At 26.6% G+C, this 72,089-nt stretch overlaps 2 protein-coding genes across 6 annotated transcripts in view; one reads left to right on the forward strand and one right to left on the reverse strand.

Annotated features, from left to right (window-relative positions):
* Positions 1–345: 345 nt before the first annotated feature.
* Positions 346–41,158, reverse strand: LOC145849108 (uncharacterized). Of its 5 annotated transcripts, none has more exons than XM_082954187.1 (39): positions 41,088–41,158; positions 40,764–40,914; positions 40,225–40,360; positions 37,842–38,002; positions 35,916–36,099; positions 34,411–34,547; positions 33,988–34,161; positions 33,785–33,822; positions 33,124–33,193; positions 32,964–33,064; positions 32,498–32,542; positions 31,611–31,696; positions 30,999–31,044; positions 30,852–30,933; positions 30,438–30,451; positions 30,120–30,207; positions 29,228–29,276; positions 25,647–25,801; positions 17,315–17,379; positions 13,746–13,854; positions 13,326–13,372; positions 13,195–13,256; positions 13,002–13,042; positions 12,628–12,759; positions 11,362–11,549; positions 10,048–10,209; positions 9,506–9,629; positions 8,146–8,301; positions 7,508–7,609; positions 7,112–7,191; positions 6,284–6,461; positions 4,746–4,970; positions 3,993–4,088; positions 3,786–3,886; positions 3,485–3,600; positions 2,929–3,354; positions 2,572–2,743; positions 2,230–2,401; positions 346–1,324 (listed from the first exon to the last, which is right to left on the reverse strand). In XM_082954187.1, exons 1-39 carry the CDS (start codon positions 41,130–41,132, stop codon positions 999–1,001), a joined length of 4,842 nt encoding a protein of 1,613 aa, XP_082810313.1. In that variant the 5' UTR covers positions 41,133–41,158; the 3' UTR covers positions 346–998. The 5 variants fall into 5 exon arrangements, 4 of the variants coding, with proteins under 4 accessions (XP_082810313.1, XP_082810314.1, XP_082810316.1 ...); XM_082954189.1 differs by having other exon boundaries at positions 1,186–1,324; positions 2,160–2,401; XR_014372321.1 differs by having other exon boundaries at positions 1,189–1,324; positions 2,151–2,401.
* Positions 41,159–70,206: 29,048 nt separating this feature from the next.
* Positions 70,207–72,089, forward strand: part of LOC145844034 (ribosomal RNA small subunit methyltransferase NEP1-like) — a 6,131-nt gene continuing 4,248 nt past the window's right edge. Inside the window, exon 1 of the mRNA XM_082951364.1 lies at positions 70,207–70,407. Within this exon, the coding sequence (XP_082807490.1) occupies positions 70,246–70,407 (162 nt within the window). The 5' untranslated portion in view covers positions 70,207–70,245. The remainder of the gene's footprint in view (positions 70,408–72,089) is intronic.

Raw genomic sequence — 72,089 nt, forward strand, 5'->3', positions numbered from 1 at the left:
GAAAAACACGTAAATAAAATTCCAAAATAATATTTTTTACCTTATGGTGGTTATCAGAACAGCAGGATAATAGTTTTTAAACTAAAATGATTTATAATAAATAAGAATAATTGACCGCACGGCGGTAAATTTATAGGAAAAAATAAAATGTAGATTTGAACTCGCCGATTTATTTTTTAAATATTATTAGTCTATTCTATGTTGTTTGTTTGTATACAGGTGTACAATTAAATTTGTAAATATTTATAATTTTCAAAGTGAAAGCTACAACTGGGTTTGATGCAAGTAACAAAACTAAGTATCTTATAGTCTAGTTAAAACAAAACATACATTTTGAAATTAAAATTTATTATGATTTTAAATAGAAACCGTTGCACTAATAACAACAAAAACGTATATTGATAATAAATAAATTGTAGATAAAACATAATAATTATGTATTTCGTTGTAAGAACTTGATTTCAATTTTTTACAGTCTTTGCAATATTGCTCAAATGTATAGATTACATCTAATTTAAACAAAAATCAAGCTTTTATGCTTGACAATATCTGTACCAGCACAAATATATATCGATAAAATAAACTGTACTAAAAATATTTCAAAAAGTACTAATTAGACACAATTTTATAAGAGCAAAATTTTTAACTTTTGATAAATTATTTAAAAAAAATATGTTTAAGTTTACGCTTGAAAATTCAAACTAAATGACAATTTTGTAACTTAAAACATATAAAAAATAACGTGAGCAATAAAACAGTAAAAAATTATTTACTTTCACCAGTAAAATATACAACAACAGACATGATATTCAAAATGTATAATAATTGGAAAAATATACAGCGAAAACAAAGCAAAAGCGTCTAGATTATTTAAGGATAAAAAAAATAAAAATAAGTTTTAAACTCATAAATGTTAATGAACGTCGCCGCGGTAAAAAAAAATTGTAAAATTAGTGATTTTTTAAATAACGAGGGCAGAATGTTTTATTATTTATTTATTAAATGAAAAGTTCTTTGGTTCGCTGCTTTTGAGCCTCCTCATTCGACTTGCGGGATTTTCTCCTTCCTCCGCTGTTGGAGGAGTTTGCGGAGGAATTGCTGCTCTGCCGTCTGGCTACTTGGGCGGGCGTCGGCGAAGGTTCCCATGCTTCGGAGGGAAACTGGAAGGAGTTGGGCCGTGAGGATGTCGGAGGTTGTGGAGTGGTGAGGGGGGAAGGGGAGTTGTTGTGTGACGTCATAAGGGTCAGCTGGTGAGGTTCGCTCGACTGCCTTCGGTGGTGAAAGTTAGGTGCACTCCGGAGCATGGCAGACGCGATTGATGGATCTTTTGAAATAAAGGCAATTAGAAATAAATATCTACAGAAAACTACAAACTATACAAAATTATTTGTTTTGAAGCATTACAAAAGTAGAAATTTTATCTTTTGATGCAGGAACTAAAACAAGTTAAAGTTTTTTTAATTTTAATATAAAAGCAACAAATAAACTGACGATTAACAGCTTTTAGTAGTTTTAGCTTATTAAATAGTCATTCTCTTTGATTCTCTTGAAATAAAAAAATTATTGAGTGTATTTATATGTCAAGCAGTTTCAAAAAAACATAAAAATATTGTTTATTTGTTGAATGCGTCTACTTCATTATGAGTTTCATTATGAAAAATTTCAAAAAATATATTAAGTCATGCTATGAAAATGTTTAAAATTTTTATTCTCAACATAAAAAAAAAGTAATTACAATTGACATTCTTAAACTAATTATTGTACTTGTCTTAACAGCTTTTAACTATTAACAGTTATATTATCAACTGTGTATAAAGAAGTTAGTATTATATCTACATCCAAAATTAATTAAAGTTTTGATAATTTGTCCTTTAGAACTAAAACAATGTCGTCAAAAATCACTAAGTCATTCTAAAACGTGCTTTTAAATACTAACTAAAAATGTTTCTAAGCAAAAACAAACACAAAGCGTTATGTTAGGTAGGTGGTAGTTTTTCAAGGTGCTATATGCAACACGCATGCCAACAGTGCGTCCTTCGGACCATCATTGTGACGTCACACAAACAACTAGCAAACAACATCTACAAGTCAGAGCGGCATTCAAACGTTGAGAAATAATAAGAGGTGTCTGGACACAATTTGCCTCCTACCTAACTTACTTTGCACTTTTGTTTGTTTTTGAGGATTTCGACACGGGGCACTACACATTACGCATTTGCGGTTTCTTACTGGAGGACGAGGAGGGGCCGGAGTTTGCAGAGGATGCGGAGGAAGAAGAGTGGCTGATGTTGGACTTTGACGCCTTGGAGTGTTTCATCTTGCCGCCCTTGTCCTTCGAAGTCAGCCCGCCCAGTTTGGTAGCCAGCCCCGTCGGCAATATCTGCTTCTGGGAGAGTTGCAGCTGAAAAATAGTCGGTAAGTTTGAAATGATGACAATAATTCTTAAAACATAACAACAAACTTCATTGGATCAGTCGAAGTTATTTTCTTAAACTACCCAACAAAACAATTTTAAAGTACTTAAAAATTTATCCAATTCAAACAGGTGTATTATGAAGCTGTTGCACTAACTCGGTTCTGAGCGAAACTCTGGTTGAGAGCGCTGCCTCTGATGTGCGATGGAAGTTCTGATGATGCGGGCTTCACCGTGACAGGAGCGTCCACAGCTGAAAGGTTGGTCGGTGAATTTGCCCTCACTTTAACATCGTGCACGCTCAAGTTGGATGGGTACATTACTGAAGTTCTGAAAAAACTGAGGCTGTTAAATTTCGTGAAACATTAAGTTTTCAAAAGTTTAAAGCCTGAAGAAAATTTGGTTAAGAAGTTTTTTACTTACACGTTCAAAAGTTTTTTTTTTTCATCTGCGGAAATTTCAAACTTTAGAAATATAGTTATACCTAAAAAACTTTCTATTATGCAAAAACTCACCGCACGGTGGTGTTTTGCTGGAGGAAGTGGTTGTTGTTCTTGTTTGAGGAGAGCGAGGAGCTTGAAGAGGAGGTCTCCATCTTGCTCGCCTGCTTCCTCGCACGCTCCAGATGCCGCTGCACCTCCGCCTTCATCTCCATGATATCCCGCTTCTCCTGCTCATGCTTCTCCCGCTCCCGCTGCATATTGCCCTCCACCTCCGTCATCTTCGCGTCCCGCTCCTTCAACTTGTTCAGCTCCTTCTCCTTGAACCGGTCGAAGGAGTCTTCCTGCGACTTCAACCTCTGCTCTCCCTTTCTCAGCTCCATCAGCTGCTGCTCGTTCTTCACCTGGTTCCGCTTCAATTCCGACTCTTCCAGGTGATCCCGCAATCCCGGCTTCGCCTTCCTGCTGGCCGACTTCTGCTGCTCGATCATCGACAGCAGCCTGAATTTTTATTACATTTATTGTTTTAAATATACTAATAAAATCATATAACCTATTTGTAGGCTTCATACTAGACTTTTGCAAATTTACTAAAATTAACACATTTTAAAAGGTTTATAAAAAGACAAACTTTGCGTGATAAGTGTCCTGCTGTTGAGCAACAGCAGAAAACTGATGGCACATGTGCGAGATATCTCTGAACCAACCCAGTATAGTACCTTCTTGCATGTCGTTGCTTGGTGTGGTCTACAAAAATATCAAATATATTATGTTAAGTTCAATAACCTTAAGCTTGGAACTTTTTATTAACTAACAGTAGAATTTAAAATTATCAGTATCACAATCAATTGTTTTATCTTATTCAATACAAACAACAACCATTATAGAACATAAAGTTAAAAAAACGCTGTTTAATAAAAACAATAACTTACTTCATTTCCCCATGCTTGCTTTGGCACAACAGAATTATCAACAACTTCTTTTGGCGTCATACCATTGTTTGAAGCTTCTATGTTTGATGCGACTTTGGATGCTAACAAAAAGTATTCATATTAGCAATACTACTAACGGAATAACCATAAATTTTTGTAAAATAATATTTCACAATTTTATTACAACAATCTTATATGATTACCAACCATATTGAGCTATTTTAGCGAGCATTACGGATGTAGGAGGGAACGCGGGTGATGTTTCGCCTTCTTTAGTAGTCATCATGGGATACAAGCTACCGCCTGTTGAATGTGAACTAGTTGTACATAAACAATTCAAATAACATTTCATATCAATTAAAATTTATTCTGTTTACTTAATCAGTAGAAGCGACTGACTATTATTATACTTTTAAGAGATATGGTATAAAAATATATCCTTTAAGCTGATTTATAGTAATTTTAGGAGCAAAAGTTCTGAAATTTTTATTTTTTTCATTGCTTGTTCTATCAACAAAATAGGGTGCACGACAATTCAAATTCGGACAATTCAAATTCCGAGAATTCAAATTCTTAAAAAAAAATTCATAAGGCCACTCATCAAAAAGTTATGTATATTCAAATAAAATTAAAAAATACGTATTTAGGTCTTATAAATTATTATTAATTAATACCTACAAGCCTTTTTTATTTTTTGAAAAATTTTTAATTTACTTTTGGATATGGCTGAAATAAGTTTAAAATACAACTATTTTAAGTTATTTTTAATTATCTTTAATAAAGTATAAAATTTAAAAAAAAAGGCTTTTAGATAATAATGAGACTTATATACGTATTTTTTTTATTTTTTATCTGTATATATCACTTTTTTAGATATGGTCTCTTATATATTTTATTAAGAATTTGAATCGTCGGAATTTGAATTGTCATGTAACCAAAAAAAAATAGTTTGAAACTAACCATTTTCTGAAACACCTTCATGATTGTCTTCAGAACTCAGGGGCGGAATTTTCAAATTTTCTCGGTGCTTTTCGAAAATTTTCATTTTTTCTTCCATGTGCCGCACTATTTCTTCGTCCTTCGACGTGAGTTCGGTGAACAGGTCGTTCCACTTGACTGATTTCTGCCTGTGAGCCTCGTGATTGGCCGATTCGTCATGAGACTCGTCCTCGCTTTGCGGCAAATCTGCAGACAATTAGTTCTCGTTATATGTTGCTCCGTCCGTTGCGATTTAGTTCCAGGAACAATTTACACATAAGTCAAGTATAATTAAACGTTAAATCAGTTCGATGATCGTGTGTTGCAACTTTTGGTGAAATCAAAATACTAATTAGCTGCGTTGTACGTTTTGACAGGACTAGGAACTTTTATGTTATAGAAAAAAAAAGTTGTTAAGCAAAACCACATATAGACAAGGAGATAATATGAAAACTTTATTTTTAGAAACCAATTAAAAATCTCGTGTATAGGTAAGCTAACAAATAAATTTGATAAAGTCGCAACAACTGGAAAGTGTAGGTTCAACAAACTATTTTAACTAAAAGCTAGACGACAACTATGTGATACTAAAGTTTTGTCGACTGTATCCAATTGTACATGGTATGCTGCTTATAGTAACAACTATAGGCACCGCAAATACTTAGCCTAAAATGCAATAACAATGTAAATTTGAAAAGTTGTTTTGAATGCACAGTGTAAATTGATTTAATTTTTTTAAATAGAAAATGTAACAAAACAACTGTAACAAATTTGCAGCAAAAAACAAACTAAAAAAGATTTTTTTTCAAATAAATCAACGTTTTAAACTTTAAAAAATAACAAAATTGTTATTGTAAAAATTACGAAAATAAGGCGAAAAGAAATTAAGTAATTTATTTGTTTTTGGCCAACAAAAATTTACATTGTGGGCTCACAAAAATTATCAGAATTCCTGAGAATGTTACAAAACAATCAAACAAGATTTTATTCGAGTCTGTCACGTCACAGTGAATTAACAAGCTTAACACCTGCCTTTGCGCTTTGTTGTTAGTTTTCCCTAATTTTGTTTATTTTTTCTGATGAGATGGTCTCGCCAAGGCGTCGGAAATTTTTTGGATTGTCTAAATTCCAAAGTTATGTAATACACCAACTTAAATAAAGTACAGGTGAAAACTTTTCACGGTGCATTGTTTAAGTAGAGTAATGTTTTGATTAAATTAACTTTTTAGATGCTTAAGCCAATTTTACACATAAATGTAATTTATTAAGCGAAGGAATTAATTAAACAAGTATATTTTTAAAATGATACTCGAACTTTTTGTAACCTGAAAAGACCATATACTTAATAATATACACTACAAACTAATAAGAAAATAAAAATAAATGAATAAAAGGAAAATCAATAAAATACTTTTGTCAACAAATCACATTTACCGTTGTAAGAAAACGTGTTTCAAGTGCTTTCAAGCCAAAACAAGTTACAAAACGCTTTGAACTATCGCAAAAGCAAAATTTCTCACCATCCTCGGGAACGTTTCCGATTGAGTGGCGCACCGTCTTGCATATTTTGTTGAGCGTTGATTGGCTGCTGCAGTGGAGCTGGACCATCTGTGAGTGGGTGACGTTGATGAGAATGAGGCCGAACTTGTCGTATGCCATGTCGCGCAATATCATCTTCTTCAGTCCCACCACCGAGTGCTGTGTTGATTTATTAGTTTTTTTTTTTTTGATTTTACTAAAACTATCGAATAAAAATAAAACTGTTTTGACCTTTACCAAATAGCTGCATGACATGTTTACAAAAATGACCAAACAGTTTTATTTTTATTCAATAACTTTTCTTAATTTTATTATATTAGATATAACAAACAAAAAATACATAAATGTTAGGCTAAAATTAACTACCAAAAAATTGAACATAAAAACATCAATTTGAAATAAATTATTAATTTAACGATAATATTTATTTCTTTATAAAGTACAAACTTGACATTTAAACTTCAAATATTTATTAATTTTTATGTCATTGCGAGCTATTTATAACTCTATCAAACACAAATTATGTTGGAAGAATCGAAAAGCAAGTTTATGTAGGAAACAAGAAAAAAACAAAATTGGAAACTTTCCAAAAATGCAGTATGGCAAATCGAACATTGTTTGGAAAACTAAAAAGCCAATTACCGGCTAGTTTGTAATCGAGCACTCTATAAAAGGTGGGTTTTCTTTTTTTTCATAATTAGTTTTTTCTGCTCGCACGTAATGAAAAAATAGGAAGGTGCTGCAGTCGTTAAAATGACATAATTTATTTGTTAGGTGATAAAAGTGCAAGTCGTAAACATTTCACTCACGTTGGGAACGAACTGAAATTTTCCGTTGTTTTCCTGCAGAAGCACTATGCAGTCGGAGAGAACCATCATTTGTATGTCAGCTGTGTAAATTTTGCGTGAAATATATAAATGTTTGTTAACTTATAAAAGTGTTTTTTATGTGTGAAAAATCACGTGTCCAAACTATATTACACAACAATAAAAGTTATTTTAAAAAATAACTATAATTTAAAATAATTCATTTCAGTAATTCGAAAACCATGTACCGTAGATTGTGTTAATGAAATTTATAAAATTTACTTTTTTTTTGTATTTTAATAGTATTTAAATAACATCACTTATCTAAATTTACAGTTGTTTTAAGTTAAAATGAAACCTAATATACGTTTATGAACATACAAAACTTTGTTTCCAAACCTTTTTTCTCTCTATCTTTTACCAACTGGACTTCCCCAGGGTCAGTTAACAAAATCAACTTTCGTTTTCGACGGATGAAATCTCTTTTATCAAACTTGCGATCTGTCATGTGAAATATATTAAATTAAAAAAATTGCAAGTTTTGTTTTATCAATTAATATGGGAATTACCAAAAAACTAAATAATTACATAAATACATAACCTCAAACTTAAACTTGAGAAAAATCTTAGTAGTAATCAAGTGGATGTTTTTTGCAAGTTGCTTAAATAACTAAAAATAAAATTAAATGAAAAATAATAAACAAAAAACACAAAGAAACATTTTTTTACAAAAACTATTTTTACACTCTACTTAAAAAAATTTTTTCGTTCTTTTTTAAAGATATAGGTATACACATGATTGTAACATAATTTCAAACTAAATATAAATTTTTTTTTTTGTAATATCTTACACACTGTAGAACACATGTCTATTCTGCTTAAATGCAACTAAAATAAACAAACAATTGCATAAAGTTTTAGCTTGTTTGATCAAACAAGTTGATCTCTCTAACTTTAATGTTATTTTAATAATCAATTAACAAAAAATCAAATTAGAGAGTACGTTTACAACAGTGCTGTTTTAAAAGAAAATTCACCTTTGAAGGTGGTGGTGCACCTGTGGTCCGTCTTCTCGTGCACATCGATCAGCTTGACGTAGTTCTCCCTGTCATTCACCTGATCGTCAACATCGATGGCTAGTTGCTTGCACAGCGTCAGCGCTTTCTCCAGCTCTTTGTAGTCCTCCGCGTGGTCTGCAAAAAATCAACACTCAACTCAAAATGACCATGCAACGATTACATATTAGAAACATGTTGGAGTTATTTTAATTGATGACTAAACTTTTTTATGAACATAGCTTTAGAAATTGCTTAAAAAATTATGCACTGATAATTAATTATATTCAAAATGTTCTTACAACTAACTGTTTGATAGTAATCAAATTAGAAAATTATCTTGCAGAATTATAAGTAGTATCTAAATTTAATTTCATTACTTTTAAAAATTCATTAGACCTCCTTTAAGTGATATTTTTATTTAGAAATTCTTTATTAAAAGACATATAATTTAAAAACATTTATTAGGTAATCCCTTATCATTAAGTTATTTTTAAGAAATTTATTAACATACACGTTTTAGCTTCTTGCTAAACATATCGTAGACGTAAAAAACATACGTGTAGGTATTGACCATTACCAAAAAAAACTTTTTAGTTTCATTTTTATCTCAAAGTTGTGTTTGTTTAAATTTAGACCAATGCTATTTTTATTTTTCTAAAAATTTTCAGACCCCCTACCAGTGGAAGCTGAGAAAAACACATTTTTAAGCTGTAACACAAAAGGGTGACATGAAAACCAACGTAAAAACTGATACAAGTTCAACGTGAAAATTTCACTAGAAACACAAAACGCCACTAAAGCACAAAGTTTTCACTTGTAAACGTGACACCAATGTCAACTACACATGTACAAATTTGACTAAACCTTGTGTATAATTATGCGATTTCCAGTAAATGGCAAATCAAATTTAAATTTAAATCGAAATTGGTGCAAAAACCTCGATAAAAACTTTAATTATTTTTAAATTGACAGTGATAATTACTTATACATCAGTGTTAAACAGGCTTATGACGGGATATCCTTATATTAAACTAATGGGAAAACAGTTTAAGTTTTTGTGTTGCATAATAACAATTAATCTTGTCATGTTTTTAAATTTTTTTTTTATCGTACCATAAATATTTCTAGCTAAAAACTTTTTACAGCTTTTAAAATGTAGCAACTGCAATCAAGTCAGTAAACATAGTTATTTATTAGCATGTTTAAGTAAAGTATATAAAACATAACTATTTTTTATACTTGAAAAATTTTCAAATCTTGAATATATTGTAGATACTGAAGTGAGAAAAAATATACCAATACTATCTGAACAAAACTAATGTGAGTTTCAAAAACAAACCATTTTCCACAGTTGCCTTGATTATGGAGTTAACCAGAATCGGATACTTGGTGATTCTTTGAGTGATCAGCAAGTAGCACTCTGGCATGCGCTTTCTTTTTGCTCTTGGGTCTATCATCGATTTCTGAGCATTTTAATGATATAAAGTGATTATTTTACACCTAAGTGAAATTATATATAAACCTTTAAACATAAAGAAGCTCCGAAAATCAAACTTAAACAAGGCCGATAATTTTAAAACATAATGGTTGACGGTGCGATAAATTTAATTTACCAAATTAGTTTATCAACATTAGTTAATGCGTTTATCTTGATTAATTGTATATGACTTTTGCATGATATGCTTTGAGGAGCTTAAAAAGGTGTGTTATTTATTTAGTATGGTACATATGTTGTGCAAACATTATTGTGCGAAAAATATCTACAAAACTTCGTAAGCCAAACAAATCATATAAAAATTACTTATGGTCTAAATGAAACCTTTGAACTAACAAACTTCAGGTTCATAAATGTACATATGAAATATCAAGGAAATCACAAACTTTGACAAAGTTGGCAAACTTCTTGTCGTTTTTCAACAGTTCGCGGTAAGTGTTGTTTATCTCGGTGTTTTTGGAGCAGAAAGCTCCTAAATGATTCTTCATTTCTTCCCCGGAAGATCCGCTCCAATGTTCCACCAGAAGGTCGCCTATCTTCTCCACCATCTGAAAAAAAAAAGATTGTTACGCTATGTATGACGTTATAAACCCTTTAGTCTTGTAAAATGTTGATTTTTTTTTGACCAAACAGTTATTCAAGTTTTGATTTAAAAACAATAACATAATATTTTTAGATTTATTAACTATAAACAAAAGTTATCATTTTTTTGTTTTGTAAATTTTTTCTGTCCTTTTTCTTAGTAAAAAAGTAAGAGTAATAAAATTAAAAAGTAAAGACTTTTATTTTATAAATTAGATAAAACATTTATTTTTGTTACTCAAAACTAAATTCGATATTTTGCTTAATAAAAGTTTTAAAACATATATATGTTATTCTATGTTAACTTTGTAGTAAATCTGCAGTAGAAATAAAGCACTAGAGACAAAATATTTACGTGAAGTGCACTCATCCATTAGAAATCAATAAAACTTATTTTAAAAGCATGAATGTTTGAAGTATTGGTTTGCATTTTTTTTAATAAACCAACATTTTAGGTTCATAAATTTATTTTTCATATTAACCCGTTAACTGAAGCAATATAAAAACAACTTATAAGACCAAAAGCCATTTCTAATTATTAAGCTACGTAAGCTTTTTAGATAGCTTTAATCTAAGATTAAACTTTATTTACGAAACAAAATAAACATCTTAATTACTAAACAAAATTCTTTCTAAGTAAACAAACATTAAAACAAAAATATTTAACGAACTCGGAATAACACCTTTGAGTACTAATTACCAGAAAATAAATCAACAATTTAAATTTTGATAAGTGTACAATCAAAACTATAGTATAAAATTTTTGATGAACACTTTATGGCATGTTGGAATTGGTCTAGACAATACCAACGAGTACAACTACAAACATGATCCAAAATAGCTAAAAATAGATAAAATATAAATAGGTACAACACAAAATTTATATTCAAGTAAAACTTTCTAAATCTTATTTTAATAAGTTTTTCTAATTAGTTACATTAAAATTTAGTGTAAAAATTTAATTAGTTTGAACATTATGTGAAATATCAGTAAATTATTTAATAAAAACATTTTTAGTGGTCTTTTATCTATGAAATAATGTAATAATTCCAAATTTATAATATAAAACATAATTATTTCATTGTATTTTCTTAACAAATTATAACTTCAACACTAACGATATTTTCCTTCTGGCGTTCGTCGAGGGTCTTGACGAAAGCTTTGACGAACTTCTTGTGCTGGTTGATGTTGGGGAACATGTTGTCGATGAGGTGCTGCATCTGCAGCTCGTCGCGCATACCTCTCGCGTACACCTTCTCCAACACCAGCAAGGTGCGAAGGTAGTTGCGCTCCGTTTGTATGAACTCTGTGTATGTGAAAACTTTAGTTGATCTTTATATGGGTGTTACTGGTAAAACTGAGTCGTTATTATTCTTGAAAAATAACTGATTTGTTTTAAAGAAAAAATAATGTTTGCTTGGGTTTAGCCTTTGAGGATAGTTAAAAAATAGTTGAGCATGGCATGTATAACGATTACGTATTGTAAGTTACACTAACTTTAACCATAATACAATTCAATACTTTGATAGAAACTTTTAAAAATTGATGAATAAACAGAACAGTTTAAAGTTTTAGAACCAATAAGGTTTTAATTAAAACTTTAAGAACTTTAAAAATAATCTGTTTGAGTTTTATTGAGTATGGCTGTAACAACCAACTGTAAAAAATTTCTAAGTGATTTAGATGAAAAATAATTTACTGGAAGAAATACTAACTCAAAGGTTTACATACTCGACATTTGATCGAGTTAATTTTACCATGTACTTGAGCATCGAAATCAGACAGTTTTGATTTTAATTTTACTTCAGAGTACCATTTTCGTTTTTTTTCAATCTTCATTAAATTTCAAAACAAATTCTTCATTAAGTTGACAACAACTGAGACGGCCACATTATTAGTTTCACAAGTGTCACTACTGCACTGCTTGCACATATGCAGCGGCATTACAAAAAATCAAAATTCAAATGCGCAGTTGTAAAAATAGTTGGAGCGTTAATAAATTACTTGCTTCATCGTCGCTTTGAGAAGAAGCGCTACTACCAAAAAGGCACACAGTGAGCAATTTTATTGTATAAATAAATTTAGACTTGTCAGAAGGGCATATTTATTTAAAGTGAACAAGAAAAAGATTAATATCATCAGCATACATGGCTGTTTGGTCAAAACATACAAAAATCGATCGCACTCTCTTGGTTGCAATTAATAAATATTTTTGTTCTACATTTAAGGAACACAACATGATATTTGTTTTTTACATCTAAATTTCATAGTTTCTACAATATTTTAAATAAAAAACATGGTTTTTCTAAAAATATTTGAGTTTTTGTTAGCTTGACAAAAAATAACTTTTTGGTTTAAGAAAAATAAACATGTTTTATACAAACCATAAATTGATCCTTGTCTTTTTATTTCTTTTTTGGACATCTTCTTAACAATTTTCTTGTCAACGGCATCCACCCATTGTTCTGGTCGATTTGATTCGTTCAGCAAATCGTTCTCATATTCAGCATCTGATCCTACAAAATTTAAATCATAATTTACTCTGTAAACTACTTACTGAACTAAAAAGTTCAAATGTTAAAAAGTTTCTTTTAAAAAATTAATAGTTATAACTCAAGTTCCTAAAAACCCAGTATTGATTTTAAATCTATTTTTAAAATTATCAAAACAGTAAACTGACTTATGAGTCATTTACTTGAGGTTTAAAAAAAAAACAAAAAGCTTTGTAAGATTAAACAAACACCACAACTTAATTTACCTTCAGATATATCGCTGTTGCTTTCAGGTTTTTCTCTGTGTCTAAAACAATATATGTTATTAAAGTTGTCTTTTAATTATAAGGTTTTAGTTAAACAAATTTAATGAATTACTTTTTTTAAACAAACTGTTAAAAACATTTCAAAACAAAAATTACTAATACAAACATATATTTTAAATAAGTTTAAATCAACCTGTTAAACAGAGGATTTTCTAGCAGCGTGTTAGTTCTGAAAGCTTGTGATCCATAGACGCTCTAAGAAGTTAGTTATAATGTTAATTAATGCTGGTTTTTATTTTCTAGTTGAACAATACAAACACTTACGGAATGTGGACGTTGACTTCCATGCGACTGGTTTGAATTATTTCCCACTAAAATATATTTAAATACTAATTAACTTAAATTTTTAAGTAGTCAAACTATTTACTGGTCTATGGTTAACTAATTTTAAAAAGCTGTAAAACAAAAACTATAACTACATTTTGTTTTGTTAAAACAAATTATTCAAACGTAATTATTTACCTACTAATCTGTTACACTTGTACCAAATGCAGAATTTTACTTGTGTTTTCATAAAAATAAAAGCGTTGTCTAGCAATTTCATTTTTAGAGCACAAAACTATTAAAAAACAACTCGACTACATATATGTCTACTGACAATTTAAAATAGTATTCTTTTTTTATTTCAATCTAAATACGAACTTATTCATAGTTTTTAACTATGTAAATGTTTCCAAAATTTACCAGGATAGTGTTGTGTCGGTTTACTTGAGCCAACCGTCATACTTTTGGGGCGATTATCAGCAGTGACATTGTTGTTTTGTGGACTCTCATGAGCTGTTGTTGCTGACCTCTGTAAAACAAAACATAAAAAATTTCAGCTTAAAATCAAAGTCCCAGTTTTCATTAAGTTCTTTTAACACAGTGGGCAAAAAAAAAAAGTTTAAAAAAATTGCTCAAATTTTTATGATTATAAAATTCTTATTTTTACAACTTAGTTGATCTTTTTTAGTTTCAAAATAATCTTTTTTTAAATATACAATAAATCAAGGCAAAGCTAGGAATTTTTTAACAACCATTGCAAGTGTTTTATAAATACAAAAAATAAAGTACTTTTAAAGATTCTATTTGTTTTAGTTTTAGAAGCTGTTTTAGAAAACAGTATGAAGTTCTAAAAATATTATGCACTAAGTTTTATCCTTAAGAAATATTAATAATTAAAAATACTTTTACTAACTTTATAGAAAATTTTTTTTTTAATAATCTTAAAAAATAATAGAATTATTTATATGAACCGTTATCACAACAAATATGATAACAAACCTTAGCTACAAATACTGTTAATTTAATCTTTTCAAACCAAACTTATATTTATTATGATAATATAAATAAACTTTGAAAATAAATTTTAATTGTTAAACAAAATTAAAACATAAAAACTAAAACAAGGAGCATACAATACACTTTTATCAAATTCTATAGCAAAATATCCTAAAACTCTACACAACTAGCTATTCTAAAAAGTTTAATAACAAAAGGTCTACAAAACAAAATAAATAAATCATACTTGGGGTCAAGCTTTTAAAATCTTACTTTAACTTTTGCACGTCGCTTAGAATATTGTTTCATCTAAGACATCTCAAAATAAACTTGACTTAAAAAAAGCTACTTAAATGTTGTCCCTCAAAAAGCCCAGTAACCGAGTTTAAATAATAAAATAAAGATATATTACAATTTGTTGTTTAAAAACAATACTTTTTCTTTTAAAATACAAAAAATGTATAAAAAGCAAAACCTAGTTCCTTAAGCTTTAGCAAACATAAGATTTAATAATTCTTTTGTAAGCTGACTTACTAATCGAACGTTAAAACGTTAGTATGAATAATAGTACCCTAAAAACGTTTAGCATGATTTTTTTTAGACACAGTAAATTGCGCTTTACTAAACGGTAGAAAAAGTGTTAATGTGACGTAATAATCACTGCATGACGAAATTCCGTGACGTACTAGTTATTGGTGGTTTTGTGTAACTAAATAAAACAGTTTTACAGTTAAACTAATGCTAGTTTACTTTGTAATTTCTCGCTAAGTATACCAATTGTTACAAGACATTTTAAAACTGAGTTTTTAAAAAAATTGTGTTTTCATTTTTCTCTAATCAATATTTTATACTGGTTAAAACAATAATACATTTTTTTGTTAGGCAAAAAACTCACTACCGTTTTTAACACTTAGACTGGTGCAAACATAATGTTTGTTGTGATTACATGTGCCTCATCTTAACAGACACTGACGTATGCTAACACAATGAAATGCAGCTGATTTTTACTTTCCTAATTCCAAAAATTCACACACATTTTTGGTTATATTAGGAAAATTGCATAAACTTCTGAATTGATTAACGACATAGCGAGTAGGCACAAAAGCAAACACGCAATCAACAAAATATGCGCGGAGTTTCGCGTCGGTTTGCACACAGTTACGGGTTGTTAGTCGATTCGAGCGTTTGACAAACATTTAAGTGTAACAAAGCAGAAACACAAACATGTGACAGCGGGGCACACTTTCCAAAATAAATATTTATGATAAAGAAGACTTTAGATGATGACGCGTTTGCTGTCAGCATTTTTGCAAAATACAAAGCTAAAATATAAAAATGCATCTCCTTTTTTGTTCAGTTGAATTTAGCTTAGCCTTTAAGATGTATTAGTTGTAAATATGTGATCAAAAACTCAATATCTTGCAATTTTTAAAACATTCAAAACATAAACTATTAATAATACTACTATTGTTTTCAAAAAAAAGACAATTTTCGCAACCGTTATATTTTTCTTTCATTTACTTTAGTAAAAAAACTATACAATATTATACCGAACAGCTAACTCAATTGTAGAGTATTGCAAAGGGATTAAAATTGAAAATAACAACAAGCCGCAGTGTTGCTTTAAATTATTTATACCGAAAACAAACAGCAACAAGGCCTAGCCGCAATGAAAACAATAAAACTGCAAATAACTTGGTGCTAACTTATAAAAAACCACCCTGTGTATATTTCAATAGTTTATCAACTAATGCATTGAAGCGTACGTTTTGTTGAAAGTTTTACAACTACTTAATTTAACATAAACGACACCTAATTCAAAACTAATAGCTGTGGCTGTCGTCTTTCTCGCCGTAAAAACTCGTCGTCGCTGTAAAAAACTGCTCAATTGGATTAAAACAAACTGGTGAATACGTGAAAAAGCTTTCAGAGTGTCTCCGCGTCGCCGCGCTGACGAATGCGTTGCAACAGATAGCTTTTTGTTTGTTTACCTGCTGCTGGAGATGCTTGAATCGCCGGTGCCTTTCGCCGAGGGGCAGCGGCGAAAACGAGTAGCAGCGCCTGATGAACTTGCTCGGCTGGTGATGGGTATTCCCCTTATCAGCAATTTTCTCGTGGATGGTAGACAGCGAGTTGGCGGACAGCGAGTTGCTGCGGCTGCCGTGGAACTTGGACTTCTTACTGGCTCGTTTCAGGCTCTGAAGCGGCGCCGGCTCGGCTCCCAGTATTCTCATCGCCTTGCCGTTCGCCTTGAGTCTGGCGAAGTCGTCCATGTCTTGGCTGCCTTTCATGCTCGACTGCTTTTGCGAGCGATAAAAACAAAACTCCGTCAACAAAGCGATGCAGGTGCATTCGAAGCAAAACAAAACTCATCAACTCATAACTTTAACACGATGAAACAAAAACTATCTGAGCGAAACACGCTTATCTGCCAGTAATCAAACGAACATATGCGTATTGCGCTCAAGCGCACCAACACGCAACTTTTTTCAGCAGAGATTAAAAAAAACTGCTTTCAAACATGAAACGTGATTGTAGTGAGAGCTGCAAACCGGAAGCGAAAAGCCAAGTTGGAAATAGGCAAAAAGCATACAGAGTGGTGAGCAGCACGTGTTTAAAAAAATTAATGTACATATATCTCTAAAGCGCTCGCTGTATTCAAATCTGCCAAGCTTTCTGAAACTTTCTCTAAACAAACACAAGCTTGTCCTGATAGCAACTTTGTTAAAAGAGCTCTAATTGGAAACAATGACGAGGCATTAGCGCTTTGCGCCGTTGATGAAAAAGTTGCTGGTTCACTTAAACATCCGAGCAATTTTTTAATTAGCGTTTAAGGGTTTTTTTTTAAGTACGTATAAATGACTTAGTGCTAGTAAAGTGTTGAACATTAAAGACAATTTTGACTTGTTGCGTCTGTAAGTAATGCCTCTTAAAAGTTATTTTCTCACAACCAGGTGTGTAGTTACTAAAAACAACAATTTATTCACACTAACCACTTCCTTCAGCTTCTTGTGAGAGTTCGCGCTTTCTTCATTGTTAGCTATTTTCCCCGCATCGTCTACAAATAAACAATTAATTATTACCAAAATTTTTGTATTTCAAAGGTTAAAGTATTAAAAGGGGAAGTACAAATTTTTACTGCCGAAATTTTAATATTTTATACCCATTAAACATGTAACATATGCTACATAGGGCATACTACCATTATATTAAGGTTTATGATGATTTATTAACTTGAACTGTAATAGAAATTTACACATAACCATTGAGGCATAAACTATTTAAATATAAATTATTTCTAATGTTAACACAATTTTAAACTTTAAAACATACAGTATTTCTCCAAAATAAAAAAAACAGTTTTAAGTTTTAAAACGATCACACCGAACCACGCAATCACGATTTGCTCTGAAACGCAAAGGAAAATAACGAAACAGATGTTAATTTCGTCCGCTTACATGGCGCAGTTGTGTACCGAGCATGGCGAACAAGAGTGCACAAACCAGCGCACTTTCGAGTGCTACAGACAGATAAAAGGCAACGAACGAGAAAAATTCATCCGATGAAAACTTCTCCATCATCGCTGGCAATTCGGTACCGAGTTCTCAACAAAAGCAACCGCAATGTGATTTGAAGTGAGGAAAGTGAAGTGGTGAATGGCAGTCGGCTAACACTCGTACGTGATAGTAAGCTTGCACGAAAACGCGGCTGGAAATCGGCTCAGAGTGCGAGGATTATGTGCTAAGTTTTTAGTGGGCAGCACGTCCGATTATTACTTGTTAAAAGGTTAGTTTAATGCCAATATAAATAAAGTTATCTATATTAGTGCCTATATAAAATTACAAATTTTGATTGACATCTTATTTTTTTCTGTTTTACTTAAAGTATTTTAAAACTATAACATTTTTTAAGTAATCCATCTATAACGTTAGTTCTAAAACCGCCCCAAACTTTATCTTAACAGTTTCGATCTATAAACGCCGTCATCACTTACGATTCTGCTTGTGCTTTCTGGGCAGGGTCATGGCATTTCTGCCGTCCCAGACGTCGAACTCGTAATTGTTATCATTTTTAACGGGCGATCCCGCGGGCGCCACTTTGGAATCCTGCTTGTCTACGGACGACTTGCGCATCCACTTCTTCCTGTACATCGTCGACTTCCGCTTGCTCTGCTCGAACATGCCTGGCGGCGGCGGCTGCATCAGCCCGTTTATCCTCCTCGTCTTCGTCCTCTGCACCTCTTTGCTTTCCTCGCTCTTCGGCGAGCTCGACAGCGTGTTGATGCTTGAAGTGGATTTGGTTGGTGTCAGCGGCGAGTAGTGGCTTCCCGGGATCTCAGCGATCTCCTTGATCTCTTCGAAGACGTCGCGGCTGGAGGAGGAGTCGGAAGACCGGTCGCTCATGGACGAGGTGCGCTTGCAGCTCTCGCTGGATGAAGACGCCGGCTCGAAGGCGTCCTGGCTGAAGATCTTTTCAAAAGTGTCCTTTTGCAGCCGCGACCTGGACGGGAAGGTGCGCTTCGGCGTGTAATTCCTAACGCCCGGCGAGTCGCTGGGCGTGGACAAAGCGTTCTTCTGCTTCCCCTGGCGCTGCCTGGCCCACGCCCAACTGGACATCTTGGACTTGCTGCCCACCGCATTTCTCCTCGCCGTGGTCGAGGTGGTGTTTTTCATTTCGGGGGAGGGGATAGGAGTAAGGTTTCTGGGAAGGGTCTTGGACTCGTACTTGTCCGGAGGGCACTGCACCATTGAGTCCATGGACGATTTTCTCCTGTTGAACATGTGGAAGAGGGTGGCAGTGAAGTGGCCACCACTGGATTGCTTCTTCTGCTTCTGCTCGTCGGCCGACATGCGCCTCGATATCGAGTTGTGATTGGTCGGAATTTCGTGCATTTTAGCTGACCATTGGCTGGTATTTATGCAAGTAGTATTAGTAATACAAACTGAAATGGGTTCGTTTTATTCAGGATCGTTAGAAATTAATGCATAAATAAAACAAGAGTAGAATTATTTTCTTTAACTACTTGTAAATATAACTTACTTTAAAAATACTTTTCAAGTTTTTTATACTGTAAATAAATATAACAGTCAACAAAAATTGACATTAAAATTAACTAACCCCATGAAAAATATGGTTTCGTTTTAAATTAACACTAATTTGTATATAAAGATAAGAAAATATCCATTAAAGCGTAATAAATCTAATCTGTATTGATCACAAACATACTTATTAACCGCTAATGAAAAAAAACGATTTAAAAAAATAATGTTTTATAAAAATGTAGTTTATTCATAAGCTGTTTTAAAATATATATAATACACTAAGAAATTTACGCTTAAAACAATTTTCAAATCTATATAATAGTTCTAAGTTTCTATACAAATATAAAATTTTAAATTTTTTTATTTACTACAGCTGCTAAGCTAAACACAAACAACTTGAGCTTCGTTAGGCACTTAGCTTTTACAAACAAAAATATATCTTTGTGTTATCGCTAACTCAATATAAACTTGAAAACTTGAGAGAAAACATGAAAAGCAAACATTATTCTAACGTAAAGCACACAAAACTGGCTGAAGCATCATAAATTAAAACGAACACCAAAAAATACATTCTAACTTTTAACAAAAAACATTCAGACTGAATCTATTCAAATTTGAAATTTTCCAATCGAGTCACGACATGGACATTTAACGCCATTAACTTGCGAAAGCCACAACACAATTAGCTAACAACTTTGAAATGCATCAAATAAAAGTTGATTTTATTGCTTCCGTAGTGCAACTGTCACCTCAGCTAATCAGCTGTGCGGTCAATTTCAAACTAATTTTATGTAACTAAAAATAGTTCAAGCACTTGGCTCGATTACTTAAACCAGTGAACTTTTTGTTTTTAAATCTTTAAACTGGTTTACTTTTAAGTTTCATTAATTTTGAGTTGAATATGCATTTGATAATTAAAGTACAACTGAATAAAACTATATTAAAAAATTAATCCTTTAATTTGTCTAAAACGAAAGCATGGAATAAATCAATAATGTTTAGAACTAAAATTTTAAGTGACTTACATAAAAAAGAAAAAAGCCATAACAAAAGCGTAAAAAGGTAAACAAATACTTTGAGACAATTTAGAGCCAGACAACTATCATATCTGCCATGATCTTTTTTTCGTTTACGGTTTTTTCAGCAAACATTTGCAGAGTGACAAAATAAGCGGAACTTATATCACTATTTACGATCTAGGGCACATAAAGGTGACTGTGAGCACAAAATCATTAACTTATTGTGTAACAAATAAAAGCAGTGCGCTTTCTCAGAAATCTCTTAAAGAGATTCGCTCGAAGATTATGAAGTTTGGAGAGAGACTTAAACATTAATGCTAAATAAAGTATGTTAAACAGTAAAATATTATTTCAGTGTTCAGTTATCAAAGTTCATGTCGCTTCGTAGCTTAAAAAAAGTTCACTTTAATCAGAAATCAATTTTTCAATGTAAGCAGTTGTAACTTTACCAAAACGAAAACAAACTTCAAAAGAGGCTATCACGCAGCGTTGCAATGCGAATAACATTAACAGTTTTTAACAAAAACGCTACAGGGCCCATTAAAAAGACATAGCACAATCAGCTGCGGCCAGTAGAGGTAAGGCGAGGTTGCCTTACAAATGTGTAAACGGTGTTCAACATGGAACTTCTTCCACACAGAAGGCAGAATGCCGAATGGCAAGTTGGCCAATTTACTTGATCATTATCACACCACACTGATGATGTTACGTAAAACATTGAAATTATCCGCTGCAAACAAAAAGTGTGACTTAATTGCTCGCAAGAAGCTGCAACAATTTTTCTTCAAAGTCGCGTGCATGTTAAACTGCAATTTGATGACTTTTTAGGCATCTAAGCATGTTGTAAAAATTTAATTCGAAAACTCCAGTCAAATTAATATTTTGAAACTTTGAGGCAGGTGCTAAGGCTATAAATTGATTTATCAAAGTAAAAAGACAGTTAATAATCGCTAAAATAAATTTAAGCGGGCTTAAAGACCTTTTGAGATATTTTCTTCAAAAGTACAAGCTGCTTAAAACCACTAAAACTCAATAAGATCACAATTTTTCGTTTTATTTTATACTTTTAAATCATAAATGCACTATTAATATAAAATTCTTTATACAGACTTCATTTGCCATTTCACTTGTCCTTTCGTTCTGAATAAATCGCGTTTTGAAAACAATTAATATTTTTTTGTTTTAAAAAAAATTGTATAATTTAATTAATAACTTTAATAAATTCAACTTTTAAAATATAACATTTTTTTTATTTTACCCAAGAAAACTTAAAACGTTTGACTCTAACAGTACGTTCTGCATTATATGTTTTTTTATGATTATGTTTGCAATATTTTTTTAAATATCTGCGAAGCTACTTTAATTTACAAACATTTATTGTACACTATCGTTAAGTAATTGTGCTAAAAAACTTGCCAATCATTAAAAATTATATACTTGTTAAATATTTTTAGAACTTAAATTTGCAAGTTTACTCGAATGGAAAAACATGTTAAACTATTACTTTTAGAAGAAAATATTCAAATAACCAAATAAGACTAGCTTTATAAATATTTAACATTGAGTAGAAAGTAGTTTTTTTGCGATAAGTTTAGATGCTTTTCTTTAAAAAATTATTAGCCTAAAACTAAAACAAACTTAACTAACTCATTGTTAAAGTTTTTCTCAAATACACATTTTAATCAAAAATATACAGCTCAAAAAATTCTAATGTAATTTTACATCAAAACTTTAAAACTAAAATCATAGTTACGATCAACTATAACTTTTTTAAAGTCATAACAATGCCTATAATTTACTCGATTTATCAAACTCGACTTTCTGACGCTTTTGAAACAAAAAATAAACGCAAGCAAAAAAAAAACATGCATTTCCAATGACTTTCTTATTTGCAAGCATATACAATTTTACATACACACGTACATAAACACGCAATGCATATAGAATTCCCCGTACAAACCCACTCACACACCAGCTAGCATGCCGAATGATGACACTATCGTAGTTTTTTTCTGTGATAAAGAGAAACAGAAAAAAAAGAGGAAAAAATATCACTCGGCATAGAATAAAAACTCGTCAAAGGCTGAGAACCTATCAGACGGTGTGATGAGATAAATCTCGTAGATTTTCACCTCTCAAAACTTGAATTTGACAAAGTTTCACCTCAAAATAGTTACAGCGGATTATTTTTTAATCAAAACAATTTTTTTCTATTGTCTACTTATTTGATTTTCATGTGAAATAAAAATTTTATCTTCCAAGTACTTTACTACTCAAAGCAAATGTAATTCTGTAAAACCTAGCTTTCGCTGTGTAGCTATTTCGTACTTAAGAAAATAAAATCATAAAGAACTATACATAAAACTCATGAGTTAAAACTATAGTATTACAAAGTTAAACTTTTTTTTTAGCAAGCTATCTCGCTTTAAAAAACTAATAAACAGACTGCATTAAAATTCCACCCAGATTGAAATCAACCCTAATCACCTTAAAATATTTAGTCTAAGTTATTCAAGTATATTAGGTAAAAAATTACATAACACAATTTACTTGATATTTTTAAACACTAGTAAATTATAATTGTGTAATTTTTTAACAGTGAATAAAAGTAATAAAACAAAAGTAAACAATAAAAATTCCTTTCTAACTGACAATTTATAGATAATAAAAGTATGTAAATATTTGAGTAATTACAGCATAAAACTAAACAGAAATAAACAGAAACAAGTAAAAACTATAAATACCACATTACAAGTAAAGCTAAGTATGTGGCTTATTTAAACTTTTCAGTCATAATAGAAACTAAATTAGTATTTTTGATGACAAACTGTACAAAAAAATTACGTACGCTTTTAATAGCTAGTAACGAATTGTAATAAGTAGTAGTTTAAAAATTAAGGTTAATTGTCGAAAAACTGAGAGTAGAACATTTTCACAACTATAAATAGCATAAAAAACTTGTATTTCATAAGAGAGCTTTTTTTTTGTTTTCACAAAGTACTAAACTATTTCATAAATGTTAACACAATGACACTCAACTCGGATTAAAGTTCAATGAAAAAACCAAAAATCACAAATTTGTTTATAATTTCAACTTCATGGAATTAAAAATTTCAGACTTTTTAATACAAAGAAAAAAGACGGGATATTTAGCAAATCTTTTACTTTTGTTATGTTCATTTCTAATCATTAAAAAAATGAAAAGTCCAGGATTACAGATAAACTATCGGAGATAATTCTTTAAATAAACGCTTATCTGTATCAGCAACCAGAAAATTGCTTCCATAACAAAACAGATCAGCACAATTAATTAAATGCAGTGACAGGTTGGAATTTGCCAGCAAATAATAAATCAAATTGGAAAAAAACAGCACACACAAGATTTTTTTAATCAAACTTTAAAAGTTTACAAATTGGCTCGTCGCTCAGCGCTAGCATTTGGTTTTGATTGCGTGCTATGCTGTGAAGATTTATCACTCGTCGTAAATATTGACAAATTGGAATACATATAAATACCGAGCAGGCTGTAGTCGCTTTAAAAAATGCGTTGAAGGATGGATAAATGTTTTGCTTTAGCAATATTCTAAGTGTGATCGAAAATTGCCATTGCGTAATTCTGTGATGCACTAGGAGGTGATTCTATGAAAACTTTGCAAATTTGTAAATGAATTCGACTGCTATAATCAAATTAATACGCTTTTCTTATCCATCATACCATTTTATCCTGGTTTAAACTTATTCGGTTACTTTAATGCAAAGTTCATGGAAACTCAATTGGTAGAGGAAATATATATTAAAACTGATAAATCTAAAATAAATGTACTCTATTGCTGTATCAGTACATGTATACCCAAAAATAAATAAAAAATATATAAAGTTTAATAAAAAAAAAAACATTCACAACTATAATTTTTAAATTTAAAAACTAATTAACTTAAGTTTGTAATACTTTTTTTTTTAAATTGTTACAATAGTTTTACAGTAAGTGCCTTATTAAAAAGAAAACGTATCACAGATTAATTAAATTTGCACACGCTCGAAACAAAACTGTTCTTCTAAGTGGCAGAAGTGGGAGAAATTGTCAGCACATTGCGCGAAACTAAACTAGAACAACCAAGTTTCAAACCATGAATAATGAATACAAAGTAGCGGGAGCGATTAACAGCTGTAGCGTAGATGTAGTAGTTTTAACTGGGACTGCCACATATGTTGTGTAACTCGGAATTAACACTTTGTAATAAAACGTTTTGCTTGGTATTTTCATACACGCTATAAGATTGATGGTACTTCATACACGAAACAGTAGAACGAATTAAAACTAGATACATTGAAGAATATAGCTGCTTTAAAAAAAGGTTATTTAATCTGAAAAAAGTTAGGTAACTCTATGCTATGCCATAATAGTTATTATTATATTCTGTTTGGCATAGTTTGGTAAGCTTTTTTTATGTACAAATGTTGAGTAACCCTAATACTAGAACTCTACCACTAATTATTAAGATTTGGCAAGAAACTAAAAACTATTTGAATTTCATAATATGATTTAAAAAACTTATTAGACCTATCCAATTACACTTGTTTATAAGTAAAATGAATTAAAGATGAAATAAAATACTAGTTGTAAAAAAAAAAATTATATTATAAGAATAAATATTTTTCATCGAATAAAAAATTAATTTTTTGTAACAATAACAAGAAAAAAAAATAAAACTGCTGTTAGCAATAAAGTATATATATATTTATTTATTATTTTCCTTAAAATAAGAATTAAGTGATATATCATAGCTGTTGTTTGATTAAGCAATGAATTATACGGAGCTTTAAGCCTTTTAATATAAAATATTAATACAATCTTGACATTTTTTGTAATCAAATAGCAAAGAGAAGCAAAATATTTACATAAATTTTAGCGTTTATTAAAATCAAAGCTTTTAGATAACTTAAAATTTATATCTGTAAAATATTTTCCCCTAAGTGTTTATGTTTTTAATTCAAAATGGAAATGTCAAAACAATGTTTAGTAAAGATATTTTTTATTTTTTTATTAGCTAGAATGTTTTGGTTTAAAAATCATAACAAGACTTAATTTCTTGGCTAAAAAATTTCACTAGTACCTTTAAACATATTTAACCATTATTATGTTTAATTTAATAAATACTATGATAATATTATTTGAATCAATTCGGACTATTTGAAAACTTTCAAAAAATAATAGTAATTAATATATCTACTATTGTTTTTTAAATAATATTGAAATAACAAACGTTGTGGCTCAACAAACGGCTGCTGAGTCTTCTTGTTTTTCTTGGGTCGTCGCAAATGCGCGAAGAAGCTGGTCTTTCTGGTGACGAAGTTCTTCGCAGCCTCGCTCACTTCAGTCACCACCAGTGTTGATTTGCTGATGGGCTTCTGCGCTGGTCTGCAAAAATACTTCAGCTACAAGAAAATATAATATTTTGAATTGTGTACTTAAAAATAAATAAAAAACTAAATCTCACAACTAAGTTTGGAATATGACAAACCAAAAAATATAAGAACTTCAATGTATTTAAATTAACTCAAAATTTTATTATATCAAAATAGTATTAAATCAAAATTTTATTAGATTTTGGCAAGTGTAATATTAGAAACTAGTAATAGTATAATTTATAATATTTCTTTAAAGGATAAATACATGGAAACTCAAAAGTATTCTAATAAGCCGCTCAGCCAAGTTTCAAGTTAAAAACCTCATAAATGTTTCTAAGACGTAGCATGTTTTTTTTGTCAATAACTACAAAACAAACAAAAATACTTAAAACATATTTAATTTTTTAATGGACAAAGTCAATTTGACCTTAGGTATGACTTAATAAACATTGTTTTTATTTTATAAAAAAAAGACAGAAATTTTATACGTTGACTCTTTACAACATTCAACTTGATATGAAACTATTAATATTCATTAAAACAGATTTAAAGCTTTTAGGGGCTCAAGAAAGTTTCAAAAGTTTTAGTGGTTTATGTTATACGTTATTTTAGATTTTTTTTTAACTTTTTTAATATAATAAAAATGTTTTAAGGTTTAAATCTTAGAACTTTTTGTTTTAAGTAAAGAGAAAAGTAAAGTTACTACTAAAGACCTAAAGTATAATTTTCCGATTTTCACTAAGCGTTTTAAACATAAAGCTATTTATAAAAAAAGCTATGAGAAAAAAAAATAATAAAAATATTTGTTTTTAATGGATTACTATTTGACATTCAATTAAATTTTATTTATCGTAATTTTATTGCGCTGACTGTAACTTTTAAGCTATATAAAAAGTTTCAAAAAATTAAAATACATATATAAAAGTATTTAAATTTTTTAAAGTGATATATCTTAACAAAATATTGGACTTATAAAAAGCTATTTCTATTTTTTTTTTAAACGGCTTGAATTTAATAGTTAGTTATATTTTTTAATTATACATTTAAAAAAATAAACAGTGTTTGGTTCTAAAGCTAGTAATTTAACTTATTACAGAAAATCTATTCGTAGTCAGTAAAACTTATTTAATAATGATTGTGCAAATTCATTAACTCTACATTAATTTTAAAAACTAACAAAAAATTAAGACTTTTAAAATCATAATAACAAAACAAAAACCAAACAACTTATAGCATTAGAAATCAGCTAATAAGTTTTTTAATATAACAAACATTACATAGGCTAGTAACTGAATAAAATGTTTTACGAAATTATGAAAAAATATAAATAAACTATTAACTTATTAAGTAAAAAAATTGGTACATACTTATTTAAATCATAAAAAGTTTACTTATGTGTTAGGTATTAAAATTTGCTTATAATTAAATAACATTTAATAATAAATACAACATTAAACTACGGTTTTTTTTTATGTGTATAAAAAAAATGATTACATTTCTATAATTAAGTAAAGTTTGAAAAATTGTAATACTTTTAGCATCATCTTAATTGGAACATTAAATGTTTTAGGAAAAACAGCAAAGACTTCACGAGCTCTAATCAAATACAGACCATTTACTACACCTAGTGTACATTATACGCAAAACAACGGCCCGCAAGGGCATGCTGAAGAGTTTACAGAAACAAATGCCGCATATACCGAAGCCACTGTAGCGTGACGAAAAGCAGACGACATCAACTTGAATGAATCTAAAGTGCAGAAGCGCTTTTTGTGTATTCCGTTGTCGGTAGAGAGCACACTTTTGTTTTCAAACTGTCCGCAGCCATTCAATTGTCCATGCAAATCCCATTTGATCGTAATGGTTTTGTGCGTTTAACATTTGAACAAAACTAAATGTAACATCAATTTTTTTTTAAACTGGCAAACAAAACACAGCATAGGTGTAATGAAAGTTACTGTACAAATATAGTTAAACTTAATGTTTATAATAACTTTTTAGTATCTTTGGTCAAGTGCAATACAAAAGTTTTACGGAAAAATTGATAATTTTTATTAACTGTTTTGATACTGGAGTCTTTTAAAAGCATGTTCAGTACAATCATAAAGTTATAGAGCAAGTTTTTACAACAATAAAACATACTTTAATTTAAATTAAGTTTAACTATTAGACTTTTAGGCTATTTTGGGCTCAGAAGTTAACATTTGAAAACTGTTTTGTATTTTTGACTTATTGCAATAACTTTACAACTTATATTAGTTTTTAAACAGAAATAAACAATTTAAAACTTTAGTCTGAACAATAACAATAATATCTGACAAAAATAAATTAAGTTGTAAAAACTCACTATTTTCTTGATTGTATATTCAAAACTAGTAACTTTTTTTTTGATAAAAATTACCGATAAAAAATATCAAAACCATAACAATAACATTGATAAAAAATTATGATAGACCTGTTTATATGTTTTAAATTATAAACCTACTATTGTTTAAAGGCAAATCATAAAATTTTAGGAGAACTATTTGTCCATAAAACTTTTTTTTTTTGATTAAAAACAAAATGGATAATGAAACGGCGGGCTTGATTGGAAATGGCAAAAATGAAACACGCAAAACGAACAATGAAATAAACCATGGCCACAACAACAAGCTTACGTTTGTTCCAGAATCGAGTGGTGCTTAACGGTTTATTCGCCAGTTGATTCAATATTGCTTGAAACATTTCAGCTTAGTCCGCGAAATAATAAAAAAGTTCAAATAAAAAATTGTGTTATAATACACCTTGATGCAACTAGGCACCAAACTTGCTCCTGTTTCACGGGTCGTAACCACATCAAAGCAAAATTTTAACTTTTTTAAATATTTATTCAAAGGATTTTTTAAACCCAGCTTGTTATAAAATATATAAGGTGTATCTAAACTTATTTCTATAAAAGTTTAAAAAAAGTATTTTTTTTACTCACTTTTAATTCAAAAATTGTCATGAAATGAACTAATAACATCAACAAAACATTATTATGTACACTGATTTTTAAAACCTAATAGGGCATAAAATTAATAAAAATATCTTAATAATGAGAATTGCAATAAAAAATATAACTAAGAAATATCATAAACTTATATTTGCTATTATTCAAATAGTACAATAGCAGTTTTACCTAATACAAACAATATTTAAAAACACAATAGTATCTTTCTAGCTATTGAATTTTTTAATTAAGCTTATAATTTATGTTTTGTATTAACTTTATGTACGTTTACTTTTTAAAAAATAGATAATTTAATCGATAAATAATTTTGACTTATTATTTCTTTACCTCAAGGATAATGTAAAATCATTTATTTTACTAGTATATTTATTTTAAAGCATCTATAATGTTTTTTTTTTTTAATATAATAAATGTTGACACTTAAGCAATTTAAAAATAACTCACTTGATATTCTTTGGAACTTGAATTTGACCATTAAACGTAAATCTTCTTTCTGTAAAAATAACTTTTGTCATCTTCAAAAACAATAAAAGAAACAAAAAAAATTATAATTTTTTTTCTTTTATTTGCACTATTGATTACGCAAATTACTGAGGCAATTATAAACTGTAAACAAATAGAGCAGAATAAAATTCAATTAGAAGAATTTTCTTAAATCAAAGAGTTTTTTTTAATACTTTGAAAATACTCTATCTAAAATATCTCTAGAAATAGCACTTTTTACAACTTTTTTGCTTAGCATTTTACAAATACTTTTCTTTTTAACAATCAAATATATTCTTGAACCTAATTACAATTTATTTTTGACTTTTTCTAAAGATAGAGTAGACTTACTTTTTACAAAAGTATTTTTTAATTGTCATGTTTAAAAGATTACCAGATTTTTAGTTACAAAAAGTATGTTGAAATTTTAATACATTTTACCAATTAATTTTATTTTCCTGTTCTTCTTTTTGTATTAATTCAGTATATAGTTTAACCTTTTTTATTACTTTATACAAACATCAAGTCTCATGTGAGTTATATGATTTTATAATAAAAAACTATAACGTTTCAAAAATGAGAAAAATCATTCCTATCACAATTAATAATATAACGTATAATTTTACTATTTAACAGTTTTACTATTAACCTCATGGGTATAACAATTTAAGACTGAAAAGTATAAGATTTTTAACATTTTAAAACATCTAATTTAATTTTGAACGTTGAAACAAAACACTCATAGTAAACTATAATCGTGCATCAATCTAATCAAATTAATAAAAAAATTGCTACGAAATCTAGCTGAATTTCAATCAACTGACTAAATCGGAAAAACTTAAATTAAAACTACCTTCTTTGTTGTAATCATCTTGGTGCTGCTCAATAACGGGATAGCTCATTCCCCTGGTTCTCATAGAAACCGGTTGCTTATCAACATGCTTCAATTACAAGGTGACATTACAAATTAATAATTACATAAAGAGTGTCATCTTTATACCAATTATAAACTTTTTTAAATGTAAAGTTTAATATACCGACTTAAAAAAAATTTAGTATTTAACTAAATTAAATAAAAACATTTTATCAAGTAATATTTATAAATTTATATAAATAAGATAATAAACCAAAACCAAAAGCAAACAAAAAATGAGTGAAAAATATAACTTACATGCAATGCAGAATCTGTAAAATTAAAAGATTGTAAGTAAACCGACAAATAAAAATTATAATTCATGCAAATCTATATGTATTTTCAAACTTATATTCTACAAAATTTATGACTTTAAAATGAATCAATCTAAAATACTTTTAGTCATTTTTTCATTATTTTTGACTTAAACATAAATTTATATCTTATATATCAATCATTACAAGTATTATTAAGTATCTTTGTAGTTAAATACCAAATGAAAAACAAAATATGTCAAGTTGTGTAAAACTAAAACAGTCTTTAAGTAATCAAGTACTATTTTTAAAAAAAAGTGAATTTGGTATATGATTTGTTTAAAAAAAATTAAAATTTACAATAACTACTTACAAAAACTTCAATAATTTTCACAGCTAACTAATAAGAAATACTTACCATCTTCAGCACTGACACTACTGTTAATTGACGGTGCTGGTAAACTTATTTGTTCAAGTGAAGTAGATATGTTTGCGTTCAGCTGAATAAAATATATTTTTTATTAGTTTTCTATATTTTTCAATTTAATTTTAATTTTAAACTTACCTCATCTTGGACCTTTCTTTCGGTGGCCAAACTTTCATAATTGAATCTACAATTAAGACTACTGTTATAATATAACTTGAGAAAATCATCACAACATTAGGTAAGTAGCATTTCTCATACTTGTAAAACAATTTCTAATTATAATTAAGTAATGTAATCAAACTTTTAAAAAACATAGTTTATCACACTTTAATCATTCATTATCAAATTTTTAACCCTGTGACTCCTCTTACACCAATTTTAAATCGTAATAAACTCTTGACATTTTCTTCTACTAAAGTTAAAAAACTTATCGAAACCGTTACCAAAAAGACCAACGTAGATAAAGTGTTTAATGAAAATTTTTTGTGAAGAAATTAAACTTATTTTTTCTCTAGGATTAAGCAGGCTGCACGTGACTGCTTTTGTGGTATACTGTGGGAGAAACTCAGTGAAAATAGTTTTCTATTTTTGGCTTAGTTTCAAACGCTAACCGTAGAACAAAACATGCTATAAGCTTTGATTGTTTAAAAAAATACATATTTTTACTATCTAAGAACCCTGTTAGCAAATGTGGTTTGATATTTAAACCAAATGATTGATACTTCACTCAAATAACTGCAAACTACTAACTGGTGATTTCTGTTATCGTCCTCGTTCAAATTTTCGCTCGAATGCCAACTGTGAGGCCGGGTCGGCGACGCGTCTTTGTGGTCACGCTGTAACAAAATATAGTTTCAATGAGAGTTTTTAAAAGTTCCTTTTTGAAAAGCACTGATCTCAAACCTAAATAGTTAATTGTATCAAAATACTTTATATGATTTTTTAAGTAAAAAAGTAAAAGTATTAAAAGTATATATTTGATGTAAAAATATACTAGTAAAGAAAATAATTTAAAGTAGTACTTTAGGTAGGTCAAACTCTACTCGAGTCTAAAAGACTTTTTTTTCTTTAAATTTATATGTTTAAAAGTTTTACATGCAAATGTTATAAGTTATACAGTTAGTATATAGTATATTAAAGATTAAAGTAAATATTTTTTTGAGTATTAAAAGTAGCATGTTAATCAAATACTTTTAAATTTTCATTGTACCATGAACTTCATCTTTTGTTAGTTTTGATTGATGTCTTTATTCATTACGCATATAAATTTAAAAACAAGAAGCAATTTCTTTAAAGTTGAGTAGTTAAGTTAATTTTAAGCAGAAAAGAATGAATCCACCTTTTACTTTTAAACTACCATTCATTAACACAATTTAAGTAAGTGAATTGTTAACAAAAAATTATATAAGTTATCTTTTCATCAAAGTTAACTGCATACTCAATTATAGTCAAAAATTTAGATATAATTTTATTAAAAATAAATAAATACTTGATTAATTACAGTATTCTAACCAACTTTTTAAATATTAATAAAATCACCAGTAAAAAGATATTAATTATAAATTTTAAATCTTTTTGATGCAGTAGGTTATCTAGCATGCCGTATTATACTATTTATTTCATGCTAACACACGTACCTCTATAGAAAATAAACCGTAACTACATCCGTATTTACGATTATTCTGCATATTAAATATTCCCATTTTCACTTTAATTCATTATCATTAACTCAAGTAATTACTTTTAATTAAGGTTTATTAAGTAGCAAACTATATGAAGTAAAAAATTATGCAACTTAAAATAAATGATTTCGAAGTATAAGCATTGTTTGAAATTCGTTAACTTCATTTAAAAGTTAAATGTTACAGTAGAAAAACAACATCAAATAACACTGATTAATTTTGTCTTAAATAAAAACATTTTTTTATTTAGCTAAAATTCACTAAAAGTCTAACTAATTTTCAATTTTTAAGTAAACTTAAACCAAATTTAAAAAATTGTACACTTTTAAAGTTATAAAACTAAGTTTATAAAAAGAGCATAAAATTATAAATTATACAACATAAAAACTACATAGGTAAAAGATCTACTAAATTAATTTACCTGACTATTTACTGACAAATGATCATTTGTTTCTAACGGCGCCCTAATAGGAACGATTTTGGGTTTTTGTGGGAAAACTTTATCTTGCTCATTTGACACGGCTAAAATCAATAGAAGAATTAAAACACTAAAATCAAATACTCACATTGAAAAATCTTACTTGGCATTTGGTCGTTCAAGTCAGGACAAGACAAACTGAATCTTTTGTTCACGTCACAGTCTTCATTTAACTGAGAAACAATAATATAACATACTAAATCACAATTTAAAATATCGTAAAAATAATTAAAATCAAAGGTGTAGATTAAAACCACTACAAAATTACAAATAAGTAATCTAATACAACTTTTCATCAAAAATTTGTTCTTATAAAGCTTATAAAATGTTGATTGGTATTATTCAACCAGTGTATGCTCAGCCACAATACCATGTTCAAGTTTTGATGGTCCTTTATACCGGTTGTAAAAACAAAACTGAAAAGAATTTCGCTGCGCAAATTAAAATATTCCCCACCTTAAGCAAACTATAGTTTCAAACAAAATGAAATCCTCATTATAAGTGTAAACTTTAAACCAATGTAGTAATAAAACTTTTATTTTACCTTTCATTTATACTTGTTTTATTTTTATTAAACTAGTTTTTAATTTCGAAGAATAAAACAAACCTAATACTTGTTTTCAATTTAAAATAGTACATAATTACATTTAAAATATCAAAGTATAAAGTATTACAGTAAAATCTATAAAAAAAACTACCTAATAATCAAATTATCCAATATTACATTTTTTTAATTAAATTGGCTTAAAAAACAAACTACTTACTTTTTCTTGTGGCAACATTTGATTATTTTTTTCAGCATCTGAAATCAAAATATTATAACCACTCATGTAACAAAAAAAAATAAATTATACTAATATCAAATCAAAAAATGAAAAGTGTGTAAACTCAAAAACCAAATACTTTAATCTAATAGATAACTTCACAGTTTAAATACAAAAATTACAAATTTCAAGAAAAATCTAACTTATATAGCTTTCACTTTGGTTGTAAAAAAACGAAGGTTCGTGGATTCGAATGTCGTGCATGACGTCATCAGTGACGTTGTCGGGCGACATGTGTTCCCTCAAATCTCCCGTGACGTCATCTAAACGAAAGGCGGGAGTTTTCGAAGTTTTGCTCAACTCTAGCACCAGGTCCTCTGTTTAAATAGAACTTATTTTCAAAATTCAACAAATTATAAGTAGACTAATATCCGTTACCTTGTTACAAGTGGTAAGTTTTAGTCGTAATTTGCAAAATTACCTTAATATATTTAGTAAAACTCGTCAACAACGTAATAGAACAACTAAATTCAGAATTTTAATAGTAAAAAGTGTTATTTTCTAAAATAAAATAGTTTTTTAACTAAACTGATAAAATATTTCAAATCAAAATAAGACAACATTACCTGGGGAAATTGGCAAGACACTTGATGCGAATTTTTTAACACTAATGGTCGAATTAGAATACTCATCGAATCTGATCTTCGAGCCTTTGTACAACCAGTTGGCCTCATAAGTAACATCAGCAACAGGCTCCGGTGGACTACAAATACATAAGCTATGATCACAGAAACAAATTAATATTTATTGTTCAAGTACTAATGCTTTAAAAAGCACAACTCGCTAAAAAAGGAAGATTAAGTAGAAATGCTTTATATATATGTATAATTTATTGAAATGACGATTTTAAAAATGCTAGAACATATGTTTCATAAAGACAAAAAAGATTGTCTCTAATATCAGTAGAAGGTGTTCAAGTTTGAATATTAACCTTATTTTATATATATATATATATAATAAAAAGGTTTATTTAAAGATGCAAAACTCAAAGGACTCGAGTTTTGCATCTTTAAATAAACCTTTTTATTAATAAAGCCCTCAAGGTGGGCTCAGTGTGAAAAATTTAATTTATTAAGTTAAATAACTTAATTCTAATTATATATATATATATTTTATTGAAATGGCGATTTTAAAAATGCTGGAACATATGTTTCATAAAGACAAAGAAGATTGTCTCTAATCTTCAGCCAGTTCAAATTTAAAATAAAAAGCACTTTGGTAAACAAAGATGCAAAAGTTTACAAAAAAACAAAAACAATATGACGGGAGAATTGAACATTGTACATTACAAATATTCAGTACAAAAATCGATCTACCGTCACTAAAATCGCCATTTCAATAAATTATTTAAAAGCCCTTTAAGTGGGCTCAGTAGAAGATGTTTAAGTTTGAACATTAACCTTATTATATATATATATATATATATACTACACAGTTAACAAAACTTTTTAATTTAAATGTACAATAGGTTTGTTTCTTAGAAAACAATTTAAGATCTCTAAATCAAAGATAGATAAAAAATACATCTTTTTTAATTGCTATTGACATTTATATATTTATTGCACTGATGAGCTCTTTGAGCGAAACTGTTTGCTGAGGAAATTTTTAGCGGAAAAAAAAAATTAATTTATATGTATAAAATATATTTAATTTTTTAATTTTTCAGACTTTAATAGATTAGCCTTTCGTATATATAACGTATATGATGGTTACGAAAGCTCTCAAACAATATAATTTTAAAAATCATTGCACATACTTGAAACTATTATTATTAACATCTATTGTCTAGATCAGTGGTGTTCACGGGTACACCCATGCACACTAGTTGGTACGAAATTTATTGGGTGCACTAAACTCACGTAGGGGTGCACGAAAAAAAGGTCTTAGGCAGACTTAAAGGAGTTTTGAAACTTACATTAGATATTACGATTAGTTTTTTAAATAGTTACTACGCTTTAGATAATTTTTGAGCTTGGGGTGCACAGAATCGTTTTATTCGAGTTTAGTGTGCACAGATTTTAATTACCGTGAGGACCACTGGTCTATATCAATTGTTTAAAAGAAAACAAACGTGGAAAGAATGTATGCAAGGTCGTCGAATTTACTAGTTTTGGCAAGGGCGCTGGGAATTTGGTTATTGACATTTGTCTTTCTTAAACACTCCTCAGCTCCGTTCTTTTGTAGCAATAAAAGAGCGAACTCAACTAAACCAAGCCTTGCAGCAAAATGCAATATTGTTTCACGTTTGAAGTGCCCTATTTAAAAATGTGACTGTTAATATGACTTACAAACAGTTAAAACTGACATTTTTAATAATTGTTTTGAAGTAATGTTGTTGTTTTTTTTCAATTATAAAAATAGCAGTAAGTACAAGTTTTAAATCAACTTGATAGAATAAATATCGCTTATAAAATACAACCTTCTAAAATGTTCTGGAGACAAATATATTTATTACAAAAGTATATAGATATATATAAATACCTAGAATTAAAAGTGTTTCTTTTGAATAAGTCACAAATGAAAGTACAAATTTATGACTAAATTAAACTTTTTTTTTAATTTAACTTTAAATAAAGAAAGTTCTTTATTCAAGTTATTACTCTTTTTGAGGAAAAAAAGCTAGTCTTAGTGACCAAAAAAAAGCTATCCTGAGTTCTGACAAGCTAATCTGAATCTATGAATTTTACTTTTTACTGAGCCAAAAAACGAAAAAAAAAGTTAATCAACATACCTGAAATGAAGAAGCAGTATAATTTCAAGAAAAAAATTAAGCCCAAAAAAACAGCAAGAGATAAAGGTAAAGTATCTCAACAAGCCTGATTTTGCAAAAACAATCAAACAAGCAAAGTCACCCTGAGTTTTTCAAAAAAGTTTAAACTGATCTAAGTTGGCCTAAAACTTTTCTTTAGTTACAGCTAGCCTGGTTTATCTTGAGTAGCTAGAGTGTGTGACAACCCTGTTTATTGTCAACTAGTATGATCATTACATTTTTCAGTAATAAATTAGAAAAAAAATTAAATCAACATACAAATAAGAGTTTAACCAAGTAACACTTTAAACAATTTTGAAGTGTTTAGTAGTTAAAAAAAAATTTCTATGAGATCATACTTTAATATGCTATAACGTTTAAGTAAATTAAAGAAATATAAAGGTATTGAGTTGCAATTTTAGAACCACTATTAGTTCGTTTATTATTATTATTATTATTTTATTATTATTATGTTAACCATATTACCAAACAAAGTAAAAAAACTCATTTATTTAACACTATTACATAGTTATTAAAGAGGTATTTGGGCATATTTTCGTTAAGTATTATTCTCAGTACAACATCTAGAGGCAATGAACAACATTTAAATCAAAAATAAAAACGTTTGGTAACTTAGAGAAAATTTTATGCAAACTAAACTTACTTTCATTATGAGAGAGTTCTAAAAAGGTTTGAAGCAAAATATTAAATACCATATTCAGGGTTGCCACTCTTTGAGTCAAAAAATCTGTCTTGAGTGACATAAACTGTCCTCAGTCATCCTGAGTTTTTTTTTCAAATACTTAAAAAAAAAATTCACTTTTCAAAATTAAAAAGGTCTAATTGTTCAACAAAATTGATTATAAAATAACAAAATATTAAAACTAATTCAACTAAATCTTTTTTAAATGTAGAAAAAATCTATTTTGAAATCTTTAAAAAAATTTTAAATTATCTTGAATATTTTATAAAAAAAACACAAAACTATCCTGAGTCTGCCTGAGTTTTTTTTTTTAATATCCTGAGTATTATGGGTGTGTGGCAACCCTGCATATCTATTTGACAAAAATTGTTTTATTATTCAACATTACTTATTAATTTATGAACTTATTGCATTTATATGTTTATTATTTCTTCAACATATATAAGACAAAGATAGCTCAAATAATTAATTAAACAAATTTAAGAACACTTGTAGTTGTATGATGATTTTAATAACAGAACAGTTTTTCTTTTTAAACAACTAACTATTTTCAGGTAGACCAAGTAAATGCCAGTCATCAGGAAGAATCAAATGCTTAAAAGCTCTTGTCAATCGATTATCGAGAGTTTCAAAGTGTTCGTTTTCGAGAGAGTAGCCTTCATCTCTTATAAGGTCCCAATCTTCAAGACTTTCTATAGTATGAACACTGAAATAAAAAAAAGAAATTAATTTTTACTCTAAATGACATAGATGTCATGAACATAATGTAGTTCAAAACTGTAGGTTTTTTCTAAAAAAAACTAATATCGAATTTCTTTTAAAACAAGTATGTCTCATAAAATGTATACTTAATTTAAACAGTTATAAACCTTAGTTTAATATAAATCGAACTTTATCAATATTGTTACAGCTGATTTACTTTATTTTTACAGATTACAGTTTCTAATTATTATTAGATTAATCAGAGTGATAGCAGCATAGACTTTACTATCTATTAATTTGGTAAAACTTACTAGACATTTTTTTGTGTACTTTTGGTTATAATTGTTACAATTAGGTTCAAGAAAATAAATACAAATATTTTACTTTAAAAAATTCTGTTATAAAATTACTCTAAGACCTCTAGAGAACTTTTATTGCAATTATACTAAATTCTGCAATAAATTTAATTTTTAAATTATACAATGAACTCAAATTATTGAAGAATTTAATTATAACTAAAGATATCTAACAGCAGAGTGAAACATTGTTTTTTAACAGAACTCTTAGAAATGATATATCTGAAGAAATTGTTTTTCAAAAAGTTATACAAAATTAAAATTTGTTTGCAAATTTATTGTAAAATAATGCTTTTTATGTGAGTGCAGTCGAAAGTTTTTCAAACTAAAATCTTCATGTATAAAATTATAAACAGAAATAAGAGAACTAGAATTTTAAAACTAATATTTTAAGTAAGTTTTAAGGAACTTACATCTGCCTTATTTAAGTTGTGTGGTTTTACAGAGCATTCTATGAAATAACAAAAATAAGCTTTAACTAGTTATTATTTCTAAATTAGTACAGAATAAGCCAACGACCTTAACAACCAAACATTTTTACACAAATAAAAGTTTATATAAATTTTAGAAAACTGTAGCAGAATATTATTACAACTATTCTTTTAATTATCATACTAGATTACAAGAGATATAGACCAATTCAATAACCATTTTTATTGCAGAAAAAAATTTAGCCAAAGCCAGAAAATTGAAAACTAATGAGATAAATTGTAAGTGAAGTTAACAACTGAAGTATACATTTTTTGATAATTTTGTGCATCTCCAAAATGTTTATTAAAAAAAACTTTGAGTGAAAAATATAAATATTTTTGATTTGAAAACAAAACTTATTTAATACTGTTTATGAAACAGTATCTTTTATTATTGTTCATTTTCAATACTATTAAAAAGCATTTTTAATGTACGACTATTTTGGAAAACCAACTCAAGTTAAATACTAAGTTGTTTAATAGTCTAGTTGCAAGCACATAACAAATAATATATAAAAAATTAGTATACATTATTATACGTTAAACAACAACAAACTTTAGAATATTATTCAGTATAAAACTCTACATAATCTTATAAATTTCAAAAATTATATGTAAGAATACTTAGATTAAGACATGCTTTGATATGTGTTTACCTTTCAATGCTTTTAAAATACAAAGGTTATTAAAGCAGTAAATTGAAAACATAAATTTAAAATAAACAATTAAAACTTTTAACATAGTGTAAATTAAAAGAAATACATTTATTTCTCATATTACAAAAAAAAAAATAGAAAAAGAAATTCAGTCAAAAATAACAAAGCTTATTTGGTTTAAAACCAAATGTAAACTAAGTTTTTTTTTAACTTTTGAATACTAGTTGAACTTAACAATCTATCTTCAGAAACACAATATTAAGATTAAGTACAAAATTAAGATTAAGCATAAAATTAAAATTAAGCACAAATCTCTTTAAAATAATAATATCTGAAGTTCTAATTTACTATGTACAACAACTTAAGAACTCTTAATTTTTTATTAAAAAAAAGGTGTATAATACTGTATATTCTTACTAATTGAGCACTAAATACATAGTTTAACTACGAATAACCAATTAAATAAAAAACATTAAATATTATAAAAACCAATATTTGTACTTTCTGTAAAAACTGAACCATTTATAACTTGTTTATCTATAAAATATTATTTTTTTAATAATGCTATACACAGATTTTTCACGACTGTAAACCAAATCAATACTTATTATAGCTTTTATTAAACAGGTTTACTAACTTCTAATTTTTTTTTTCAGTTAAATTAAATTTTCTATAGTGTCAGACAAATACTTAATTAACAAGCTATATACATTAGTTTTATAGGGAACAAATAAAGTAAATTACCTATCAGCCAAGTAACGTGCTAGAAAACAAGTCGGGTCCAAAAAATATGTAAAAACTTCTGTTGCCATCAGCTTGACTTCATTGTTACCAAACAAAACATACACGTTAAACTCAATTTGTTCAGGGGGTTCATGATCTGATAAAAATAAGTTATAACAAAAAATGTATACAACTGCATTATTACTGTTCTACAAAGTATGTTTATAAATAATTAGTATAAAATTTAATCAATTTAAATTTATTTATACCTAGAACATTTTTATTTTCAGAAGAAGTTTTTTATTTAAAAAAAACACCAAACTAATGTAACCAATAAAAAATAAATAAATTGTGTTACAATGGTGTTAAAATTATTAAAATTATTTTTTTAATAAGTTAAGTTTTTTAAGACAGATAAAATTAATACATTAACAAAACTGATACATAAAATTTTACTAAGTTTTTAAGATGTGTTTAATGTTTTTGTAAAATTCAAATCTTGTTGTGCAATACAAGCTAATGTTTTTAAAATTAAAACATGTCAAGTAAAAAATATTTACTTGGTATATTTGCTTGAAAACAATTCATTTCATTAGAGATAGCAGCTTCAGTAATGTGCTGTACTTTTGATCCTTTAAATTGAAAGAATGCTCTTATATTATTCGGAATGACAAAATCATCATGAAAAAATGACATGATAAGACCACCACCCTGCAAAACAAAACTTTTTATGAACTACTGTACAAGAATAAGAACGGACCATATAAACAAATCTGAACAAGCTAAATACTTTTTTTGTTGCTTTTTTTATGTTGTATAAAACATGCTTGAAAATTGACTTATCTTTATTGTTTAAACAATTAAAAAAAATTAAATTAACTTACATAAACTGGTGCTGCTTTGGGAACAACTTCCATGATTTTTAACATTATAAGTACATTAAATAAGTTAGTTGTAACCTATAAAATAATTAAAATGTTTTATAAGAAACACAAAAACTATAAATAAAAACGTAAACTTATAAAAAAAAAAACATATTCATTATTTACAAAAAAAACCTTACACAGAAAGTAAAATGACTCAAATGTTAAAAACTCAAAAAAGTTACTAGTGATTATTGCGACACAGAAAAATTATTCTGTAAACAAAATCAATCTAATAAACAAATAATCATGAGTTAAACCAAGAACAAACTGCTGCCAGCAGGCCAAACTCATAATTTTGTTTAAACTAATATAATTTAATTTAAATCAAAACTTTTCAGTGTTAATTTAAAAAGATAATCTGTTATTATACTTATTTTTTGTTTAAAAAATATGTTTTTTTTAAGAACATAAAAATTGTTCACTTTTCAACCTGCTAACCCCTGAGTTTTAAACATTTTCTCTTTCTTCAGGTATATAGTTGAATAAAGATATTTAACTTATCTTAAGCTTTTATTGGTAATGCTATTGGCATTTTCTCCTTTATTATAGCATATTTTGAATATAAACTCAGGCTACACTCAAACTACACTCTTAAGTTTTTGCTGCTTTGCTCTTAGCTTTAAGCCATGGGCTTTTAGCTTGTGCTGCGTTGCAGTTGTGAATGGTTTTGATCTTGTTTAAGCAAATTTAGTTCGATTTTATATTGCTTTATGAGTTTAGTTTAAACAAACATTTAGCTTTCAGCTTCTTTAATTCATGTATTTTAGTCTTTAAAAAGAATTGATAACTTGATTTATTGGTTTTATGTTGTACAGTAATTTTTCATCTTTTAGTTTTGCAATTTTGTTGTAAATACATTTGATCACCACAGACTCAAATTACATTTAACAGTAGTATAAGTTATTTATTTATTAAACCTTTAGTAAATAGTAAGTAAGTCATCTTAGTCTATTTATCAACTAAAGTTGAATCGTTATTTTGGAAACATCTCTTATACAAGTTAAAGCGCACGTTGTGTTATAAACCAGGCCCCTAACATTGTATAAGTAAAACACTCCTGGTTAGCGATATATTTACCACAATTTAACAATAGTGAAATTTAAACTTTTTATATTAACTTCAAATTTTACATTTTATTACTTACACTTGAATACATATAGCTATTTGAATCAGTTTTTAGTGAAGAACTATTAAAAGGTCAAACATTAGCTAAAATATCAAGCTGAAAAATTTGCAAAAACATGCTAAAACTTTGTTACACATAATTTTTAATTTTGTATAAAAGTTAACAATCAGGTTTAAAATTTACCATTAAACCACAACTTAGCTACACAGTATCAGTTGTACCATTGTAGGAAGGTTTTTCTAACTTTTAATACACCATTTGCAACAGAAAATCACTGAACTGAGATTAATCATTTTATTTTATTTACATTTGCTCTGCAGAACAAAGCATCTTCTGAATGAGGATGACATTGAGAAAGGTTTTCAAATTTTTAAAGGGTGTAAGAAGAATGAACTTTACAGTCTGGACTTGATATTAATCTAGGAATAATGGCCGAAAATTAAAACTCAAGTAATAGTTTATTGAACTACAAAAAAAATCACTCATACTTTTTTTCCTAGTGTACAAAAAAACTTTTTGGTTATTGAGTTGTACACCATTTGTATACATTTAACTTCTTTATTAGAAATGGACATCTTAATAATAATATCAAATAGCAATCACAATAAAATTGTAACACCTAATGGTAACACAAAACTGTTAACAATTTACTAACATATTTTTAATGAAGTTTTATGTACTACATGTTAAAAACATATCTGTTTAGTGTTTAAATCTTATATTTATGCATCATAATACTTTAATCTTACTTTTTAAAATGTTTACTCAGTAAATAATTTTAAATATATTTTGTAAGTTGATAAAGAATTTTTTTTTTGAAAACATTTGTAAAAGAAAAAATCAAAAAGATCAAAAGCTCAAAGAAAATAGGTAAATTTATAAATTTCATGTGGCAAAAATAGCAAATATATAATAACATTATTAACTGTTTTTGAATACTAAAATATATATAAAATTAAATATCTTTTCTGAAAATTTTAGATATTTTTATATTTAGAAGAGTAGAGGGGATTTTTGTATACATAAAAACTCTGTAATAACTCAATGTTAAAAGAAATAAAATAAAAAGAAATACAAATAAACCAACTCCAATTTGTTTAAAATCCTTTAATTTCAGCTTTGTACAAGAAAGAAAGAAAGAAAAAAAAATGTGAACGCTCACAACTATGGTCAATGGATAGGTGTGGACCTTTCAGTCATCAAGCCTCACACCATACATTTTAAAACATTTTTTGAGCAGTTTTAATTAAAAACAAAAAAAGAAACTTAAGATCAATGAAAAACCAATATTATTATTAATTAATTGTTCTTTTTTTTAAGTATTATCATTTAAATTAACTCAAAACAAAATTATTTTGAAAATAGAAAAATTGGTGTCCACTCTTTTTAATACCAGTTTCTGCCAATACTGACTATGGAAACCATGGGCACCACACCGTCTCCTCCCCTTAGATTTCAATTTTTACAATCATGTAAGTTCACATTTTTCTTGATGCTCTTTTTACAATAACAACCACAAAAAATGCAATATAAAGTTCCATAATAACATAAAAAGGGAGAAGTGGTAAAAATGCTGTGAAAAATAAAAATATTTATTTCATCTTATCTGATCTTTAAATATATAAATAAGAATAAACATTAGTATAAAACAAAAAACTGTATATCATATTATATTTTATTAATATCTGTAAACTTTCTGTGTATGTGCTTAAATTTATTTAGAAAAAAAAAATACTTAGTATTTTTAATATATGTTATAACTCAATTATAATTGCTAATTCTCAAACTATAATTGTTATAAAAACTTAAGCCAATGTAAATATCTATGTAAGAAGAAATCATACTTTTTAATGTACAAATAGATTTTGAAGAAAACTTAACAATTATCTAATAAACTTAACATAAAAACAAGTTAAAAAGTAACACTTAACTTATATAGTAAACTTGATAATGGATCAAGTAAAAAAAAATTATATTAGTCAAAATAAATCACAATAAAAAAAATAATAAATATGCTATCAAATAACACTGTACATGCTTAAGAACTTTTATTACTTGTATAGTGTACTAATCAGCTGTATTTTTTTTCTAAATAATGATATTAATAATCTAACAAGTAAAAAAAATAAATTAACAAGAAGTTAGCAGTATGAAAGTATAAGTATATAAGCGTAAAACATAATTTTTTAAAGCAATTTTCTTGCAAACTTTCAAGTACTTTATATTTATTTTTAAGATCTAAAAATTTACTTATGGCTTCTTCAGAGTCTAAACTTGTGGTAGGATGTATTTTTGACGATTTAAAGATTTTTAGTAATTATAAAAACACTTAAAAAAAAAGCAACTCATACAACTGATTTGCGTAGGCTAATCGAATGAAATTTGGTTTTTGCAATTTTCTTGCAAACTTTCAAGTACTTTATATTTATTTTTAAGGTCTAAAAATTTACTTATGGCTTCTTCAGAGTCTAAACTTGTGGTAGGATGTATTTTTGACGATTTAAAGATTTTTAGTAATTATAAAAACACTTAAAAAAAAAACAACTCATACAACTGATTTGCGTAGGCTAATCGAATGAAATTTGGTTTTTGCAATTTTCTTGCAAACTTTCAAGTACTTTATATTTATTTTTAAGATCTAAAAATTGTTTATATAAAAAAAGTGTTTTTATAATTACTAAAAATCTTTAAACCGTCAAAAATACATCTTACCACAAGTTTAGACTCTGAAGAAGCCATAAGTAAATTTTTAGATCTTAAAAATAAGTATAAAGTACTTGAAAGTTTGCAAGAAAATTGCAAAAACCAAATTTCATTCGATTAGCCTACGCAAATCAGTTGTATGAGTTGTTTTTTTTTTAAGTGTTTTTATAATTACTAAAAATCTTTAAATCGTCAAAAATACATCCTACCACAAGTTTAGACTCTGAAGAAGCCATAAGTAAATTTTTAGATCTTAAAAATAAATATAAAGTACTTGAAAGTTTGCAAGAAAATTGCAAAAACCAAATTTCATTCGATTAGCCTACGCAAATCAGTTGTATGAGTTGTTTTTTTTTTTTTAAGTGTTTTTATAATTACTAAAAATCTTTAAATCGTCAAAAATACATCCTACCACAAGTTTAGACTTTGAAGAAGCCATAAGTAAATTTTTAGATCTTAAAAATAAATATAAAGTACTTGAAAGTTTGCAAGAAAATTGCAAAAACCAAAATTCATTCGATTAGCCTACGCAAATCAGTTGTATGAGTTGTTTTTTTTTTTTAAGTGTTTTTATAATTACTAAAAATCTTTAAATCGTCAAAAATACATCCTACCACAAGTTTAGACTCTGAAGAAGCCATAAGTAAATTTTTAGATCTTAAAAATAAATATAAAGTACTTGAAAGTTTGCAAGAAAATTGCAAAAGCCAAAATTCATTCGATTAGCCTACGCAAATCAGTTGTATGAGTTGTTTTTTTTTTTTAAGTGTTTTTATAATTACTAAAAATCTTAAAACCGTCAAAAATACATCCTACCACAAGTTTAGACTCTGAAGAAGCCATAAGTAATTTTTTAGATCTTAAAAATAAGTATAAAGTACTTGAAAGTTTGCAAGAAAATTGCAAAAACCAAATTTCATTCGATTAGCCTACGCAAATCAGTTGTATGAGTTGTTTTTTTTTTTTAAGTGTTTTTATAATTACTAAAAATCTTTAAATCGTCAAAAATACATCCTACCACAAGTTTAGACTCTGAAGAAGCCATAAGTAAATTTTTAGATCTTAAAAATAAATATAAAGTACTTGAAAGTTTGCAAGAAAATTGCAAAAACCAAAATTCATTCGATTAGCCTACACAAATCAGTTGTATGAGTTGTTTTTTTTTTAAGTGTTTTTATAATTACTAAAAATCTTTAAATCGTCAAAAATACATCCTACCACAAGTTTAGACTCTGAAGAAGCCATAAGTAAATTTTTAGATATTAAAAATAAATATAAAGTACTTGAAAGTTTGCAAGAAAATTGCAAAAACCAAATTTCATTCGATTAGCCTACGCAAATCAGTTGTATGAGTTGTTTTTTTTTTTAAGTGTTTTTATAATTACTAAAAATCTTTAAATCGTCAAAAATACATCCTACCACAAGTTTAGACTCTGAAGAAGCCATAAGTAAATTTTTAGATCTTAAAAATAAATATAAAGTACTTGAAAGTTTGCAAGAAAATTGCTTTAAAAAATTATGTTTTAAGCTTATATACTTATACTTTCATACTGCTAACTTCTTGTTAATAAAAAATAAAATTATTAAAGATAGTTAAATATAATATTGTACCTGTCTAAAAAAAAATATATTCATATAACTTATGAATTGATGTAAGAATTAAGTTAAGTAAAATAAAAACTAAAAAACCTATCTTTAGCCACATAGTCAATGGAGACAAAACAGTAACACCAAATCCTAAATTAAAAAAACCAAAACCAAGCCATCTCTGCCCACACCCAGTCAAACCACCATCAATCAGCCCAAAACTAGATTAAAAGTATACCAATACCAAAAATTTATCTTAGTTGTTAAAAAAAATGTTACAACAGAGGCATTCAATGAAGTTTAAAAAAAAGTTGCGTAACAAAATTTTAAATTACATTTTTTTTTTTTTTTTTTTATGGTAAAAAAACTTCAGTCTCAAACTCTACCCCTTGCAACAATAAACGTTTTCTGGGGAAATTTTTTTAGTAAGAGCAATATAAAAATCAAACCAACATATTTATTAAAATCAGCATTAATAGATATAAAAAACTCAAATATTAGCAATAACAACGATCATGAACTTATTCTTAAAACAAAAACTTTTGTAAATTATTTTACAAAACCAACTTAAATTTACAAAAAAAAAATGTATTTGTGTACATACTATGAACATACTTCATTAAAAAGATAAGCAAAAATAAAAAAATTAATGAACTAAGAGTTTATTTACAATATAATATATTTTCCATTCAATAAAACAAAGTTTTGTTGTAGAAAATTCTACATCCTAACTTTCTACTGATTAAGCATAATTTAAACATTACTTTTTGTATAATAAGTTTTTTATTTTAAAATAGCATTTTAACAAAATCTGTGTCCAACCAAAACAAAATATAAAGATTAACTATTCGTTAATATAATTGTTTTTTATAGTAGCGCTAACAATGTAAACAAATATATCAAACTTTTATCATAAAATATAAAATCATAAAGCTTACGAAACTACAAATATCAAGACATGTATTCATTAATGAAAATATAGAAAAATTATTAAATAATATAACTTTAGTATACAAAAAAGTAGAACTATGGAAAACATCTTTTTAACCATGAATTAAATGTATTTAGTGATGTCGTCTCTCTGACTTAAACGGTGACAGATCAAAACCCAGTAAATTAATTTTGACAGTCGGCCTTTTTTTCAGGTAGAAATAAAATAAAACATCAAACACTAAACAATCTTTAAAACTACAGTTTGAAACAATTGCAATATTTATTTATCGATAACCAAAAACTTTTTTAGTACACCAGGTTTTTTTGTAAAAAAAAACAATTATTTTGAGCGGTTTTTATGATATTTAGTAAACAATACTTATATCGATGATTTGTCCTTCAGAAAAAACCTAAAATTTATTGCTAAATTAAAGTCAATTAGTTTTTAGTAACTAAATTTTAAATAATATGTCCTGGACATGACTTTAAAAGGTACCCTAGTAGTGTGCGACTAGATAACCGAAAGGCTTTTCGTGCACCTGATCCTAGGAAATAGGACCAAGTACTTTGAGCACTCTTTTATTTGTCGTTAAATAAACAATATATAAGTTAGCAGCTATCTAACTTTAGACTTAACTCAGATACTGTTTGAATTGTTTTGTATAAAGTTGTGTATTATTATAATTTTCAATATTTTTATTTCGTTATAACTGATTTTTATCTATAGTTTAACCTTGAAAGTGACATATTGCTTTTTTATATATTGATTTACTCATATTTTTTAATTATGAAATCTATGATTTATTTGGCTATCTTTATTTTTAAGTTTTAGTTTTCATAACTTTGATTAAACTTAAATATTTTAATTATTAATTATATTTACTTTATTTTATTTATTTTTTAATAACAACCATAAAGTTTTATTATTTTGCTTTAGCAAAGTTGTGTAAAAAAGTAGTAAAGTGGTTTAAATAAGTTAAAAATATAAAATGTATGTAAAAACATTGTAAGTATACTAAAAAAATAATTAAAAAGCATTTGCTATCACTCAAATGTATAAAAAAATTTAGCTTGTACAAGACTATCTCTTTTGTCTCAATAATCATATTTAAAACTGGATTTTGAAAATTTTAATGCTAGGTTAAGATCAAAAATACTAAATGGGCTATATTTATTTACGTTTAAGATTTATTTTAAAGTGGCTTAAATTTAAAATTAAGCAACAAAAATCTATATTTACGGTTTTCGTTTTGTCCTTTGGTGTTATCTTTATTTTTTCTTTTGTATTAGTAGTTAAATTAAACTATTTCTTTTTATTTTCTGTTTGCTTTTTACATATCACAAATTCAAAAAAAAAACTGTCAAAATATAAGCTTTAAATGAACTAGATTTTAAAATGAAATTAACACTACACTTTTATGATGGAATAAGAATATACATTTAAAAAACATATATGGTATGTTTTTATATCAAAATAAAAATTTTATGTAAGTTTCGAAAAAAAAAAGGAAATTATACACAAAGTAAATAATTTTTATTGTTTGTTAATGAGAAATAAATTACTTTCTAGTTTAAAAAATTAAAAGTTTTTTAATTATTACTATACAATATAGAGTAATATCATGGAAATTTAATTTCAAAATATTCTATTAGTAAAACAAACGTCTTTTTTTTTTGTTACAGCGTGTTACAAGTTCATTCTATATTTGTCATAAAAATATTGATATCAACTTCCATCAAACATGATAAAAATCATTGTAAACTATTATCAAAATATATTTTATAATCATTAGTTGGAACTAATTAGGTACTGAGTTAGGACTATTTTGAAAATAAGCTGTAATGTATTATTTTTTTTTTCTTTTAATCAGTTGAAGCTAGTAGAGCTAATAGATACAGCTTAGCAGGATTGCTAAAGAGTTAAGACGATTTTTCATTAAAAGAGTTAAATAATATGATGTGTTTAGCTATATAAAAGTACTACTTTAAATTTTTCCACTAATTTGATACTTTTTACACCTTTTCCTAAATTAAAACAAAATAATAGAATTAGGTGTAAACATATAAAATGTTCATTGACATAGTTACACATTCAATTTGTATCTGTTGTTTTTTAAAAGTTTGAAACAATTTTTTTTCAGTTTAAGTGTAGGATAGAAGTTTAACAGATGTATTTTGTGGGTAGGTGTCAAATATGCACGAATGGAAACTTTTGCACAAAGGGACATTTTTTTGCATAAAGACACTTTTGCACGGATTGAATTTTTTTTCTTTTTTTTTACATTTCTAACAATTTTGTTTTTATTTTCACTGTTAACCCTAACCATAACCCTCGGTCGGTGACAATTTCTTTTTTTAATTATAGTTATTTTTATTTTTTTTTTTTTTACTATCTTGCAAAAATTACCCTTTTTGCAAAAGTGATCCTTGGTGTGAAAGTGTATTCGTGCAAAATTGACCCGTTGTGCAAAAGTGATATTTCGTGCAAAAGTTTCTTCACGCAAAATTGTCTTTCGTTAACGTATTTTGTAGATTACATAAGTTTTTTAATATTAGTTTATTGAACGACAAAAAATACGTTCAAAATATTTGGTTCTAGGACCTGATATACGAAGAACCTTTGGGTTATCGAGTCGTACATCACGTATACCTTTTAATGTCTTGTCCAGAACTAATAAAAAAAAACTCAGACTGATTCAAGTATGTTTGCGGCGATATTTAATTCTACAAAAAAGTACCATTATGAAAACTGGTTCGGAAAATCCTTGGTCAAATACTATATTAAGTTACAAATTAATTAAACTTTATATTAAAATACTAAAGTTCTAACTTAATCTTTAATTTTTTGTCAAATTTTTCCATATTATAGATTTTTAATAGCGGTTATTACTTTACACTAGGCTATAATCTTTATAAATTCTTAATTAACACTTTTAATTACAAATGTTTTTTTCTCTTATAGAGTGTTATAAATATTAATCAACACTAATTTACACAAAAATACGATAATAAATTACATATCTAAAAAAGTATTAAAAAAAAATCTTAGTCCTCAAAGATTATAACTAAATGGATTTTTGCTTTCTTATCTGTTTTTATATGTCTTTTATAAGTTGTATACCATTGAAAAATACTTTTCTTAAATATTTTTTCGCTAAGTGTTGATTTACAGCTAAACTGTTCAATATACTATATTTTTTTTGTAACTTAATAATAGTTTTTTCTTACATAATTGATTTGTATTTTTAACTTTTAATAGAAGGTAGTTAGCAACTTTCCAACATTTTATTATTTATTGCATGTCATAAAAAAGCGCTAAAAATCTTGTTCCCCTGACTTGGTGTAAGAAAAAACCTTTCGGTTATCGATTCATACGACACGGATATAAATTAATGATAAGTAGGACAGCAGGCTTCTATCAGTTATACTAAGCAGATGATTTTTGGTACACATTTCAGAACAATATTAAAGTAAATTTTAGAAAAATTTGTATTATAATTTTAAAAATTTACTATATATAATTTTTTTAAACAATGCACATCAGGCTTTGTAAAAAGCAATGTTACAACTACTCAATTGTGAAATTATTTACATAAAACAAACAAAAGTTTATACACTTCAATGCTCAATTTGCATGCCAACTATTAACATTTTCAATAACCAAAGCTAGATTTTCTAGCTGATAAGAAAACTTAGTTGAATATTTTCCTGGGCAAGACGTTAAGCTGTATCAATACTGTGGTGTTTGACTCGACAGCCAAGTATTTTTTTCGTATTCAAGTCCTTAAGCCAAAAATATTTGGGCGCTTTTTTGATTGTTTAATCAACATTATTATCAGCCTTTAGTCAATAAATTGTACTTTGGCGTGTATACAAAATACTGATGCCTTATCCAATAAATTTAGACTATCTTTAGTTTTTTTGGTAAATTAGTATATTTTTTTGTTTTAGAAACTGTAATTTCTGATATTAGTAGCTACATTTCTACAGCATCATTTACATTGCTGATGTTGGACACTTATGCAAAATTTTATTTTCCCTTATGTGTCCAAATTTTAATAATTTAAAGAAATTAATATTTTTCACTTGATATTATATTTTTCCTTTAAAAAACAACAAATAAATATAATAAAACTAATTCCCAAAAAAACTATTTTTCACAAACAAAATAAGTGTTAATTTATAATGAGTGTGCTTCTGATTTCTTGATTGAACTCGAAATAACTTGTTAGCTAACGGAAAATGAGAGAATTAAATGAGAGATCGCGTGATCTACAAGTCCAAAGTCCATCGAAAGTTTTAGAAAGAGAACCTAAAAACTATAAATACGCATAATCAGAGCGTGAATTAGGTCATTTACCTCGAAACAAGCACGAAACGACACTCTGCTGCCCGCAAATTTGAGCGTTAGCAGCCATCTTTGAAAAGCTAGCTGATCTCCGGGAAAACCTTCTCTTGGCGCTCTGAACATAAGTTGCCATCTTGGAAAAGCTAGATGACCTTCGGGGAAACCTTCTTATTCAACAACGCCGACGGGGCGAACAACTCGATTTGAGTTGTTAACGTGCCATACTCATAAGCCTACGCATACTGTAGCAGAAAAAATCTTTGGATAAATTTGAACATTTTGAACTCCACGCATAAGCCCAAGCATTCGGTGGCATAACTTGTTGCTTTTATATTTAATTTACTTTATTTCATTATTGTATCTTTTTATCTTGCGCGCTCTACATCCGGTGTCAACGAGGAAGTATCAGTACTACGTTCTGAACCAGTAAACTGTACGAGCAACCATTTGTTACAGTACAACTAGAATTGTGAACTACAAGAAGCCTTCTCAAGTAGTAAGCCTTTCTTATTGTTTTTTCATTTTATTGTATAATAAAGCATAAAGATATTTGTTAGTCTATATTTATATATATTAGACTCTCTCACACTCGGTCGCAGACCGAGATAGCAACTAAATATAAAGGTGGCCCCGAAGCTACTGCTCATCCGACTCCAGTTGAAACTACCTAACCTGTTACAGAGGCGGTTTCACGTAAAGTTAGAGACCCCAGTAATTCGGGGTACATCTCTGATATTTCTATTTAAGAATCAGGGTGCATTTAGATTTTTATTTGAAAAGTGTTTTAGATTTCAATGACGTTACTTATATTTAATAACTAAGCTCCTTAGTTTAAAATGATTTTTTACATACAACATAATTATAACAATAACGTATTTGAAGGAATTTATGCTTTTCAATTAATATTTTTGACTTATGTTCTTAGTATAAACTAAACTCTTTAAAAATACAGGTAATATTTTTTTAGAGCGAAAACGGATACAAAAACATTTTAAAGTAAGTTGTAGTGATGCAGCATTGATCAAGCTATTTCTTTTCTATACAATATTACGTTTATTTATTTCATTTAAAGGGCTTATGAATATCAAATACATATCTCTTTTTTTTGTTAAAAGTTAAAAAACAATTTAAATCATTTAGTAAACAAAAAATAAAACTTAAAATTGTGGAGATTTAGTGCTTGAATGTGTTAATTAATGGTTTGTTTATTATAAAGTATAAAAATTCGATGTTTTCTTTCCTTGAATTATGAAAAATTATTGCTGTACGTTTCAATGAAATATAACTTTTTTTAAAAATCAAATGTTTTAGCATACATTTATATTTTTTTCATAAACTTAGATATTATATGCTAAACTACTCAATTCTAACGATATATTTTATAAACGTTTGCCAAGTCATTTCAGAATACAAAATGGTTAGAAATGGCAATAAAGAGCTACTCGATTGTAGTGAATCTAGTAAAAAAACTGAAATTAACGATTTTTCTATAAAAAACAAATATTGACGTCAATGATGATGGATCGTCGACAAAACTGAAAAGTTATAACAAACAATGTTAGTATTTATTTTCCAACGAAGTTTTATACTAAATAAAACTTTTATTCAAACTTTAATTTTACTTTTATTATGAGAGTCTGAATGTCAAATTCTTCAATTTTTTAATAAAATATTTTGCTATTGAAAATGTAGTTGTAATTTTAAATAGAGCATATAATTAACTTTATTATGTTAATATAATTTAATGCTTCAAACTAATCTACAGCTGTTGTATTTTGTATTACTTCTATAGAAAATGCTGTATGTAACAATATTTTTTATAAACACTTTTAAATTTTGTAATTTTACTTATCGTACTTTATTGCTAAAATTTTTATTAAAGTTTACACTAATTAATTTAATCAAACAGCATAATGTTATTTTTGGCATTGCTAATTATATCGTAAAAAAATTGATTCAAAGAAATTAATTAAGTACTTGAACAACACAATTGCAAAAAAAAAAATATTTAGAAAAAATAATACTTTGAGTTTTCGGCTGTTTAAAAGAACTATTAAAAGTATTAAATATTACAGTTATATGAACAGAAATATAAAGATATCTCGAACTAGATTTTTTTAATTAATCAAAAAAAAATCAATGTTTACAAATATATTTGATTATTTTTTCAATTGAAAACGGTTCAGTTTTGAAACACAAACCAATCGTGTCTACAATTTTTTTTTACACAATTGTAAACCTTCTGTTAGTTTAACAATAAATTAAAAAACGTTTGCAAACTTAATTAACTTATAGCAAATAGATAAAAATTAACATGATTTGATATTCTTCCTTATGAGACAAAAAGATAGACGGAAAGCACTTTATCTAAACACTAAAAAAAGAACTTTGATGAAAACTAATTTGGATACAAAATTCTGCGAAACCATCTAAGGGACAACTAGTTTTCAAATCGTTGCCACACTTTATAAAGCTTTTACAATGTTTAATTTGCTACTTCTGTCTAAAATGCAAATGTGCTGCAAAGAAAGTTAGTTTACGAAGTTCACCGATTCGAAAAACTTTTTAGAGTTAGGTTTTTATTCCGTTACTAAACTACTTTCAAGCAGCGGACTAGACCTCACTTTGGAACTTAAAGTTTCCTACGATGCAAACGACTGGTTGGCCCACAACACAAAAGAACGCATTCAGTTTGCAAAAGTCTTTTGCTGACGATTTGTCTTCCTTTTCTGTCTGACCAGGCTTTGAAAATATTTTAAGTGAGACTTTGCGTTTGTATAAATACAGTGAGTATCTTTCGGCTGTAAAGATTTTTTAGGAAACTAAGAAGGTATCTTGTTTCAACAATTCTCATATTTTCTACACATACATACATACATAAAAAAGCTATTTCGATCGACAACAAAACTTTGATTTTAGATCAAGATACGAAAGCTATTTTAATTTATGATGTAGTGAGCAACGACTGGTCAAGAAAAAACTGCAATGCAACAAAACACTATCCATGGTTTTCTTCAACTTTTGCTAAAATAAAGTTCTGATTCGGAAAAAAAACTAATTTGTTTTTATTTTTAGTTTTATTAACTATTTGTAAACTTTGCAGTAGAACTTTTTAATAAATTAAAAGTGTTCTGATATCTCATTATACTTTATATCTATTTTTTGAAAATACTCGTTAAAACAAATTTAAGTTCGTTTTTTAATTGAAAACTTATTTAAATTTATTTTTTTTACTTTATAGTGGCTTCAGACTTTTTTAATATTTTGTACTAAATATTTTTTTACTAGTACTTTGAGTTAATAACATCACTTGAACTATCGAAGTAGAAGATCAGGTTATAAACTCAGCCAAGATTACCAATATTCTAATGTTGCTATGCCGTATGAGCACTGAATAAATGTTTGTTTGTTTTAATAAAAGATGTAATTTTTGAGTTTTTTTTCAAATAAACGTGAATCTAATTAACAAACTTTTACTTAAGCCTTGGTTTTGTTAAAATTTAGTGGTCAGTGACTGACCTCAGTCGTAAGTCGAGGAAACTTGTAGTCGTACGTCTACGAATAGTCTTCGTAACTTACTTTTGTATGTAGAGCACAGTTGCTATTTCGGCCTGAACTTAATGGCTAAATTAAATTTGTTTTTAAAGCATAGACCTTATAAATGAAGCTTCTAAAATATAGCAATATCTAATTTTATACTTTTTAAGACTTTTTCATTAATACATTCTAGACGCATGATAATTTTTTGTAAAAAGTCATAGCAATTATAACTTCCAAATTTACAAAATCTCAAATTATGGCAACTCTACAGTGTAGAGATGATGGTTACGAGCATAACTTTGTCATCGAATTCCAAATTTAGAAATGAGAATTTTTTTTGAGTTTTTTTTTTTTGAGTTTTATTTTTGCACTTATTTTTGGCATGCGCTAAGTTAGCTGCCAAAAGTAGTATTATAACTACTGTGAAAAAACAAACTTGAAATTTTTCTTCTGTTTTAAACCCAAATATTTATATAAGCATATTACAAAAAAAAAAAGTACTTAATTTACGTTTAGAAAGATTTTTTATTTAAGTAAACATACCTTACAAACAACAAAAGAAAAAACTCAAAGCCTTTACTTTTAATACTGTTATAAATTTTTTATTTTTTTTATTTTAGAGGTTTAAAATGTTAAATTGAATAATAGTATTAGAGGAAATTAAGTATTTTATTAACTACCAGGTTTCTATGGTAAAATAAAATACGACCAAGTCAAGTATAATAAAACAGTCAAATTGATTTGCAACACCGGATTTATCTTTTTAAATATTAATTTGAATCATACGTTTAGTATTGAACGTTTTTAATAAAATCTAATCTAATTATTTAAAAAGCTTTCTGTTACTTCAATTTATACTGCAATTTTAAAGTAAAGAAAAAAAAGTTCAGCCTTTCTTAAACTGTTAGTTTTCATGACTGTTATATATCTTTTTAGATTTTTTATTCAAGCACTGACGAAGTCTTTGACCGAAACATAATAAAGTCTTAAAAAAATAAATATATTATTTCTCCTCTAGTAGTTGAGATCTCTTTATTTGTTTTATAAAAATCAAAACATATAATAAAAATTTCTCTGTTAGATTAAGAATAAGAAAGTTATGCTATCATGAAGTTGTACATAAAATACAGCCAAATGTATACATGACCATTGGAATATAAATAAAAACAAATTATACAGTAATTTTCCTTTATTCTACCAACATATGTTTCTGTGTGTTAACGGATCAACACACTTCAACTGGGTTCTGTAAAAAAATAATTACTGTAATGAGAGAATAGAAGCATAGAATAAAGTAGGTGTGTACATGTTTTCATTAAAATAAGATATTTTCTACAGATAATAGTTATTAATAGGTAAAATACTAGTAGAAATATAGAACGATGGACCTGAAAAACTTTTAGAAATGAGTTTATACCAGGCTTGGTTAAAAGTAGATTTCCACACTTAATAAATAGCTTTAGATTTCCATTACTTTTTTTTGTGTAGCTTTTTTAGAGTTAAGAAACTTGCAAATAATTTGCAAAAACCTGCAAATCATATTTGCTGAGTCAACAAAAAAAGCTCTTTTCCATTTACTTTTAATTAATTTAATTATTTCCTGATTATTTTTTTGGGTAAGGTGGGTTAGGTTAGGAATAAAGGTATAGAAAAGTTAAAGCTTTAAATAACTTTGCTGACCCAGAAAATATGCAAATGAATTGCTTGTTTATGCAAACTATTTGCAAGTTTCTTAAGCTACTTAAAAAAAAAGTAGTGGAAATCTGAAGTTACCCACATTTAAGTGAAACACAACTATATTCAAAAATATTATTTTTTCTAACTTGATTAATTAATGGTATTTAGACTATAAAGTTTTTGGATATTTTGCAATTATTTTTGTTTTTTAAGTATTACCTAAAGTTCTATAATACTTAAATTTGATAAATTTATTTAAGCCAATTATTTATTTATGCAACTTTCTTAAGTTTTATGTATCATAATAATAAACTATTATTGAATTTTTTTACAATATCTTAGACATTACATATTACATCTTAAAAATGTGAAGAAATTTAGTTTTAAAATAAATAAGTCTAATTTAAAAGTTTTTACATAAAAATCTTATACTTTTTAAAATCGAAAAAAAATATTAAGATTTTATGTTGTATCTAAATTGAATTCTAAAAATGCTTACCTTTTCAAGTTTTTTTACTTGAGTCATTTTTAGCCATGTACAGTGTAATTTTAGTAAAAATTAAAGCCATTTTTGTCTTAAGGATTACCCTACGTTGAAAAGTTTAAGAAGCTTCGAGCATAAAGTTATTGTTATAAGAAAATTTATTAATTTTTCAAAAAACATAAAACTTTAATGTCAATTATTTTCCTTATCTTAAAAGCTATCTAAAATTTTTTTTTTTTTTTTAGAGAACGCACCTTTGCCTTTAATTAAAAAAAAAAATTATTTAATTTGGGGTTGGAATTATTTCATGGGGTCCCTCCAAAAATAAAGGTTTTTTTTCGTTTTTTTTTATCAAATGGTATTAGAACCAAAAATAAATATTTTTTTTTTATTTTTTTTTTTGATTTCCCTTAGTTTGCATGTTATAAAAACTCGTAAATAGTTATTTTATAAATAATGTTAATATCTTTTACGATTTGGCCCAAAATCAAAATGTAGTATATTACACTATCATTTGCCTTGGCCATTTCCTAGATAAAAAATTGATAAAAGGAAAAAAAAAGTTAATAAGAATGTGAATTACATCAAACTAAATTAAAATAAAATAATTTAATTAAATTTGTTGTATATTCACATTCTTATTAACTTTTTTTTTCTTTTTATCAATTTTTTATCTAGGAAATGGCCAAGGCAAATGATAGTGTAATATACATCATTTTGATTTTGGGCCAAATCGTAAAAGATATTAACATTATTTATAAAATAACTATTTACGAGTTTTTATAACATGCAAACTAAGGGAAATCAAAAAAAAAATTAAAAAAAAATATTTATTTTTGGTTCTAATACCATTTGATGAAAAAAAACGAAAAAAAACCTTTATTTTTGGAGGGACCCCATGAAATAATTCCAACCCAAAATTAAATAATTTTTTTTTTAAATTAAAGGCAAAGGTGCGTTCTCTAAAATAAAAAAAAAAAATTTAGATAGCTTTTAAGATAAGGAAAATAATTGACATTAAAGTTTTATGTTTTTTGAAAAATTAATAAATTTTCCTATAACAATAACTTTATGCTCGTTTCAAAGACTTTGGGTAGCTTGAAAAACCTGCAATTTTTGAGGAGCATAAAGTTAATTTTATAGGCAAACTTATAAATTTTTCAAAAAACATAAAACTTTAATGTCAATTTTTTTTCTTATCTTAAAAGCTATCTAAAACAATTTTTTTTATCTTAGAGAACGCACCTTTGTCTTTAATTTAAGAAAAAAAAAAGTTTGGTTTGGGGTTTGAATTATTTCATGGGGTCCCTCAAAAAATAAAGGTTTTTTTTTTGTTTTTTCTATTAAAATTGCTTTATAACCAAAAATAATTTTTTTTTTAAACTATTTTTTTTGATTTCCCTTAGTTTGCATGTTATTTAAACTCTTAAATAGTTATTTTATAAATAATGTTAATATCTTTTACGATTTGGCCCCAAAACAAAATGATGTATATTACACTATCATTTGCCTTGGCCATTTTCCTAGATAAAAAATTGATAAAAGGAAAAAAACAATTAATAAGAATGTGAATTACAACAAATGTAATTAAATTATTATAGTTTAATTAAATTTGTTGTAATTTACATTCTTATTAATTGTTTTTTTCCTTTTATCAATTTTTTATCTAGGAAATGGCCAAGGCAAATGATAGTGTAATATACATCATTTTGTTTTGGGGCCAAATCGTAAAAGATATTAACATTATTTATAAAATAACTATTTAAGAGTTTAAATAACATGCAAACTAAGGGAAATGAAAAAAAAAAATTAAAAAAAAAAATATTTTTGGTTATAAAGCAATTTTAATAGAAAAAACAAAAAAAAACCTTTGTTTTTGGAGGGACCCCATGAAATAATTCAAACCCCAAACCAAATTTTTTTTTTCTTAAATTAAAGACAAAGGTGCGTTCTCTAAGATAAAAAAATTTTTTTTTAGATATCTTTTAAGATAAGGAAAATAATTGACATTAAAGTTTTATGTTTTATGAAAAATTTATAAATTTGCCTATAAAATTAACTTTATGCTCGTCAATTTTTGAGTCAGCAAATATAGATAAAGCATTTTATTATATTTTTTAAATTTATACCCTTATTCCTTTCTCACCTTACCCAAGCATATAGAAAATAATCAAAAAATAAAGCTAATGTAGTGGAATACCAGTTTCACTGCTGTTTCATTTCGTTGAATATCAAATAATATAAAATCAGCCAACTAGAAAGCAAGTTGATCTGATGCAAGCTATATTTTTAAGAGGTAGATATATAAACTAGCCACATAGAGTGTGATTGCAGTGATATTCTATTAAAACCTTCCAGATTTAGTTCTAGAATTGGACTTAATTATTATTTATACTGTTTATTGTAAAGTTGTTATTTAAATAACGTTTATCACTTATATAGTTTATTTTTTGATTTGAATTTGAAGCAGTTAATTATCAATTTAATTATACACTTTTAAAGTATATTCTTGTTAGATTTAATTTTTGTGTAAAAGTTTTGACCACATTAAGAGTATTTTCTAAAGTATGATGTTCTTTTTATATGATATAACCAACAATATCATGTCTAGTTTCATTTAGTAGCCTCTAGTACAGGGGTGTCTTGCCAAATAGGTGTACTATTTCTGCAAAAACGGACCTGTTTTTTATGGCTCACTGAGTATAAAAAAGACTAAAAAATACTAACTTTCAAAGTTCAACAAAAAATAATCAAAGACAATATGTAAGCTAACAAGTAAATTAAGCAACACAAAAAAGAAAGTCAATAATAAAAGATCGTTAAATTTCAAACTTACAAAGGTATATTAGCCAATAATTAAATAAGGAACTAATTTGAAATTAACTATTTTTAAGTTTTGTCCAAAATTATAACATGATTTTTTTTATTTTTTCACTATAATTACAGTTTATTGCTAGTTTTTCGTTATATTTAATGTACTAAAAATGTATATATTCTTTAGCGTTGTTTTATTTCTAGAAGAAAATACATTGAATCATGAAAAAAAGAATTATATTCATCCTTTTTACCTAACATTAACAATGTAATTGACACTTTAATTTTTCTCATTAAAAACTAAAACAATTTATGACTAATACACTAATAACTTATTTATAGTATTAATAATTCGTAGATATTTTTTTTTTAATACTTTCTTGAATAACTAAAAATATATTAGTTTTGTAAAAAATTTATTATTTTTAACTGTATAACAAATTTTTGTCAATAAGATTTAACTTTTAAATAATCGTGCGAAATAAAGCTCATAATAAAACAAATAAACTTTTAATTTAATTTGAACTATGACTAAAAAATTTTATAAGACTACACACTTTATTATAAAAAATTAAATAATGAAACTTTTATACATAACAGTATTTCATTTAATAAATTGTTAAAGTATCTAAAAAGGCTAAATACATATGATCTGAGTAGACTTTTCTAGTTTTTGTTAAAATTGTGTTTTATTGACAGGTTATTGATATTATTAGAATCCGTATCTAAACTATGATTTTGAAAACTTAATCAATTAAAGCTAAAAACAAACTATCATTTAATAAAACCGAATTTAAATCCTGAATCGATTTCCTTCAACTCATATCTTTTATTAATTGTTTCTATTCAATTAATAAGACTGTCGAAATGTATTTACAACTCATTAAAGTTTTTGAGAACAGTAATATCATTAAACACGCAATGCTTACAATAAAATACTATACATGAGTTAGTTTTGATAAATGCAATCTAACAATGAACTTTAACATTATATTCTACTTTATTAAATCAACCAAATTGCATTAAACAAAACTTATTTAGTAACTGTATATTATTTTTTTTACATAAAATTAGATTATTAACCAAAAAGAGTAATAATACTTACGGTGTTTTTACAGAATAAATTATAAATTTAAGCTGAGTGGAAAGAAAAACTCTTTAAGTTTATGATTAATAAGTAAATGTAAAAATAAATAATTGAAACTAAGAATGGAGTAATTTATTTGTACTCAAAACTTATAAACAGATATAGAGCTTGTAAGTGGCAGATTTTAACTTTTTGTAAGTTTAAGTTATAATATTAACTTTATATTTCTTCATGACACCTTAAGTCAAAGAAATTAATACTTATATAAGGTTCGTGAAATTTATTGCTAGTTGTATTGTTTGTTTCTCGTATTATTTTTATGGTGTATCACAATTTTTTTTTGTTTACTAATCAGTTTTAATAATGTACATATATTGTAGTGTTGCAAAGAACTATTTACTGTTTTGTAAGTTATAAATTATTAAATCAATAGTTGTGTATGCAATAACTAATTTTTGGTTAATAGTAAAATATGTGAAATATATAAACCCTGAATCGTTGCATTTAGTCAGACTTGATAGCCGAAAGGCTAAAGTCGTCAGACTAATAATTGCAAAACTACAAACCCGAGTGCAAAGCCTCCCAAGGGAACATTTTTATTTGAAGTTATAAAGGACTATTATTTAATTAAAAAAAATTAGTTATTTATAATCATAAGAATATAAATTAAAAAGCATTAATTGTTAATTAATTTTTTTTAGATTGAAAGTAAACTTATTTTGTATTTATCAAAATACTTTTTTTATCTTTATATTATATGGTCATATTATTTTACAGGTTTATTAAATATTAATTTAAATATATTTATAGGTCATCTTAAATAAAACCAAAACAATTTATAACTTTCAAATATATTAGAAAAATTTTGAGGCATATAATACTTGTATTTCTGTAATAGATTTATATTTGTGGTTCTAAATTGAACAAAAATAGTTCTCAACTTTTTTAAATATAAGGAGACAAATATACAAGATTAATTATTCAAGATTTTTATTTGCAAAACTAAGTTTAACTTTTTAAGGGACCTTTAGTTACAATTTAAATTTGAAAAATAAGAGTTAAACAGAACATGGAAGATACTATAAAGCAAAACAAATTTGAAGTTCTAAATTGAACAAAAATAGTTCTCAACTTATTTAAAAATAATAAGATAAAATATACCAGATTAATTGCTCAAGAGTTTTTTTGTTAGAAAATTTTTATTTTTTAACTTTTTAGAATTTTGTTCTATCAAAATTTTCTAAATATTTAAAGGAACATTTCCTGAAAGGTGGTTTACCCCCTCCCCCCTTAAAGTTTTTAAATAAGCTCTTATAACACAGGACAATTGATTATAAATTGTACAAAATAATTAAATAAATTTTATTATTATGCAATCATTAAAGTGAAATATACTTCAAACTACAATGAAACTAGTATCAACAAAAAAAGTAAATGCTACTTTTAATGGCATAGGGGGTAAGAGTTGGTGTGCCTTATTTTTTCAAGTTGATCTTTGACTTAGCTAGCAGTTGCTTTTCACATTTTTTAAAATTCTTAATTCCCTTTTGATATTAAGGTATGTACAAAGAAAAACAGTCCAATAGGTTCTATATAGGGTAGGACCATACAAAAAAATTCAAAAACTTTTTTTTTAATCTTTTTTGTCCTCCAGAATTTAAAATTTTCTGAGTTCAATGTGAACTTAATACTAATCTTTTCTCTGGTAAAATTTGCTTATTATTTTAAGTAAAAAATACTTTTTCTCAAAAGAAATAAGCAACTTCTTTCTACTTTTGGATACAAAATATTGTTGGTTGTGTGTTTGTAACTGTATGACCGTTGAAAATTTTTTTGATTTATTTAAAAAACTATTTACAACAAATCAAATAGTTACAACCACAATACAATGGAAACTTAAAAAGTTAGGAAAAACATCAAGAGTTAAGGGCTTAGCAAGGTAAAGGTTATTTTTTTTACAAATGTACAGACATAAGAGGATAGACTTTGAAACTGATTATTAATATAATTTTGTAGGGTTGTTTTAATGTTGTATTAATTTTGAAGATATAGTATTTTTTGTAAAAAGTTTCCTGTACAAACATATGAACTGCAATTATTTCACTGTCAATCTAAATTAATAAAATATCTACATTTTCCTTTATTTTTAAGCTTTTGACTTCAATTTTTTACAAGAAGTTGCTTGAATTATAAGAAAATATACTATTGTATTTATAAAAAAAACTTATTGCAAATAAAAATTTATCTTTATTAACATAAGTGCACTTTGGTTTAAAATTTACAAAAGTGTTAATATTATATGTAAATATTCTGCAAAATTGCAAACAAACTTTTGTGTAAACTAAAAGTTCCCCAAAAAAACTAAACTATCTAGTGTACTAAGCAACTGTTCTTAAAATAACTCTTTTTGTAAACAACTTCACAGTATTAACACACATGTTTTACAGTCAAAGGGGGTCCTATCCTGTTTTTGACTAAATCCTTTTTTGTTTTATCTTAGCTAGCTGACATATTTTTTTCAATATTTATACATTTGTCACTTTGCCTGTTTTCAAGTTTTTTATCTGAAAATTTGAGGTATTAATAAACTGATAACCATATAGTTTAAATTGTATATATTTTTTTTTCTGAAATAATACATATCATATTATTTTGTATTTAATTCAAATTTCATAAAACTAAAAACAAATATTTTGAACTTCCATGTTTTATATGGTTTTAATAAAAAATTGAAGGTTTTTTGACTGAATTTTAAATTTATGATTTGAAATTTAAATTCCATATTTTCTTGTTTCTAAGTTTTCAGGTAAAATGACCATTTTTTTTTTAATTGGAAAAATCTAATTTATTTTCTTCATTTTTCATATCAAATTTTAAGTTGGTTTACAACTTAGCTTGCTTTGGTTGTTCTTAGTGCAATTCTAAAACATTGTTATTTCATGCTCAGTAAGCCATAAAAAACATGTCTGTTTTTGCAGAAATAGTACACCTATTTGGCAAGACACCCCTAGTACAGGGTTGCCAAAAAACCTTAAAACCTGGAAAAATCTGGAATTTTAAACAATTTTAACATGTCAAGTAGTAAAATGTTGATGAGACTCAAAAATTTATCATATAGATAAATTTTTTTTGTCATTGTCAAAAATTATTTTATAAAAAAATACATTTAAAGTAGCTTTTGAGTATCTTTCTAATGTTTTTATACTATTTAACACAGTTTCTAACCATAAACTTAACTTTATACTAAAAATAGACCCAAAATGTGTACTTTTAAAAACCTGGAGGAAATTTTAAAAACCTTTAGAAAATTTTCCAAAAACAACTATTCAGTTATAAATGAAGTTTGAATTTAATTATAGTTATTTGTTAGGTGTGTTATATATTATTTATATACAATTTAGGTAAAAAATAACTTAGAATTTGATAAATGCAGAAAAAACTAGAGTTTTGTACAAAAATCAACAAATAAACCTGGAATTAAAAAAAAAATTTACATGCAAAGTAATGAAATTTTCATTGGATATGAAAAAATCTCATCATATACAAATAAATATAATTAAAATATTTTTTTTTATTATTAAAAAACAAATTAAGTAGTTTTACAGTATCTTTTCAATCTTGTTATACTATTTATAACAGCATTTTACACTAAATTTAATTTTTACTACAAGGGGAACAAAAAACTTGTTGTTTGTCAAACCTAAAAGAAAATTAGAAAACTAGGACATAAAAAAAAAACCTTGCCAACCCTGTTTATATATAATATATAACCTTAGAACTGTCCAGGACACAGGCAACATTGTTTTGTGATTCTCTTACTTGCATCAAATATATAAGTAATCGAATGATTCTATTTTGAAAAAATGTCATTCAATTTATTTAACACTTAATAGTTCTTTACTAAAAAAACTTTTATTTAAAACTTTATATTGGAATTTTTTTTTTAATTTTATTGAAATTTATTTTAATTACAATACTACCAATATTTATATTTACAAACTACTGCCAGTCTACAAATTATTTATACACAGTTTGATTTAATACATCTTTATATATTTTTTTTTCCTTGATTTTAATGTACTTGTAAAAATGTTTTTTGGTTTTGAAAGTTTAAAGATAATGATAGTTATGATCTTGGAAGTGTTCTAAACGTTTAGTGTGCAATAAAGTTTGTAGGTCTTTGAATATTAGAATCATTTGATTATTTATTTACAAATATATAGAAAAAGTTGTACTTTCAAAAAACTAGAAGAAATTCAGTTAAAATAGAGTTTTTAAAAAACCTTTGGCAGCACTTGTCTTAACAAACCTAAATTAGAGATAATTTTTTTGTAAATTTTAAATAGTTTTAAACACTATGTTTTAAAACTATAAAAACGTGTTTACTCAAATAAATAATATTTAATGTTTATAACTAAACTAAAATAAAACTAAAAATAAAGTTCAAAAGTTTTACGACAATAAATGTCTTGTTATATGTTTTAATTTAAAAAAACAATAAACAGAGATTTCTTCTTCTAGAGGTGAATTAATATAGTTTATTCTTTCAAAACTTTAATAAGTAAACTTTAAGTTTACTAATTAAAGTTTTGAAAGAATAAACTATATGTAATTATCTTGTTATGGAAACTTAGTAAAATAATTGATTATAAGTTAAAAAAGTTTGTCTAAATAATAAACCATCAAATATTCTTTTCAAAAAGTGAGGTTATAAAAATTTGAAAAAAGTTATTAAATTTGAAAAAAGTAGTAAAACAAAAACTGAAATTTTTGTAACATATATATTCTTAATGAAATAATTGTTTTTTATGTTTTGTTTGCAGTCTTCTTACATTATCTGTTTATCATACATCTATTTTAATTTCTCTTATATAGAATAAAGTTTTTATTTTTATTATTTAATTTTCTGAAGTTTTAAATCTTTAAATAAATCTGGAAGCTTAAAATAATACTTATATGAAAATGTTTTAAGAAAATTGAGAGACTAGCAAGCAAACTAAGTTTTATTTATCTTAAATATTTTAGACTATAATTAAGTAGTAGTAGTAGTAGTAGTAAGAACTGAGTAAAATACTCTAAAATATTTTCTTTATTAATTAAAAGTTTACAGAAAGTTAAACTCTTTATTAAGCATACAAACAACTAATTTATTTTCATTATTTTTTTTGCCAGTTGGTTACAAATTCTAAACAAGTGAAACTTGATACTGGAAGAATTTATTATCAGGGGTCATGCTTGTCAAGCCAAAGAAGACTAAATTAGTTGTTTTGAAAATATTGGAAAACTTTCAGTTTTTGTCATTTCAAATACTTTAAAAAGTTGGAATTATAATTAGAAGATTTAAAAGCAGTTTTTTGTCATTTATTGCCAGTTATATCATTTTATCTTATAAAATATCTTTAATTATTATTTTTATTTTATGTTACATTTCTTTCTTTATAAAAGTTTGATTTTGTAGCTTGTTTTTGACTAAAATTAAGGCAATATTGCCAAATTGTTAGAATTTGTCGTTACAAGTGCTTGAAAATTTTTGAAATTCTGAAAGAAATTTAGAATAAGTTTGTTTTTTGAACTTGTGAATTTCTTTCTAATTAAGCATAATATTTATGTAGCCAAGGTTCTGTGAACTAAAACTCTGTTAGTAGAATGTTAAAATAACTGTAGCAGTTACATGTAAATTTTCTATTTATTTGATCCACATATCTAGAGATAAATCAAATTATTATGATATTTCTAGAGGTCATAAAATAATTTGAAAAAGAAAATTGCAAAGTGTGCTAAAAATCCTACTAATAACAACTAAGTTGATAGGATATGTACTTTTATCTCAAATTATCCCATTGGGTTATGAACAACAAAGGTTAAGAAAATGTCAGTCTAACCTAAGGCTGTTCAGTCTAAAATAGCAACATTTTAAATATAAACTCTGTCTAAAAAAGTTGAAATAGTACTACCTTGAAAAACATTATCACAAAAACTTCAAGAAACACCTCATTCATTGCTAAAATAACATTAAGTAAATATCATATATAAGCAGAGTGCTGCTTATGCATATATGTCTAAAATGAAGCTTCAGACTTCCTTTGAAGAAAATTAATGAACAGTATAATATGCACACATAAAACACAATATCCACATACTCAGTGTACTCAGGATACTTTGAAATTTATGAAAATCTGAGAATGACTCCTGACAACTCGGAATATAATGACTATTTAAACTCAGAATATTTTAACTTTTTTATAAAAACTCAAGATAGTTTTAAGATTGAAAAATCTATGAGGCCAGGTTTTTATTAGATAGATCTTCAATGAGATTCAGTTGCTCCAGTTTCAATATTTTGTTGTTTATTTAAACATCAATTGTAAAAGCATATATATGCTACTTTTATTATTATTAAAAAAAAACTGAAAATGAGGTATAAGTAGTTTGCACCAGAGGTTAAAAACTTGAAAAAAAACTTAGAATAATTTAAGGTCACTCAGGATAATTTTTATGACTCAAAGAGTTGCAACCCTGATAAAACTAAGGATATAAAAAACTAATTTTAGTTCCTCTTTTTAAAATCACTAATACTACTAGAGCTTAAAGTGTTAATTTTACGTTAGCAGGGTTATCACACACTGTTGAGAGGATACTCAGACTAGTTTAAAATTGTATATATTTTTGTTGGTGGGCCATAAATTATCTAACTAAAACCCTTACTTAAGTTACCCAAACAGTAGGCTTAGAAAACTAGATTAAGTATGTAAATTCAAACTTAAATTATTAAAACAAGAGTAAAAACAAGAAAAAAATAAATAGTCTTCTTTGTACAAAGTGAAGCACTTAAAAGTACTGCATACCATTTAATTTATTATGCTAACATTCTTAAAATATTATTGTTTAATTAGTTTAAAGCAACTTAAAGTCTACAGAGCTACTATTATTAAGATTAACCACCATGTTTTTAAAGTTATTTTACCTAGTTTAAATCATACTGAGTAAAATCTAACAATCAAAGACAGAGATACCACACATACAGTCTAAATTTAAGTTTTAGAAAAACTTGGGCTGTATGAAGCAATTTTCAATCTTTTTGTTAAACTTGAGCTGACTCAGGCTTGTTTTTTGCAAAATTTAGGCTAGTATGAACATTTTTCTAAATCTCATGCTACACTTTTGATGTATTTTTTTTACAAGTTTTGTGTTTTCTTCCAACCATTAAGTCTTTTGTTATTAGTAGGATTTTTTGATGTTTCAGTTTTATTTACAGTGGTTTTATCAGTTTTTGGCTTATTGATAATTATATTTTTCCAACTTACTAAACTTAGGCCAGTTTTTACTACCTTAAGCTGACTTTTTATAGACAGTTTGTGTTATGGTGTCTTTAATGAGTATAATAATCTTAGTTTCAAGTAATAAATTTAAATTTTAAGAAAAGTTTGAAATGCCACTACAGTAATGTCATAGTCAATAGATAGTTTTTGCTTGATATGATTATTTAATGATGATTTAAAAAAGATAAATTGAGAGTGTGAGAAAATATTGATCATCAAAGGGAAAACACCTTGCTTTCAACACTGATAGTCTTAACTAGTCTTAGAGGTTAAAACGGTTCATTTGTAAAGTTACTGATTTTAACCTTTTAAATAAACACTAGCAATACCTAAAGCAAGGGTTTGCAGCCTTTTATAAGTCAGGGGACAATTTTTCTAGAAAAACTTGCTTGTGGGCTTATATGAAAACAGACAAAAATTTTAGAACAAAATTTCTTGATTAAATATTTTGCCTATTTTATTAATTTATTTGAGTCTTAAATACATTTTGATATTTTATGTACTTTTTTGATATAAAAATTCTTTAAAAACTTCTTAATTAGTTTTGCCTATAGTAAAAGACAAAAAAATACTGTTAAATAAAAACTGTCAGTGTATATCAAGTTTTTCAAAATTTATATAACTTTTAAAAATTATTTTTTATTTTAAATAGAGATATTGCTGACAAAACTAAAATGTTATTTTTTAATTGTTTATTTTACTGTTTAGCCTGTAATACAGTTCAGTACTAATTACTGTATAACTACTACAGTAGGTAAATTAAATATTTAAGTTTTGATGTTGGTACTTTAAAACTAACTAAAGTAAAAGTTTAAATAAAAACTCTGTCTTTTTTTCATTAAATAAATTTTAGTCACAAGTTAGTGCTTTCCAAAGGTCACTTAAATTTTGAGTAGTTTTTGTGTATAAGAAGTTTGCATTTGTCTATTTGAGCTATTTAAATAAGTCAAAGCTATTTGATATTTTTATTGTAAAATTTCGGAGTTCTTTTTGCAGTTGCTACCTTTTTTAGAGTAATACCTGTGCACCTCAAATTGAGAGCTTAAAATTGTTCTTAAAAAACATGCAAACAATGTATCACAATTAGTATTTAAGTTTTTAAAGTAGGTAAATTTTCAGTTTAAACTTAAAAAGTTGTAGAATAATTTGAATTTTTACAGTTTGATCAAAAATTTTAATATTATGTATAGTTGCAATGATCATTGTAATTATCATTTTAGGTTTAATCTTTAAAGTATAATTTGGTTAATAAAAAGTATTTATAGTTTTATAAATATAAAAGTGCTTCAAATAAAAAAGAAATGAATCTTTTATGGTTAAAAGTAATTTATTTCTTAACATAATGTTAATGTTTATATATATTGTATACATATAGTTAAAAGCTATATTTTTATTCTAGTTAACATATAAATAGATAGTTAACTGCAAATGTTTAACTTCAAATTTTTTTTATAGAAAACAAATAATTTTCAACAACATATATAAAAAGATATAAGTAATGGCTGATGTACAAATACCAAAGCTTAGTGATGTAAGTTCAGAGTGTGAAAGTGATCAAAGCTCAGAAGATGAAGTTGAAGAACAAAATATGACAATGGAATCTGAAACTAAAAAAAGACTGATAGTAGTTCTTGATCAAGCAACATTAGAAACTATAAGAGTAAGTTACTGGCTGATTACATTATAAGAATACAGTATAAGAATATTTAATACTTTCATAAAAACAAAAACCTTTACATGCATAGTATATTTAGAAAATTTATTCTTATAATTTCAATCAAGTCAAAAATATTTATAGTGGCTTCTCGTTTAGTATTGTTAATACTTTTTGAAGCATAGTAGTTAGTTTAATTGAAAATTTAATTTAACTTTATTTTGTATTTTTTACAACTTTATAAATAATAATTAATATTTTAAATGCTTACAACTTTTTTGAGTAGAATATAATGATTTTTGCATATGAAAATTTCTTACTATGTTTCTCAGATAAATGACTCTTAACAAATTAATGATACTCAAGGTATTGTTAATTTGATTAGTTTATTTTAAAGATAAAATTACAAATATTAAATAAAGAATTCAAGTTTTTTTGCAGCATTAATGTTACATTATTCAAAGTTTGTTCCTTAAAATTTTTATTGATTAGGAATAAGTTGTTTATGTTTGCCAATCAATGAATATCTTCAGGTTTTTTTGAATAAGGTTATGTATTTATCCTTGTTTTTTAGAAAAAATAGTGTACTTTTGTATGTATTTTAATATTTTAAATATTGCTTACTAGAAAATAACTAGCTTTTTTACAATGAATCAGAAATAAGACTATTTTAAGATTATAAACAAACTAGTTTAAGTTTAATTCGAGTTTTTATAAAACAAAATAATTAACAAATATTAATTTTAGTACTAAGTTTGAAAGGAAAGTAGTTAAAAATAAGTTGTAACATTCATTTAGCTGACACTAGTTGTTAAAAAAAGTTTTAATTGAAAGTTGTAAGTTAAGGTAGAAATTGGCTTACCATTAGTTATACATGCTATTTTTATGAAGTAAAAAGTTTTAGTTTTGAATTTAATAGTTCATCATATGTTTACTAAAAATACTAGATTTTATAGCTTTTTTATATTAGAATTTATTCTAATGTCTTGCCATTAAAACTTTATTTTAAAATGTTATTGTTATTATTTCTTGTGTTGGATTTTTTCTAACTAATGCATATTAAAATTTTTATAGTTAAATTTTACCATCTGATTAATTGTATTTTTGATCAGGAATACAACAAACTATGGCTAGTTTTTTTTTTCTTCTGAGAAACTCAGTTTAGTTTAAAGGCTAGAATTATGTTAGGACTTAAGTAGACTAAGTTGATTCAGTTGTTGAATATTTTGCTATATTTCAGACAACTTATGTCAGGGTTGCAAAAAACTCTGGAATTAAGGAAAAAAAACTGGAAAATCTGGAATTTGAGAAATTAAGAAAAAAATCTAGAGTTTTGACCAAAATCATTAAAAAACCTGCAATAAACAATTTTTATGTGTAAAATGACAAAGTTTTTATTAGGTACAAAAAATCTATCTTATAGAACCATTTTTTTAGTATCATATATAGTTTATTTACATTTAAACAGATTTAAAATAGCATTACAGTATCTTTTCATTATTTTAAACCATCATTTAAGACCTTAATTTAACGTGACTAAAAGTGAACAATAAAACTTGTACTTTCATAAACCAGGAAAAAAGTTAGAAATATTAGAAAAAATTTCAAAAGTCTCTTGAAACCCTGTTATGTTATACCATTTTATTTTCATGAACGTGTTGATTTTGATTATTAGCCAAAACCTTTTG

This window comes from Thalia democratica, chromosome 1 (assembly GCF_965202585.1).
Source record: "Thalia democratica chromosome 1, ktThaDemo2.hap1.1, whole genome shotgun sequence".
In the NCBI taxonomy this organism is placed as follows: Eukaryota; Metazoa; Chordata; class Thaliacea; order Salpida; family Salpidae; genus Thalia; species Thalia democratica.

Bases quoted from the DNA above. Each gene is read 5' to 3' on its own strand.
- LOC145849108 (XM_082954187.1), bottom strand. From the start codon at position 41,132: ATGTTAAAAATCATGGAAGTTGTTCCCAAAGCAGCACCAGTTTAT. The intron at 25,802-29,227 runs GTGAGTTATTTT...GTATTTTTGCAG, and splicing joins CAAGTTCCAAAGAATATCAA to ACCAGCGCAGAAGCCCATCA. The intron at 7,192-7,507 runs GTTTGGAAACAA...AAATTTACACAG, and splicing joins AAAAGATAGAGAGAAAAAAG to CTGACATACAAATGATGGTT.